Source organism: Nicotiana sylvestris, chromosome 5, assembly GCF_000393655.2.
Source record: "Nicotiana sylvestris chromosome 5, ASM39365v2, whole genome shotgun sequence".
NCBI lineage: Eukaryota > Viridiplantae > Streptophyta > Magnoliopsida > Solanales > Solanaceae > Nicotiana > Nicotiana sylvestris.
In genome coordinates this window covers 13,951,076-14,023,164 of record NC_091061.1, presented here as the reverse complement: position 1 = coordinate 14,023,164, position 72,089 = coordinate 13,951,076, and the positions used below count along the sequence as shown (strand labels likewise).

The following is a 72,089-nucleotide window of genomic DNA, read 5'->3' as shown; positions in this document are numbered from 1 at the left end:
GCTCTCCAGGCGGGCTCCTGACTTCAACATAGACAAGACAAAGAGTTTGAAAGCTAAAACTTAAATTGTACTCTCTTGTTCTCCAGGCGGGCTCCTGATTGTTGCGCTTGAAAGTATTCCTTGCTCTCCAGGCGGGCTCCTGACTGCTGCGCTTGAAAGTATTCCCTGCTCTCCAGGCGGGCTCCTTACTTCAACTTGAAATGTATTCCCTGCTCTCCAGGCGGGCTCCTGACTTCAACATAGACAAAACAAAGAATTTGAAAGCTAAAATTTAAAATTGTACTCCCTTGTTCTCCAGGCGGGCTCCTGACTGCTGCGCTTGAAAGTATTCCCTACTCTCCAGGCGGGCTCCTGACTTCAACATAGACAAAACAAAAAGTTTGAAAGCTAAAATTTAAATTGTACTCCCTTGTTCTCCAGGCGGGCTCCTGACTGATGCACTTGAAAGTATTCTCTGCTCTCCAGGCGGGCTCCTGACTTCAACTTGAAATGTATTCCGTGCTCTCCAGGAGGGCTCCTGACTTCAACATAGACAAAACAAAGAGTTTGAAAGCTAAAACTTAAATTGTACTCCCTTGTTCTCCAGGCGAGCTCCTGACTGCTGCACTTCAAAGTATTCCTTGCTCTCCAGGTGGGCTCCTGACTTCAACTTGAAATGTATTCCCTGCTTTCTAGGCGGGCTCCTGACTTCAACATAGACAAGACAAAGAGTTTGAAAGCTAAAACTTAAATTGTACTCTCTTGTTCTCCAGGCGGGCTCCTGATTGCTGTGCTTGAAAGTATTCCTTGCTCTCCAGGGGGGCTCCTAACTGCTGCGCTTGAAAGTATTCCCTGCTCTCCAGGCGGGCTCCTGACTTCAACTTGAAATGTATTCCCTGCTCTCCAGGCGGGCTCCTGACTTCAGCATAGACAAAACAAAGAATTTGAAAGCTAAAATTTAAAATTGTACTCCCTTGTTCTCCAGGCGGGCTCTTGACTGCTGCGCTTGAAAGTATTCCCTACTCTCCAGGCGGGCTCCTGACTTCAACATATACAAAACAAAGAGTTTGAAAGCTAAAATTTAAATTGTACTCCCTTGTTCTCCAGGCGGGCTCCTGACTGATGCACTTGAAAGTATTCTCTGCTCTCCAGGCGGGCTCCTGACTTCAACTTGAAATGTATTCCCTGCTCTCCAGGAGAGCTTCTAACTTCATAATAGACAAAACAAGGAATTTGAAAGCTAAAATTTAAATTGTACTCCTTTGTTCTCTAGGCAGGCTCCTGACTGCTGCGCTTGAATGTATTCCCTGCTCTCTAGGCGGGCTCCTAAATTCAACTTGAAAGTGCTCCCTGCTCTCCAGGCGGGCTCCTGACTTCAAGATAGACAAAACAAAGAATTTGAAAGCTAAAATTTAAATTGTACTCCCTTGTTCTCCAGGTGGGCTCCTGACTACTACACTTGAATGTATTCCCTGCTCTCCAGGCGGGCTCCTGACTTCAACAAAACAGACAAAAATAAAGAAAATTTTCTGCCCTAGTTTGGTAGCTGAGGACAGATGTGATTGTAAAACTAAATCATATTACCAAGTAATACTAAGGATTTGAAAGCTAGGTCCCATTATTCATGGGGGTCCTGACAACTCTTAACTAAATGACAATTTAAAAATCTAAGTTATATCTTCTACAGGTGTGACTTCTGCTAAATCTTGCTATCTAAGAGGATCTTTAAACCACTCCCCATTATTCAAGAGGGTCCTGAAAATCAAAAGTCCAATTTTATCTTAAGAGTGACAACTTTTATGGCTGAATTATACTACCCTACAACAGACTTTACGCTAAATGTTGTTATCTAATCGAAATCTTAAAGCTAAGTCCCATTATTCAGGAGGATCCTGAAAACTCTTAATTGATTATTATCTCAAGCATGCAAACTTCTAGACCAACTTATATTCCTTTGGGATACATTTATGCTAGATTATGCTATTTCTGAACTTTAAACTAGGTCCCATTTTCCAGGAGGGTCCTGAAAATCAAGAATCAAACATGTTTGGTGACTGCCTTTCTTTACGGAGGGTTTCTCCGAAACAACCAAAATTTCCTGCCCCTGTTTCAAATCAAAGAAAATCTTATCAGTTTAAAAATGTGGTGGTTGGTTTGTGGCCTTGACTTTGAGGGCGATTGCTCATTCACTTCCCTTGATAACTGATTTCCACTCGAGGACCTTGCTTGCTTATAGACTAACCACTTTCTCTGTCATCCTTATCACAGAAAATACCTCTTCTCCGTTCAGACCCAATTCACTTTATCTATTGCATTGCTCATGAACTGACATTTACCAACTTTTGTGTTTCACCGAAAATACCTTTGATCCGTCCACCTAACACCCTCCATCTGTTGCATCGTGCTCTTGTGTTGGCGTGTATTTCACCTTTGTGTTTCTCATGAATTCCAAAGCACGTTAATTGCCATCCACTTAGTGTGCATGCTGTTCTTTCCTGACTTAAATTACTGGCCTTGGCCTTGAAATCTATTGCTCCCTCACTTGTCACGATAACTTTGATTTCTGCTTGGAAGACCTCGCTTGTCACTGGTTAAACACTTTATTTGTTGATCTCATCACAGAGAATACCTTTGACCCGTTCACCCAACATCCTCTATCTGTTGCATTGTTCACGAATTGAAATATACCAAACCTTTGTATTTCTGATGGACCCCAAAGCATGTTGATTGTTACCAACTTAGTGTGCTTGTTGTTCTTTCCTGACTTATGACACTGATGTACTGGCCAGATCCCGTTTTGTGCAATTGAAAAGCTGGTGGAAAATTTTGAAGTCATTTTTCACTTATTTTGACCAAACAGACTCAAGAAGAGGAGGTAAACAAGACAAAAGGAATAGAATAAAGGGCAAAAGAAAGGGATGGTTCCTAACAAGAAAGCTACGAAGTAGAAACCTATCAAATGTGGATACCAACTCTAATGACCATAACATGCACATGTGGCCTATTATGTTAAGCAAGGTTGATGTTCAACTCCTTATACCTCTAAGCCATGAAACTGGGTTTCAATGCTCCGATCACCCAATCTGATTCACAATCCTTATTCGACTTGTAGTGCCCGAAGGGTTTTCACCATCAAGCCTCTCTCATTTTGCTCTTTCTCTCAACTTACCGTCGCCTTACGGTGCCCGCGAGGGTTTTCACCAATAAGACTCCCTCATTTTTGACTTCTCTCATCTCTCGTCGTCTTACGGTACCCGTGAAGGTTTTCACCAATAAGACTCTCTCATTTTATTTCCTGCTTGAACCAGAGTGTTGCCCCTGACATAAATTACCTTTACCTGCTCGACTTGGCATTTCTCAAAGACTGATCAAAAGGTCTTTCTTTGGACCGTAATGTGGGCTTTTAGATAGGGTTAGAAAGAAAGGGCATAAAAGGCTCAAAACAATTCAAATGGGTTAAAATTACAACTTTCAGAATCAGATTTCTCACAACAACCACGACTTCTGCCCCAGTTTCTTGCTTGGGGGCTTTTGGATATTTATTTTGATGAGACCAAATCGTGAGGCTGCCTACGTATTCTTAAAAGGAATCAGGTCGAACGTAGTTCATGACATAGGAATTACTTTGTTGTTGATTTTTCTTTTCTTTTTCTTCTTTTCTTTTCTTTTCTTTCTTCCTTTTTTCTCTTTTTGTTATTTTGTTGTTTTTTCTTTCTTCTTTTTCCTCTTCTTTTTTTCTTTTTCTTCTTTTCTCTTCTTTTTTGTTCAATTTTCATTTTTCTTCTCTCCCTTTTCATTCTATTCTTTTCTCCTTTTCCTTTACTTATCTTTCATGCTTGTGTTTCTGATCTTTGCTACTGATCCCGAAAGAGGGGTATGAAAGAAAATAAACAAATCTCAAAGGGGTAACGAAGGATAATGTGTTTAGATAGTAGAACAAAATGTCTTCATCATTCCAATCTTCAAAACATGCCAAGTACAAACAACACAATTAAACAAAACAAGAAAAACATTCATAACATCTTTTGATTACGCCAGACTTGATGACCATATCCACACATTCGCCTTCTACATCTGTTACATACAAAGCCCCGTTGGACAACACTCTCACTCTCATTACCACGAACGGCCCCCTACAAATTTGGGGAAATCTTGACATTATCTTCACCCGATGCAGCATGATGCATTTCAATAGTGCATTTTTATGTTCTATCTGCCCCAGTTTCACACAATTCGGGCTTGGAGTGATCTCAGAATGCCTTCACTTATTTCCCTCCAATGTTCCTACACCTTCAACATTGTTTCGTTGCTTCATGATTAAACTGACTTTTAAAACCAAGCTGAGAATTACGCGTGCATGTCATGTCACTAGAGTCAACAGGAAAAGAACTATAAAAAGAAAAGAGAACTAAACGAAAATGACTAGAAATTACAAAAAACGGAAAATTGCATTAGACAGATGGTGAAAGGGTTTGGACAACAAAACAAATAAACTAAACTGGGGTTACAACCTAGAACAAACCTAGACAACACTAGACGGGCTACTATGACTAAACAAACTAGGCAAAATAAAAGGATATGAGGGTTTGAGTCACAAGACAACATCTGGATTACAACCCTAAAATAACCCGGATAACAGAAATGACAACAAAATAAACCACCAAAACTCTTCCCTAGCTAACCAAGACAGGAGCGTCTTTCCAATTGCCAAGCTCGGCATCTTAGCCACTAAATTCCGCATCAATATTACTAAGACCTTCACAAATTTCCATCACATTGTTCTTGACAAATTGCTTTTGGGTTCCCTTTGCTGGCTCGTTCTTAAGATCAACCTCTGATAGCACTGAAAACTTTGCAGCGCGTGGACCTTCGAGGATTTCAGAAGAATTCTCATATTCCTTTTCAAAACAAATCATATTCACCATATGCGTCTCATTACGAACAAGCGATGGACTTTGGCTAGTGTCTGCTGCATCAATAAGCTTCTGAATTGCTTTCTTCAGATTCCAACACTTCTCTATGTCATGCCCGGGGGCATCTGATCAATATGCGCACCTTTGAGAAAAATCAAACTTCTTTATATGAATCGGCTTCAACATGTCCAATTGCTTCAACTTTTGGAACAAACTGTCATATGATTCTCCAATAGGGGTGAAAGCCTTTTCTTTTTTCAGCAACCTCTCATTCTTAAATGCTTGATTGGGTCGGAAACCTGATCCAGGGGGTTTTCGGCAGGCTCGTGGGGGCGGGTAAGACATTTGGGGAAGTGGTATGGGCCATCGCGAGCCTTGTGGGTGTGGAGCATATGGTGGTGCATTGTGGACAAAGTACTGGGAAAGTGATGTAGGACATTGGGAGTTCTGTAGGGAGAAGTAGCATTGGGGAGGATTACAAGTATATCCAGGAGGTCGACATTGAGGCTGAAAGCGTTTAGCAAGAACGACTGCTGGATCCTGTCATCGGCGGGGCTCACCAACATCTTTTCTATCAATGGGAGGACTATCCCGAGCAATTTTTTCGTTCTATCTGAGCCAAAAATCCCTAAAACTTTCCTTGGGTTTCTTTTCCATTTGAGATAGGGAGGAGCGGTCTGGGACAACACCTGATCTGCATTGAAAGTATCGAACAAAATCTTGAGCCATGTCACCCAATGTAGGCCACTTACCAACATCTTGACGATTATGCCATTCCAAAGCTGCCCTGATCAGGCTCTTACTGAAGTATGCCATCAACAAATCATCTTTCTCGCCAACACTTCTCATTTCACTGCAATAATCCCTCAAATGGGCTACCGGATCTCCACACCCATCATACAAGTTAAATCTTGGCACTTTGAATCTCGCGGGCAGACGAACGTCAGAGGGCACAGATAGTTCCTTGTAAGCCATGCTATCCTGGTCTCCCATTCCTTGCTTGTTCTTTAAGGACTGTTCTATGCCTTTCGGCCTCCTGGGTATCCCATCTTGCCCTTTTCTTCCTATGAACTTTTCATTTTCAACATGAGGCCCATTCCACGGACCCTGCTTGTATGAGTTGGGAACTTTGTGGGCAACCTCTGAGGGGTAATATTGGGCATCATGAGCTTTGAATGAGTATTCATTGTCGGGGATAGTAGATGTGACAGGAGGGCGATTTTGGGGAGAGGTAATTGGAGAATGAGTGATGGAGCTACTAGGATGGTTGGGAAAGCCATGATAAGCGGGTGAATCTGGAGAGTATGGGGGATCATCTGGCACTGTGACCGGTGTTCGGGTAAGGGTAACATTTAGGAAGCTAGGTGGTGGCGGGGCTGGTGCCTTCCCAATCATCCAGGCCTGATACATGTCCGCCATGTGTTGTCTTAACATCTTTACCTCTTCAACCAACTCATTATCCTGTTCAACCGACTGCTTCCGGGCACCGGTATCAACCAACTCAGTTCTGTTATTGTCTGCCATTGTCTTTTGACTTTGTGTTGTAGAGAAGAGTTACCACTTTAAAAACCATAAACCAACTACCCTTCTGCTATGAATATAACAAAATGAAGCCATCACGTTAGCGTTAAGACATTTAACATAAGATAATCTCACTTTATATGCAATGCACCTAGCCGTAGTTATCGGTTCTAAAATGACTTCGAGGGTACAACGGTCAGTTGGCATCATCCCAATTTGTTCATTTCAATCCTTTCTTTTCTTTGCTTTTCTAGCACCTCTTGGCTTGCCCATTTTCCTTCATTTCTCTTTTTTTATCATCACTCTTTTCTTTCTCTCATATCTCACATCCCACAATTTCACCTCTTTTTTTCTTTTTCCTTTTTTTTCTTTTCTTTTAACAATAAAAAAAATGATTCGATCGAACCCTATGTAGGTTGCCTACGTATCATGACGCTGCATGAATCAGATCTTTACGTAGTTCTGGAAAATCAGGAATAAAGGAAACAAACTGACGTTCTCTGTTTCTACCTTAATGACTCTAACGAGAAAAGGGAAATAAAAGAAACAAATCTCTTTTTTTGTTTTTGACTTTTCTAGACTTAATGTTCTATAACCTATTCTAAACTCAAGCTTAACGAGCATATATTTTGCTTTTTTTTTTGAAACAAACACTCAATGGGAAATTATTAAGGAAAACCCTAAAAGAGAAAACAATTTTTTTTTTGATTCTCTTTTTTTTTAGGAAGAAGATCGAAAGAATAAACCACGGAAAAATATTTTGAATTTTCATTTGATATCCTAACACAAGATTTCGAAGCAAGCAATGAAAAAGGTAAAACAGAATGTTTTTGGATTTCAATTTTGATTGCCTAAAGGAAAAATCCTAATGATAAACAAAAGATAAAGTATGGTTTTTTTCTATGTACAATATCCTAAAGTTCTAATGATGATAAAAAGAATTTTTTTTCATCCTTCATTAATATCCCCAAAGAAACACCTCAAAACAAAATCTTTTTGGATTTTGAAATTAACACCTTAAAGAAAGCTTTAAAAGAAGTACTAAAATAAAATTCTCTCTTTTTTGTTTTGAATTTTGGTCCTAATATACTAAAGGAAACATAAAATAATTCATTTTAAGTCCTAGATATTAATTGCCTAAAGGAGAAACAACCTCAATTTTTTTTTCATTTCTAGAATTAGTATTCTAAAGAAAAAACTTATAACGGAAATATAAAAATGCAACATCTCTTTTTTTTGGATTTTTGAGTTACAACATATTTTTTCAAATATAAAACAGAAAATAACAATAATAAAAAAGACTTGACATTACTGTACAAAAGTAGAAAGTAAAAGACGACATAAAATAAGGAACAGACTCAAAACATAAAAATAAAACAAATCTCCTTAAGCAACTCAAGATTGAGCGATCCTGACCGGATGGTCACGGGGTGTCTGCCATGCTCAAATTTCGGTAATAAATCCACACCTGTATGAGAAAACTTTAAACCAACACTATGTGAGACAATAACATTCCCTAAGACACATGCAAGACACGATTAAGGCTATTTTTGCAAAATGGCTTATTTGGCCAAAAGGTGGCTAGAAGTGCAAAATTTATCTAAGACCCCGCAAAGCCAAGAACCTAAGATTTACTAGGAAGACCGGACCCTATGTGGGTTGCCTACGTATCTCGCCCCGAGAGACAAGAATCAGGTTCGCGTAGTTCGGGCAGATTGGATACGGGCGAGAATAATTAAAAAAACAACTGCCATATAGAAAACACATCTTTTCTCCTTTTTTTCTTTGAAAAATGATGAAACATATAAAATCTTTTGGATTTTCTTTTTTTCGATTTTTATTTTATTTTTGAAAAATGATAAAGAGTGCAAAATCTTTTTGAAGTTTTCATGCTCTTTGTTTCTTAATAAAATGTAACAAAAATATAATTGGGCCCTACTCGCTTCATCCTTACACTTCAGCCTCTCTTTTTTTCTCTCTTTTTTCATTCGCCCTCGATTACATTGGTCCGCCAAATGACCCCTTTACCCTTGAAGAAATGCAACATGTAGCACATAGGATGCATCAAGATGGTCGATTATTTTGGGTACACCTGTCCTAGACGGACCCAACCCCTGTGTTGAGTCCCCTAAGTCAAATGCACGTGATGCAGACAAACGTTCCTACTAGGGATCCGGCATGAGGATGAGTTATTCTAGGTTCAAAACTTGGGTTTATTGTTCTAGACCTGGCTTACCCGAGCGGAAAGCTCGAGCCGAGGGGGGGCAGCGTACCGGGAATACAGAAGCTTCACCGGCTTTGCAACTTGTCCGAACCTCGTTTTAAATTTAGGATATGACTTTAACAGAAAGAAGTCACATGAAGTGCACATTTCTTCATGATTTAGAAGACTCAGAGAGAAGAGGTATTTCGCAACAGTTTATATACAGTTCACGGAATATCAAAGCGGTAAAAGCAATCAATTAGCGCATTAGGCCCAAATCATATAACAAAATTAGATAATGAATAAAGCCAACTATAACAATTATTCTAAGCTCGAATTCTTGAACCCTGAACCAGAGATTCTAGGTTCGATCCCCAGCAGAGTCGCCAGAGCTGTCACACCTCCTTTTACCTACACCCCGGGAAAAGGACATAAATATAAGGGAGTTTTTCCAATTAAAGGACAATCGAAACGGGATTTATTGTTAAAAGATTCAGAGTCGCCACTTGGAAGATTTATGGTATCCCAAGTCACCGGTTGAATCCCGAATCGAGGAAAAGCTTGACTCTGATTAATAGTCCGCGAACCAAAAATCCGGGTAAGGAATTCTATTAATCCGGGAGAAGGTGTTAGGCATTCTCGAGTTCCGTGGTTTTAGCACGGTCGCTCAACTATTATAATCGGCTTAATTATCTGATTTTAGCAATTTTGAACCTATGTTCAGATTTAAACCCTTAACAGCTTTTAATTATTTTTAAAGAAGATTGAACGTCGTTTAAAACATGTCTTTGGATCGCGCCACATGAAATGCACCCGCAATCCGAAACACATTTTATTCAACATTTTAGGATTTGGATTTAGGTCAAATTAAATGCACACCCGAGCCCTTTTAGTCTAATTTGACGTAGTTCAGTCAACGAATAACAACCCAATCTCTGCACCGTGACAAAGTCATGTTCAGCTATAACCAATTCGAGTGACATGGAAGTAGACAACTATGTGAACAAACTCAAAACTGGAAATAATAACCGAATAGATCACAACATTAAATCGTCACATAGCCAATTAACATTCAGCTAGAATAAAAAGAGCAGAATCGAATGCAATGGCCATTAAGTACAATGCATAAAAAAACAAAGAACGAATCTGATTTTAAAGAAACTATCCCTATGTCATCAAGCTTTTACACTCAATTTGCTGTCAATTACAAAGAGGAATTATCAAACAAACAGAGTCAATTACATGTCTTTATTGGCTTTTCCCTCCTCCACAGAAAATACATGTTAGAAAGATCCCCATATAGCACTTTAAACACACATAAAATAACAACTCAAGAAGCTCAATTACACAAAGTTAGAATCAATATTTTGTCACTAGGAATTTCTAATTATCTGGACGTTCTTTCAATTGTAAAGGAATTTCACAAAGTCAAAACCAAATAATGTCCAATCTACTAAAATATCATATTCATGACATCAAGCTACTTTGGGCAACCAACAGAGATAACACATTTAATTTCAATATTCAAGCTATTTATAAGATCAAGCAGCACGATAAAAGAGATTAGAGGAACAGAGCAAGAGCTGGACCTCAAATGTACAGCACCCAATCGTTTGGATCTCGCGGACCACGTACGAAGACCTCGACGAACAACCTCACCTCCGACAGTACCTTAATCGCGATTTCGAAACAGATTGAATGGATGATATCTGTAATAAACCAAGCGAAGCTTGAAACCATATTCACGTGCCTCTCATGCTAACAAAAACTCGACGAGTTCGCTACCGTCCCTTTCCCATTCTGTGCGTGGATGTGGCTATGTGTAAGTGTTTTCCGGCGAGAGGGAGATGAGTGTCGTGTTTTTCGTGATAGCATGGAAGGGAAGAGATCGGCTATTGTCGTGCATGGCTGTTCATGGTGTAGGATGGTCATTTGTGACGTGAATCTTCGCCGGAGATGGCAGCTTTATAGTGAACGGAGGTCCGGCGACAGCGACTGTTTGTTTGGTGTCTCTAATGGTTGCTTCAGGTCTTCAAGATTGGGGTCCTCTAGGGTTTTCTTTGATGAAGATGATGAAGCTTGGCTGCGAGGAGGGTGTCGTTCCTGACGTGAAGATACGCCGGTGGAGCTGGTCAAGAATGACGTTGGTTGCTGCTGCTTTCCGGCGAGTTTCAGAGAAGGTTCAGTAGGGGTCGTTTAAGGTTGCTTCCTTGCTCATGGCTGCTCAAGGAAATTAAAACGAAGGAGGGGGTGCTTGAAGAAGACGACGTAGGGGGGGTCGGGGGGTCATTTTCTGGTGTTGATTTTTGAAGAAGATGACGGGGATCGTCCCTTTTCTAAGGCTGCGCAGCTTTCTTCTTTTGTTCCCAGCCTCTTTTATTCTTTTCGTTCCTTTTTTTATTTTATAGTCTAGGTTTTTGGTAGGGTTTTAGGTTAAAGGGTATGGGCCTAGGAATTATGGACTTGGTAATTATGGGCTAGGTCCAAAATTAGGCCTAAAGATGGGTTGCTCGAGCCCAAGCTCTATTCTTTCGCTACGAACAAGATTAAAATACGAGCCCATTTATTAATTAATCCTGCTATTCAAATAACTACTAAAATAAAACTAACCACTAAAACAAATCTATTTTTGCATTTTCAAATATCATATTAAAATAAAAATACGATACTATTTTTATATATTTTTTAGGATTTTTTTTAAGATTAAAATGACTACAAAACATTAATGAACCTATTTTGTGATTTTTTTGTTTCCTTGTAATAAAATAAAGTAAAAGAGTCAAAATTACTTAAAATATCTATATTATGCCTAAATTAAATATTTACGCGCTAAAATATGAAAAATCTTGGGGAGGGTCAAAAATCACATGTCTACAGATGCAGGATGGCAAAGTCATTGCTTATGCTTCGCGACAGTTGAAGATTCATGAGAAGAGCTATCTGGCTCATGATTTGGATTTTTCAGCCATTGTTCATGCATTGAAGATTTGGAGGCATTATCTATATGGCGTGGCATGTGATGTGTTCACGGATCACAAGAGTCTTCAGTATTTGTTCAAGCAAAAGGAGTTGAATTTGAGGCAGAGGAGGTGATTGGAGTTGTTGAAAGACTATGATATCACTATCTTATATCATCCGGGAAAGGCCAATGTGTTGGCCGATGCTTTGAGTAGGAAGTCAGCCAGTGTGGGCAGTATTGCTTATATTCCGGTCAGTGAGAGACCGCTTGCTTTAGATGTTCAGGCTTTGGCCAATCAGTTTGTAAGGTTGGATGTTTCTGAGCTCAGCCGTGTGTTAGCTTGCACAGTCGCTCGTTCTTCATTATTGGAACGTATCCAAGATCGGCAGTATGATGATCCTCATTTATGTGTCCTTAGAGACACGGTGCAACAAGGAAGTGCCAAGCAAGTTACCTTAGGTGATGATGGAGTTTTGAGATTGCAGGGTCGAGTTTGTGTGCCTAATGTGGATGGGCTCCGAGAGTTGATTTTAGAGGAGGCCCATAATTCCCGGTACTCTATTTATCCAGGCGCCGCGAAGATGTATTAGAATTTGCGGCAGCATTATTGGTGGCGGAGAATGAAGAAGGATATTGTTGCATATGTGGCTCAGTGTTTGAATTGTCAGCAAGAGTTAGGCACGCGGGTTGAGTTGAGCACAGCGTTTCATCCTTAGACGGACAGACAGTCCGAGCTGACTATCTAGATTTTGGAGGATATGCTTCGAGCTTGTGTCATTGACTTTGGAGGCTCGTGGGATCAGTTTTTGCCTTTAGTAGAGTTTGCCTACAACAACAGCTACCAGTCGAGTATCCAGATGGATCCTTATGAGGCTTTATATGGTAGGCGGTGCCGGTCTCCGGTTGGATGGTTTGAACCAGGAGAGGCTCGGTTGTTGGGTACGAATCTGGTTCAAGAGGCCTTGGACAAGGTCAGGATTATTCAGGATAGGCTTCGTACAGCTCAGTCCAGGCAAAAGAGTTATGCCAACCGCAAGGTTCGTGATTTGGCATTCATGGTCGGTGAGCGGGTATTGCTTCGAGTGTCGCCTATGAAGGTCGTGATGAGGTTTAGGAAGAAGGGCAAGCTTAGCCCTAGGTTCATTGGCCCGTTTGAGATTCTTGATCAAGTGGGAGAGGTGGCTTATAGACTTGCATTGCCGCCAAGCTTATCAGCCGTGCATCCAGTATTTCATGTGTCCATGTTTCAGAAGTATCACGGCGATCCATCCCACGTGTTAGATTTCAGTACTGTCCAGTTGGACAAGGACTTGTCCTATGAGGAAGAGCCAGTAGCTATTCTAGACCGCCTGGTTCGTCAGTTGAGATCGAAGAGTTTTCCTTCTGTTCGTGTTCAGTGGAGGGGTCAGCCTCCTAAGGTATCAACTTGGGAGTCCAAGTCCGATATGCGGAGCCGTTATCCCCATCTTTTCCCCGACTCAGGTACTTCCTTCTTCTGTCCGTTCGAGGACGAACAGTTGTTTAAGAGGTGGAGAATGTGATGCCCAAAAGGTCATCACTTGTTTTTGAAATGAAATTCTACTTTCTGAGGCTTTAAAAACCTCTTTTAGCATTACCTCGATTTGCATGCGCAGTCCGGGCGTGTAGCCAGAAAGCTTATATGTGAAAATTTGTGAAAAATGATAAATTTTGACTATAAAATGAATTAATTTGACTTTGGTCAATGTTTTGGGTAAACAGACCCGGATCCATGATTTGACTGTCCCGGAGGGTCCGTAGGAAAATATGGGACTTGGGCGTATACCCGGAATCAAATTCCGAAGTCCCAAGCTCGAGAAATGAATTTTTAAAGAAAATTATTTTCTGAAATTGTTTAAAGGATTTGGAAATGAATTTTGATTAGAACATGTTGATATCGGGCCTGTATTTTGGTTCCGGCGCCCGTTACAGGTCTTATATGTGATTTAAGATAATTCTGTGAAGTTTGGTGAGAAACAAAATCCGTTTGACGTGATTCGGACCTTAAATACAAAATTTGATGTTCAAAGAAGTTTTGAGAAATTTCATTGATATTGAGGTTTAATTCGATGTTCTGATGTTATTTTGGTGATATGAGTACACGAATAAGTCCGTGGGATATTTTTGAGGTTGTGTATACATTTGGTTTGGAGCCCCGAGGGCTCGGGTGAGTTTTGGATAGGCCACGGGGTGCATTTTGAACTTAGAAAGTTGCAGATTTTAGTTGGTGTGTCCCGGCCTGCAGGCTTCACATTTGCGAAGCCTAGCTCGCAAATGCGAAACCAGCCCAGGCCTACCTTGTCTCGCAAATGCGAGTGTCCTTTCCGCAAATGCGATGCCTTCGCCGCAAATGCGACATATGTGTCGCAAATACAACATTATTTTCGCAAATGCGAAAGTCCAGCATTTCTGAAGGGTTCGCAAATGCGAGCCCTATTTCGCATTTCCCAGCTTAGCAGAGGTCGCGAACCCCTGTTTACAATTCCCATACCTGAGACCTGCAACTTTTACACTTAGACGATTTTAAACCCATTTTTCTATCCTCTCAAAACATAAACACACTATGGCGATTTTTCAAAGGCTTCTTCTTCTTCAAATCAATTGTAAGTCATTTTTAACTAGTTTTCTTCAATCATTAACATCTTTTAACATGATTTCAACTTAAAATCAATGATTTTCATGGGGAAAATTGGGTGTTTTGGGTAGAACCTAGGTTTTTAAAAAATTGGGGATTTGGACCTCAATTTGAGGTCCGATTTCAAAAAGAAATTATATATTTGGGTTCATGGGGGGAATGGATAATCGGATTTTGGTTCGAACCTCGGGTTTTGACCATGTGGGCCCGGGGCAATTTTTGACTTTTTGGGCAAAACTTTGGAAAACTCATTTTCATGCATTCAAATTGATTCATTTAGCGTTTATTGATGTAATTAAGTAACTTGTGACTAGATACGAGCGAATTGGTAGTGGAATCACGAGGTAAAGCTATAGTTGAGGCTTGAATTGTAGTCGTGGTATCGAGGTAAGTGTTTGGTCTAACCTTAGCTTGAGGGATTAGGAGTTGTGTCCTATTTGCTATTTGTTTCTTGTTGAGTACGACGTTTAGGCATGGTGACGAGTATCTATATGTTGGTGTCGTGCATGACCGTGAGTCTTGATTTTCATGACTTCGTTGTGTTATTCATCCTTGGTGAAGGTTTCTATTGTTGTGAAAAGTTTGTGAAAAGAATTGTGACCTATGAACATTAAGGAGCATTGGCTCAAGTTGTATAACGAATTGTGAAATTATAATTGATAATTGAACCTCTAGAGCATTGGCTCGAGTTGTGAAGTGAATTGTGAAGTAAAAGTAAGAAAGAGAAGAGATCATTATGTTGCCCCCTTGCCGGGCTATTGTTGAGTTGTGGTTCCCTTGCATTGTGTTCTTAATTGATATTACGGATGCCTAGGTTGATGATTCTTTGCGTTGGGTAAAGATTATGGTTATTCTCGGGTAACAAGTTTGATTATTGCTGAGGTAGTTAGATGTTGTAACAAGTTTGGTTATAGCTGAGGTAGTTAGATGTTGTAACAAGTTTGGTTATAGTTGAGGTAGTTAGATGTTGTAACAAGTTTGGTTATAGTTGTTTCTCCCTTGCGGGGATGTAATTACTTATGTTGTCGGAATCCTTGCCGGGATAGTGTAGACCTTATTGATCCCTTGTCGGGACTCTCGTTACAATTGTAAATATTATATGTGGATCGGGTTGCACGTCGCACAATATTATATGTGGATCGGGTTGCACACCGCAACAATACTATATGTAGATCGGGTTGCACGCCACCACAATATTATGTGGATTGGGTTGCACGCCGCAACAATGATATATGTGGATCGGGTTGCACGCCGCAATAATAATAAATGATATGGATCGGGTTGGTGTGAGCACGTGATTTTTGTTTACGCGACAATCACTCCAAAAGAAATAAAAAATAATAGCAAATGGTCTTGCTGTACAATTTTTGGATTTTACGTGGCATTTTTGTTAGTTATTTGTGATCTTGTCCATTTTTATTTTTATCAAACAAAATACAAAAAATGTGTCGTGTGTAGTTGGACCATAATCCGGTTATTAAAAGGAAAATCACAAAATATGCATCTTTTGTCCTATTTGTTGCCTTGGTATGATTTTACCTATTTTAAATATTTTAATATGTGTGTAATAATTGTATTAAGTGTTAATTAATGGGGTTTAATTTTGTTTAATTAGGTTTTGTGTTTTAAAATGAGAAATAAAAGAAAAAGAGTGCAAATTGGTCTGAAATCAGGATTGGGCTTGTTTCCTATTTTAAAATCTGAGGCCCAAAAAGCAGCCCAAGGCAACCGGTCCAACAGACCCATCTCCCAGGCCTCCAAACGATGTAGTTTGACACCGAAACTACGTCGTTTCAGGGGGCGACCCATCTCAGCCGTTCAAACCACACTGATCTAACGGCCCTCATCACACCTCCATACCCACATACGAACCCGACCCGTTCAACCTCGGACCAACCCGACCCCAATACTAAACCAAACGACACCGTTTGGATTAACCTTTGGATCCAGACCGTTGATCTCGAGTGATCTAACGGCCAAGACCCAACCATTCACCCCGTATAAAAGCCTCCAAATCGTACCCTGCCCCCATCCAAGCACCCCTCCCTTGAATCATCTCCTTCACCAGACCCCAAACCCCACGAAACCCTAACGCCGCCCCCTTTCCCCTCACCATTAAACCCGACGGCAAGCACGCCGGTGACCACCACCTTAACACCATAGATGCACCTCACCACCTTGAATCCAAATCCACCAACCGCTTAGTTCGAATCAGTCCCTAGGTTCTCGAATCTTCATTTGAAGATTCGAGCAGAACTTCGATCTACACCGATCTACCCCAGATTCACACTAGACAATCCCCTGACCTCCCTCGTGACCAAACCAAGCTTGGTTTGGTCCGAATCTACCCACAAATCCCAAAACCCCAAATCTGAAAATCGAACCCTAGAACACAAGAACTTATGGAGTCTGTTTGGATTTAAATAAAAGTTTGGGGTCTAGTAGATCCTAAGCGAAGTGTTTTCGTTCGATAACCCCTCGGTTAGGATTTGTCCGACCTCAAATAGGCAAATCAAGCTCGGGTCAGGGTCATCAGTGTTAGAACTTTTCAGGTTTGTTCATTTTTTTTCCTTTTGTTGTCTATTTTAGTTTAGATTAGTTTATCAGCTTGTTTATTTAGTTTGTTCATTTATGTTGGGATTTTTGTGGTCAGTTTGTGCTCCATCTTCGTAAGATCTTTTATTTGGCCGATTGTTTATTCTATTGTGTTGAATCCGTGTAGTAGTATACATATTTCAATTCAATTGATATCGTCGAACCAATAATGCCTGCTGTTTCCCCTTGTATCGTGCAAAATGGTCAAGAACAGTCTATGCCATATTTGTGTTTGTTTGATCGATTGTTTGTCCCGTGTTACAATTAGTATAGTCGAGTCGATATACGTCGTCAATTGGTTTCAGCTGTTGAATGGTAATAATTTGGTTCATGTTTTCTGCTGAAGCTTTGTTTGAATCCAATTAAAAGATTTGAGTATAGCTGTTTTGTTAGTGTGTCTATTGAAATCCGAAATAACCTAAGGATTGATTAACTGTTGGTGTTAGCAAGAATTACAGATTGTAGTCCAATTTAATAGCATGAGTGCTCACTTTTGACTCTGGGCAGCATGTGTTTTGGTGAGAAATTAGAATAATTGGACAGCATGTGCTGTCAGATTATATTCTTGCTGCCCATATTTGGTCTAATTCAATAAAATGATAAAGGTTTGTCAGGGGAATATCATGGGAGAGGGTTTTTATTTTATTTGGTGAGTGGAAAGATAGCAGACCACATGGGAGGAGTTTTGATGGGTTTTATAGACTGTAAATGGCCTGATGCTAGGCTATAAAGGAAGAGAGCTTCCATTAGTTAGATATAGACATATATACAGATTGAAATTAGAGAGGAGGGGAGAAAACAACTTCTGATTTTAAGATTCAATCAGGCAATAGAAAGGGCAGGGTTTTAGTTCTGAAACTGGGCAAAAAGTAGTTCTGAAACTTAGCAAAAGAAGTTCTGGAAAGTAGAAAGAGATAGTTCTGAAAATCAAAGAGAGTTCAGAAATCAGTGGAAGATAGAAAAGAAATTTTGTTTGTTTTGATTGAAACTGAAAACACTATTTTCTCTCTCTTTTTCTGTTTGGACACCAGCTCTAACTTGTTACTGGTTCAGTCATACTAAGGGTTTTGTTTTGAAGTATTTGAAAATCAACAACTGTTTCTTTCATTGTATTGGACCTATCTGTTACCTGTCTTGGAGTGACATTAGAGTTTCCTGGGTCTCAACCGGGCTGTATTCTTTTACTTGGGCATTGGGTATTGTGTCATTGAGTTACTGTTTGGTCTATCCTGCCTGGGTTTGCCATTGCTGCTGTATTGGTTGTTTACTTGCTGCCATTTCTTGTTGCTGCTGCTGCTGACTCGCCTGCATTCTGTTTTCCTCTGTTAGTATTCAACATTCAGGTACACATTTGAACCTCACATTGATGTAGAAGTCGAAAGCATGAAATGAAGATGCAAAGGAATTTAATCAGTCGTTGCTTTTACTTACAGCTTTGTAAATATTGTTCAAATTGTGTAATTCTTTAATTGGTAGCCCAATAGAGAACACCTTAGTAAGTTTGTACTTAATTAAAACTACTTTGGTCTAAAAACTGCGATATGGTTTGCTTAGTAGTATACATGATATAGTTATATAATTTATGGAATGTGCAATCGCTTAGTATAATTGTTAATTCAAACTCTTTCTCCAATTATGCTTTGAATATGTAGGGTGAATGGCTTTTAAAATCTTGCCAAATACGATACAATTTTTTTTAAATTCTTGAATTTCAGCTTCATTAGGCAGTTTGTAAGACGAGTTTCCGAATACCATTGGTAGCATCATCTAATAAGTAATTCTATTAATCTTGTTTAAATGGGCTAATTTAAATTTAACTTAAGGTTGTTCGGAGTAAGTGTAGCGTTCCATCAACCTTGTATGTAATTTTTTCCTTTTATCAAATTAAAAGCATGTTCCATGAGGTACAATATTCTTCACCTTGTAAATAATTAATCAGATGACTAACAAGAATCCAAGTTAGGCTAAACATGTAACTTAATTAGAATGTATTTTCCTTCTTCCATCTATTCTAGAAAACCAAAAAAAGGGAAATGTAGTCAGGCCAAGATTATCCTTTTAAAAAAATAACGAGATGAGCCTCGCCAAATGAAAGACACAAACTGTGGGGCCCTCATAAGTGTATATATATCGAATATTTAGAATTTGGGATGGACTGTTTAGTGAATTTCACTGCCTTCCCTAAATATAATAACGCATTAGACTCTTTAGGCGCGACTTAATTAAATTACATTCTTAAATTCGGGTGCACATTGATGTGACCCAAATCCAAATCTCAACGGAGTCGAAATGTGTTAACAACTACGGGTGCATTGATTGTGACGTGGTTCGAGATGCATTTTCACGACGTTGCAATTCTATAAAAAATAAATGATAATAATAAAAGCGGTTTAAACTTAATAAAAGCACATAAGTCACAACATGTATTTAAATCAGATACTTAGCCATTATAACAATTTAAGCGACCGTGCTAGAACCACGAGATTCGAGGGTGCCTAACACCTTCCCTCGGGTCAACAAAATTCCTTACTTAGAATTTCTGGTTCGCAGACTTCATTTGGAAAGTCGAATATTTTCCTCGATTTGGGATTCAAGATAAACCGGTGACTTGGGACACCAAAAGCCAAACCTTTCCCAAGTGGCGACTCTGAATTAAATAAATAATCCCATTTCGAATATTGTCACTTAAATTGGAAAAACTCCCTCGCGCATTCACCCTTCGGGGCGAGCGCGCAAAAAGGAGGTGTGACAGTTGGACATCGCAACAAAGATATATATAGATCGGGTTGCACGCCGCAACAATGATAAATGATATGGGTCGGGTTGCACGCCGCAACAATGTTGTTATATATTGGGATCGTGTTGCGCGCTCCAACAATTATTGATACAAGTGTGTTTAGCTTGGATATTAGTTTCTTTTGTTTTGTTGTGAATTCTAAGCTGCCCTTAGACTGTTACTCTTGATTTACTGTTAATACTGGTATACCCCCGTAGCATGTATCCCCTCCCATCCTTACTTGTTCATTTTTGTTTTATTTTCCGATGTACATTATATACTGCACGGGTTTATTTGGTAGTCTGGTCCTAGCCTCGTCACTACTTCATCGAGGTTAGGCTAGACACTTACCAGCACATAGGGTCAGTTGTACTGATACTACACTCTGCACTCTTTTGTGCAGACCCCAGTGTTGTAGACTTTGGACGGCGGTGGGATTGCTGATTCTTGTTCATCAAGCGACCCGAGGTAGTCCTGCAGGCGTCCGCAGGCCTTGGCGTCTCTTTCCATCTACTATTCCTGTTTCTTTCATGCATTTCGACAATGTTGTATTTATTTCTTTCAGACATTTATTTGTAGTGTTCTTAGACCATTTGTGAAACTATGACACCAGTTCTGGGTAGTAGAGATTCAAACAGTTGTATTGGATTCATGTTCTGATAGCTTATTGCTTTTTTTCTTCTGCTTATGTTAAATTTCGCTGTTTAAATGTTATTACTTCGAAATTGTTAATGAATATAAAATGGGTAAAAAGGTAAATTGTGCAAATAATTGGCTTGTCTAGCTCGTATTAGTATGCGCCATCACGACTCCCGACGATGGGAAATCCTGGTCGTGACAATTAAAAATGGTGGTCTGGATCAGTTTGAACACATCTTAATTATTCCACCGGATAACTTTCTACCGGCATATATATATCGAATAATTCTACAATCAAGACGTAGGGAATTAGAAAGAAATTACTTAATATTTTTGCTTAATATTTCTAACTTTCCTTTTAGAAACCAACTAAGGCAACTTCGATGGAATGTGGAATTCCGCTAATCGGTCGTAGGAACTCCTAGATCCATGAAGGATATCGCATCTGTAAATTGGTGTAGCTAAGCGAAGAGCGGAAAGAAGGAACCAGAAAAAATCAATTTATTCCTTCTTAAACTTACCGGTCTGATGATATTATCCAAACCTTCTCGATACCTCCAAAGGAAAATCTTGAATTTGGATCCCAAATTGATGGGTTAATGTGAGCTGCGCTAAAATTTGAACTTGAGACTTTATGATTTTTTAGCTTTATTGACCTCTAGGCCACACTCTTGGATTCTTGTATGTTATTTTTGTTTTTTTATTGAAACACATTTCATTTTATTTTGTTTTAAAACAACAACAACAACAACAACAACAACAACCCAGTGTAATCCCACAAGTGGGGTCTGGGGAGGGTAATATGTACGCAGACCTTACCTCTACCCCTAGGGGCAGAGAGGCTGTTTCCAGAAGACTCTCGGCTCAAGAAGGCAACAAGAGACACTATATTAGTACTATTAATAGACTCATAATAAAATAACATAAAATACCATAAAATCCATAACATAACATAAATACCATAAAATAACAAAATAATAGCAATATAAGAGATATAGGAAATACGAGAAAGATGTAAGGTATACTAATAAACAGCAGATAAAGCCCATCATCAGTAGCTGATCAATAGCATCCTAAGACTAATTCCTAACTGGCTAGTCTCACTCTAGTGCACTGTAGAAAAAAAAAGAAAAAAAAAGAAATCACAATTTCCCCTAACCTACAACCTTAATGCTCGATCTCCATAATTCCCTATTTAGGGTCATGTCCTCAGTAACCCTAAGTCACGCCATATCCTGCCTGATCACCTCTCCCCAATACTTCTTAGGTCTCCCTCTACCTCTCCTCGTACCCACCACAGCCAGTCGCTCACACCTCCTCACCGGTGCATCAGTGTTCCTCCTCTGAATGTGCCCGAACCATCTGAGTCTTACTTCCCGCATCTTGTCTTCCATGGGGGCCACACCCACAATCTCTCGAATATCTTCATTTCTAATCTTATCCTTCCTTGTATGCCCGCACATCTACCTCAACATCCTCATCTCTGCAACTTTCATCCTCTGGATGTGTGAGATCTTCACCGGCCAACACTCGGTCCCATACAACATAGCAGGCCTAACCACTGCCCTATAAAATTTACCTTTCAGTAACGGTGGCACTTTCTTGTCACACAGGACTCCCGTCGCTAACCTCCATTTCATCCACCCCACCCCTATACGGTGTGTGACATCCTCGTCGATCTCCCCGGACCCCTGAATAAACGACCCCAGGTACTTGAAACTACCCCTCTTAGGGATGACTTGAGAATCAAGCCTCACTTCCACTCCCGCTTCCGTCGGCTCTGCCCCAAATTTGCACTCAAGGTATTCCGTCTTCGTCCTGCTCAACCTGAAACCTTTGGACTCAAGGGTATGTCTCCAAACCTCTAACCTCTCGCTGACGCCGCGTCGTGTCTCGTCGATTAGGACTATGTCATCAGCAAATAGCATGCACCATGGCACCTCCCCTTGAATATGATGCGTTATAGCATCCATCACCAGGGCAAATAGGAAAGGGCTGAACGCAGACCCTTGGTGCAACCCCGTAATAACCGGAAAATAATCGGAATCGCCTCCTGCTGTCCTAACCCGAGTCTTAGCTCCATCATACATGTCCTTAATCGCCCTAATGTAGGCAACCGGGACCCCTTTAGCCTCTAAGCATCTCCATAAGACCTCCCTAGGAACCCTGTCGTACGCTTTCTCTAGATCGATAAACACCATGTGGAGATCCTTCTTCTTATCCCTGTATTGTTCCACCATCCTCCTAATAAGGTGGATAGCTTCTGTGGTAGATCGCCCCGGCATGAACCCGAACTGGTTGTCTGAAATAGACACCGTCCTTCGCACTCTCATTTCTACCACTCTCTCCCAGACTTTCATGGTATGACTTAGTAATTTAATACCCCTATAGTTGTTACAGATCTGGATATCGCCTTTGTTCTTATACAACGGGACCATTGTACTCCACCTCCACTCTTCGGGCATCCTACTAGTCTTGAATATAACATTAAGCAACTTAGTAAGTCATTCCAAGTCTGCTCTACCCACACACCTCCAAAGCTCAACCGGAATTTCATCTGGTCCGGTAGCTCTGCCCCTTCTCATCTTACGCATTGCCTCCATGACCTCATCGAACTCAATGTCCCTACAATCACTTAGTTCATGGGGGCTGTCGGCATTCCTCAATTCACCTAGTACAATATCCTGATCCCCTTCCTCATTTAGAAGTTTATGAAAGTAGGTCTGACATCTCCTCTTAATCTGGTCATCCCCCATCAAAACTTTGTCGTCATCATCTTTTATGCACCTCACTTGGTCCAGATCCCGAGCCGTCCTCTCTCTCACCTTAGCGAGTCGGAGTAACTTCTTATCCCCGCCTTTGTTCCCTAGTTCCTCATACAAACGAGCAAAAGCTGCCGTCTTAGCCTCCGTCACTGCCATCTTTGCCTCCTTCCTAGCTACCTTATATCTCGCAATGTTCGCTCTCTTCTCCTCCTCGCCAGTGCTCCCCACTAACTGCAGGTAAGCCACCTTCTTCGCTTCCACTTTACCTTGTACAACTGCATTTCACCACCAGTCTCCTTTGTGGCCACCGGTGCGGCCTGAAGATACCCCTAACACCTCTCTAGCCGCCTTCCTTATATAGTCCGCCGTCATCGACCACATAGTGTTTGCGTCCCCACTACTTCTCCAAGATCCCATTGCCGACAACCTTCCTTCCAACTCCTGGGCTTTAACCTTAGTCAAGGCGCCCCACCTAATCCTCGGGCGGCCTCGTACTGACCTCTGCTTCCTTCTTATCATAATACTAATGTCCATCACCAAAAGCCTATGTTGCGTTGCAAGGGTCTCACCTGGGATAACTTTGCAATCCTCGCACAACCTTCTGTCGCATCTCCTGAGGAGGAGATAGTCAATTTGAGTCTTCGCCACCGAACTTTGGTAAGTAACCAAATGCTCCTCCCGCTTCGGAAAACTCGAGTTTGCAATCACTAGATCGAATGTCTTGGCAAAATCCAGCAGTGAGGTGCCCCCTCCTTTCCGTTCCCCGAAATCAAAGCCGTCATGCACCTCAGTATAACTACCTGCAGACGACCCAATATGACCATTGAAATCCCCTCCTATGAATAACCTCTCGGAAGGCGGAATACTACGAACAATGTCATCCAACCCTTCCCAAAAGCGCCTTTTAATCTCCTCATCACAACCTGCTTGCGGTGCGTACGCGCTAACGACGTTTAAAGTACACTCACCCACCACCAATTTAATAGTCATTAGTCTATCATTCACACGCCTGACCTCTAGCACCGACTCCCTAAGATGGCTATCTACCAGGATACCCACTCCATTCTTATCCCTCACGACTCCAGAGTACCACAACTTATACCCATCCGCGTTTCTCGCCCTCGAACCGACCCACCTAGTCTCCTGGACACACGCTATATTAATATTCCTCTTCTGAAGGATCTTCACCAACTCTATAGACTTAGTCGTTAGCGAACCTATGTTCCATGACCCGATTCTCAACCTATAGGCTCCCTTGCCCCCTCTACCTCCCCTGCCTCCCGACCCACCTCCTGACCCCGGCCCCACTCTTTGCCCCCACTCTGCCCCACCTGAGGACATGCCTTTAATCTATCATCCCAGACTGCCGCCACTACACCTACGACAAATCTACAGACTCGCTAGTGCACAACGGACAACGAATCAAACTAGAAGGAAACAAGTGACTACCGATACACCTATTGAATGATTTAACTATTGTGAACAAAAGTAATATCAATTTAGCTAACACCAAAAGGAAAACAGTAGAACGGGAGGTACCAATTCCCGAGAACCAAACCTGTGTTGATTTGCAGCCCTCGATGTACTTGCAAGCTCACGCACCGCTTCCCACCGCCCTTTAATGACGCTCGTCCAGGTTGCTCTCCTTTACTAGTGCTCGTGCGCCCAACTTGTCTCCAACAACTTTGAGAATTTCCCTGAAAACACAGAAAATTCCACAACCCAAAAAACAAAAAGGGCTGTCACCGCTATCACTGGTGTAGCACCGAAAGTAACTAGCAACCGAAATTAACTGAAGAAAAACAACAAGCAAGCTACTGAAATAGGCGAGGAGATCCGGCAACATAACAGCAACAAACCGGTGACCAGAGTGCAACTCGATAGAATCAATATCTACACTTGCAAAAGCATAAAAAATAAATTTAAAAATCGACTAAGGCTAGGAAACTGTCAGATGAGAAGGTACTAGAAACAATAAGGCGACTCCTGTGGTCTTACATTCTTTGTGGGCTTCGACCCTTACACTTGGCAGATTTGTAATGGATCGTGCTTTTGGGCTTTTATAAATCATGTGACCTGTGGTGGGCCCAACATTACTACTTTAGCCATTCATACACAAGTACATAATTGATAAAAGAAGGAAAAATAGAAATCTTATTTTCCATTTTGTTTGACTTTGACGTTTTTGCCATGAAATTCCAAAAATTAGTAACCCCAAGGGAAAGACACAACCTTTCATGGGTCCGCCTTTATCCTTTATATATAATTCGTTTTCGAAAAAAATTAGATAAATTTTTATAAAGCACAGTAGTTTAGAGTATAGTAACTGTAGTTTACCTGACTACCATTCTTAGCTATTGTTCAATTTTTACTAGCTTATATCTTTTGTATTCAAACGCGTAATGAATACATGTTGTGTCAATTATATTCGTTCGTGCAACGAATACAACCTGTATCAAGGATATTCATTCGCGCAATTACATTCATTCGCGTATAGAATACAACATATATCAATTGCAACCAAGGTGAAATACAAGGATGCATATAAATGATAAAATTTGTATCAATTGTATACATGGGAGTATAAAAATGATATAATATGTATCGACTGTATTCGACAACATGTATCAACGGTAACCAAGGCGAAATACAAGGATGTATACAAAGTATACAACTTGTATCGACTGTATACAAGGGTATATACAAAGAATACAATCTGTATCAACTATATTTGTTCGTGCAACGAATATATACAACTTAGGCGAAATACAGAAATACAAAAAAAAAAAATGCTCTTGTAAAGAGTCGAACTCAATAATGCCGCTAACTAAGAGGGCCCTCTAATCAACTGAGTTATAAGTAGGGCTACTTATCGGGCGGGATTGGACGGTTATTTACTCTTAACGATTTGGCTTATCGGTTATCGGCTTTTAAATGTATTAATCCGCTAGCCACCCAATAAGATATCGGGAGGATTGGTATCAGTTTAGCTCTTATCGGGCGGTTCATCGGCTTAATTCAATCTATATTCAATCAGAATTACTAGAAAATATGTACCTACAAACAGAGCACTAATTCAGAACCCATATGGGAGTGTTAATCCATGTCTGGCTGTAGCTCCCTTACAAATTGAAAACTCACTTAGTTCATGTTTACGACTAAGATTTCAGGCGTATCACCTTTCATCAGGTGTCCGTAATATTCATTGTTCATGCCTTAAAAATATATCTCTACGCCCTCACCTATATCGTATAACTGATGCATTGGCTAACTTATCTTGTCTAGTTCAGTGATGTTGCATCCTTTATGCATTATGCCTGAGAAAGATTTGTTTATAATGTAATACTACTTCATCTATATGAGTATTCCAAAACATTTATATGCTTGAATTTGATTCTGAACTTTCTACCTTTTGTAAAGTAATTAACAAGGATTATGTTACATATTTTTCATAATTCTGATTATTTAGGAATTAGGCGTTAGAACTTAGAGATTGACTATTGGAAGAATGGATGACTGAAGTGGAAGGGTTTTTGATATTTAATATATATATATATATATATATATATATATATATATATATATATATATATATATATATCTTAATGGGTTAACGGATTATTCGTTAAGAAAATTGAATAATTCGCCCCAAACCGATAAGCTGTTAATGAAAAAATTTTAATCCGTTCCCCGTCCGTTAAACCGTTAACCTGATACCAATAAGCCATAAAGCTTCGTTTTCGGTTCGATTTTCGTTTTCGGTTCGGTTTTGAACACCTCTAGTTATAAGAGCTTGTTTGCTCTCTTATTTCAGTTCAAACAACTAATCTCTTATTCATGGATTTGCTATAAAATTTAAATATATAAATTTGCTAAAAGTATAGCTACGAATAATAAGTATAATTTACGTAAATATTTAATGTGCCGCGTAATTTTTCCAAAAATATACTAACATTTGATATTTACACAAAATCAATTGTTACATAACATGTGTCTTGACTATTTGTTTTTTGTCACTCAAGTATTAGTTGTAATGTGAATTTTTATCTTAATTTATCATAGAAGCATGGTGAAGCTATGTCTTGATGTAAAATATAGAGTATGGAGTCGTAGGAACTCCTAGATCCATGAAGGATATCGCATCTGTAAATTGGTGTAGCTAAGCGAAGAGCGGAAAGAAGGAACCAGAAAAAATCAATTCATTCCTTTTTAAACTTACCGGTCTGATGATATTATCCAAACCTTCACGATACCTCCAAAGGAAAATCTTGAATTTGGATCCCAAATTGATGGGTTAATGTGAGCTGTGCTAAAATTTGAACTTGAGACTTTATGATTTTTTAGCTTCATTGACCTCTAGGCCACACTCTTGGATTCTTGTATGTTATTTTTGTTTTTTTATTGAAACACATTTCATTTTATTTTGTTTTAAAACCAGAAGAATCAATATATTCTTTCCAATAATATTCTGAAAATTGAATATCTACACTTGCAAAAGCATAAAAAATAAATTTAAAAATCGACCAAGGCTAGGAAACTGTCAGATGAGAAGGTACTGGAAACAAGAAGGCGACTCCTGTGGTCTTACATTCTTTGTGGGCTTCGACCCATACACTTGGCAGATTTGTAATGGATCGTGCTTTTGGGCTTTTATAAATCATGTGACCTGTGGTGGGCCCAACATTACTACTTTAGCCATTTATACACAAGTACATAATTGATAAAAGAAGGAAAAATAGAAATCTTCTTTTCCTTGAATAAAGTTTGTGCGGGATTAATTTTCTGTTTTTTTCTCTTTCATGGTTTGAGACTTTTTGGAAAAAAATATGAGATATTGTCCAATATTAAAAGTGTAATTTGGATATACCGAGCCCCGTAAATTTGTATTGGGTCGATAATTTGACACGACGAGTATGAAGATGGTAGAGAGTAGTTCTCATATTGTGGCCCATGAAAACTTAAAGAACAAGCACAACAGAGTATAATGACGTCGAACGGGTCGATTTACTACCTTTGTACGTGTATGGTCGATTTACGGTCTTTGCCCGAAGTTTTGGGCCACACTCAAAAGGAGAAGCGTATGGGCTTTGGTCGCCATAAATACTCGGTGAATATGTATGATACTCAGTGAATCTTAATATAAGCTTTTGAATCTTGGTGATGGCCCTTGAGGTAATTAATTTGAGATGAGATTGTTAGGTGTATGAATAAAATTATACATTAGAAGTTGATAAGAAAAAGATTGACATATAAGATATATGGATCTAGATGAGGTTGTTTGAGAAAAATAATGCAAACTTAGCTCAAAATAAACAATATCAAACTATATTAAGAGCGTCTTTTAAAATAACTTAGCTGAATTATTGTTTAATCATAGTAAATAACGAGTTGAAGTAGGAAAATAAGGTGTATATACCAACACTACGAGTAACAACCACCACGAGACCACTATTGCTGGCCTTTCTTGAGTAATTATAAATATGAATCTTGGAACCATACCTTTGTGAAAATTGACATATGTCCCAAATTTCGTTCTATTCACAGTAAATTGACAAGCATATTCCCTCCATTTATTTTTACTTGTCCACTATTTTAAGAATAGATTTTTAATTTTACTTGTCCATTTTCGTATACCAAGAAAAAAATTTATTTTTTCTGTTTTGTCCTTAGTATTAATTACTCATTCCAAATCATTTTTCAAATCCATTAAAACTATATACCAATTACTATAGTATCATGTTAAATTAAACACTTTATTTATTATTTCTAAAGAAACATGAAAAGTCAAAAAATGAACAAATAAAAGTGAACGAAGGAAGTACATAATAATGGACTTATCTCTCAAACAAGAGATAACCCTACTCATATGAAAGGTTCTGCTCTCTCTTTGGACGACGTCCTTATTTTAGGTCTTTGTTATTTTCCATTTTGTTTGACTTTGACGTTTTTGCCATGAAATTCCAAAAATTAGTAACCCCAAGGGAAAGACACAACCTTTCATGGGTCCGCCTTTATCCTTTATATATAATTCATTCACGTATTGAATACAACATATATCAATTGCAACCAAGGTGAAATACAAGGATGTATATAAACGATAAAATTTGTATCAATTGTATACATGGGTGTATAAAAATGATATAATCTGTATCAACTGTATTCGACAACATGTATCAACGGTAACCAAGGCGAAATACAAGGATGTATACAAAGTATACAACTTGTATCGACTGTATACAAGGGTATATACAAAGGATACAATCTGTATCAACTATATTTGTTCGTGCAACGAATATATACAACTTAGGCGAAATACAGAAATACAAAAAAATAAAATACTCTTGTAAAGAGTCGAACTCAATAACGCCACTAACTAAGCGGGCCCTCTAATCAGTTGAGTTATAAGTAGGGCTGCTTATCGGGCGGGATTGAGCGGTTATTTACTCTTAACGATTTGGTTTATCAGTTATCGGCTTTTAAATGTATTAATCCGCTAGCCACCCGATAAGATATCGGGCGGATTGGTATCAGTTTAGCTCTTATCGGGCGGTTCATCGGCTTAATTTAATCTATATTCAATCAGAATTACTAGAAAATATGTACCTACAAACGGAGCACTAATTCAGAACCCATATGGGAGTGTTAATCCATATCTGGCTGTAGCTTCCTTACAAATTGAAAACTCACTTAGTTCATGTTTACGACTAAGATTTCAGGCGTATCACCTTTCATCAGGTGTCCGTAATATTCATTGTTCATGCCTGAAAAAGACATCTCTACGCCCTCACCTATATCGTATAACTGATGCATTGGCTAACTTATCTTGTCTAGTTCAGTGATGTTGCATCCTTTATGCATTATGCCTGAGAAAGACTTGTTTATAATGTAATACTACTTCATCTATATGAGTATTCCAAAACATTTATATGCTTGAATTTGATTCTGAACTTTCTACCTTTTGTAAAGTAATTAACAAGAATTATGTTACATATTTTTCATAATTCTGATTATTTAGGAATTAGGCGTTAGAACTTAGAGATAGAGTATTGGAAGAGTGGAAGACTGAAGTGGAAGGGTTTTTGATATTTAATATATATATATATATTCTTAACGGGTTAACGGATTATTCGTTAAGAAAATTGAATAATTCGCCCTAAACTGATAAGCTGTTAATGAAAAAATTTACCCCGTCCGTTAAACCGTTAACCTGATACCAATAAGCCATTAAGCTTCGTTTTCGGTTCGATTTTCGATTTCGGTTCGGTTTTGAACACCTCTAGTTATAAGAGCTTGTTTGCTCTCTTATTTCAGTTCAAACAACTAATCTCTTATTCATGGATTTGCTATAAAATTTAAATATATAAATTTGCTAAAAGTATAGTTACGAATAATAAGTATAATTTACGTAAATATTTAATGTGCCGCGTAATTTTCCCAAAAATATACTAACATTTGATATTTACACAAAATTAATTGTTACATAACATGTGTCTTGACTATTTGTTTTTTGTCACTCAAGTATTAGTTGTAATGTGAATTTTTATCTTAATTTATCATATAAGCATGGTGAAGCAATGTGGCTTGATGTAAAATATAGAGTATGGATAAATTATTCTAGAATATTTCTTCTAGCAGAGATAGGTGTATAGGGTAAAATATATTTATATTTAATGATCGTATGAGAAAGTGACATGTGGAGCCAAGGACAGAAGACAGTCAGACCCGAAGATAATGATCTCGCTTGTCATCGGAGAGAATGATGTTCATAAAGGCAAAATAAATGCTTGCTATCCGGTAGCATTCAATGAAGAATATTCTATAGTATTAAATGCATGATCAGTTACAAAGAATATAGCATTCACTGCCCACCGTTACACATTCTTCAGTGGCCCTTATAATTATCATTTAAGAGGGGTTTGATCCTAGGACCTTGTTTTATAGGTGTAACTATAAATAGTGAGCTCTACCATCTTTGTAAGGACACGAATTTTCTAACAAGCATACGCTATATTCTATCAAAAGCTCAATAATATTTTACCTTTCTGCTTATCTATATTGTCCTTACTGCCTCCGGAAGTTCTGCGCCCGAGACTAAGACATCTGCCGTTTTATTTTAATTTCAAGGCTAAGTCTTACTTTTTTTGTCTAACACATCTATTATCTTTGGATCAAATTGATTCACTTGTCTATAAAGCTCGTATAAATTCAAGTAAAAATAGCACGGTCTAGCCAGTTTTCGGACTGGTCATTCAAAAATAGTCGGGGTTTACCAAGTCAATGAAAAATAACCACTATTTTGCTGCAACAGAGACCAGTCCAGCATAATATACTGGAGTTCGGTGCACCTGTGTATGAACTTCCAGCATGTTATGCTGGATCGGTATACTTTGTTGGCTCCAGTATAATATACTGCAGAGTGGAGCACCGGTGCTCTTATGCTGGACCGGTATATTATACTGAAACTCCAGTATATTAGACTGGGGTTCCAACATAATATACTAGAACTCTAGTATATTATGCTAGAGTATTTTTCCGGATTTTGAACAGTGTTTTCGTTCAGATTTATCTTTAAATGAAAAGTGGCTAAATTTCGATTATTTTTGAAATTAGGCTATTTTTGAACGACCGCTTGTAAATTTGGTTATTTTTGAATTTTTTCCTAAATTCAACTGTACCGTTTTACGGGTAAACAATAAGGAAATTGGTGAAACTTATAGTGTTAATTCCTAGGTGACAAACAAATTCAGTGTTATCCAAGTTAATGAGGAATCGTCATTCTATTATAACGAGTATCACTGCAGGTTAATCTCATAAAGTTGCACCAACGTATTGTAATTTTAATTACATTTATTCTACTCTTTTAATTTGATGAAATTATGATTATCTCTCCTCGGGGGATTTATGTGAATTTTCCCATCCTCATCTCATTAAGATTTTTTTGTTTTTGTTTACTTTAGAAGTATGTCATGGATAATTCTTTTAAAGATCAAAATCTTGGTATAGAAAAGATCAATATTCTTAGAGGGGAAAATAAATATTAAAATGTTAAGTACATCATAGATTTTACCATTTTTGTCCATATTTCGAAATAAAAGTATCTACTAATGCTATGTTAATTAAGTTCATTTGCAGCGTAAAAAAATTATTATGAGATAAAAATCACCATCCTTATTCTCAAAGGTTAGTTGTTCTATTGCAACTGAATTATTTATTTTATTATTTATAAAATTCTATTTATAGTTAACGAGAACCACCTTCATTATGTGCTTCATGTGTTAAGTTGTCGCATGTTGGTTAAAAAAATATAGATAAAATAAAAATAAAAAGAGAAGAGGATTCTAGTCTAGTTTACATACATTAGTCTAGAATACTTTTGTAATTCCCAGCGGGGGAATTACGCTCCTTGTCACTTGGCCCAATAGTTTATCAAAAAAATGGCCTACGTTTGAAGTCCTTACCTGATATGTCTCAGGTTGTACATAATCTGAAAATTATTTTTCACCAGTTAGCCTACCCTATTTTTTTCTTTTCTTCGTTCTTCTTCTTCCTCTTTCACTACTTTGCACCCCAAAGTTTCTCTACCATTATATATATTCTTCAATTCTCCTTCCAAATTCAAAGTTGATAATCACTATTAAGATGAGAAGAAAAATTACCACTAAAGAGAATTATTATTTTTGGAGTCACCATTAAAGGTCATTCGAAGCTTCAATTTCAGAAATTGAATTTTTCGATTTTGTTAGTTGTTTGGATTGGGTGTTGGCCTAATTGATTGGGATCGTCAAGGGGAGTTCAAAACTCAAATTTGAAGTGATTTGGAGCAGATTTGAGGTAGATTTGAGTTGAGTTTCAGAAGATGCCCAAAGAAGAAGAAGAACTAGTGAAATTCCATTAATAGGATTCATTTGTATAATAGTGTATAATATTGTATAAATACCTCTTATACATTATTTTATACAAGGCTGATATATTATTTACAGGTGTTTGGTGGATTTCTCACGTTTCTTCTTCTTCTTCTCCTCCTCCTCCTCCTCCTCATTCAACTGCTACACCTATATACATGGTGTATCACTTACGATTTTCACTTGCAATGACTTCAAACTTTGTATACAGTCTACTTAGACTAATTTTAATAAGTTCAAACAATACACATTCCAAATTTCTCATAAAATCATATTCAAAAACTAACAAGATTAGTATTAAAGAAGATGAAATTTTAGATTTCTCGCGTCTGTTTGTGAATTTTCGTAGTTGTGATAGGTATGTACAAACTTGAGGAAAAAGGAGAATGAAAATATTTCACGTTTGAAGATATAGAGAATAAAAAAAATTGGAAAAAAAATCAGATCTAAGCTTATTGATATTTGGCTACACATTTACAAATTTATAAATGGACTAAAATAATGCAAGATCAACTTATGGAGTGCATTATTATGTAATTTTGTCTTCCCAGTATCATACGATAAATAGGAAGTACTAGCTTTTGTATGTTCCGAGAAGATGTTTTCTAAATATTACAAACGAGAAATGCTGGACTTCTTTACTAAAATGATTGGGTTGTATATGATGAAAAGTCTGCTTATTTAAAAGGTGACCTCGTGCAAAAAGTATCATTTGTTCACGCAAGATTCTGGAAAGGATCGTATCCCAAGGGATATGATGTAATAAATTATTCTAGAGGTGTTAAATGGGCGGGTTAGATCGATTTTGGGCTGATCAAAATAGGTTGAGTTAATAAATTTGACCCGCCCAAAAATTACTTGGGCTGAGATAGATTGGGTTCAGATAGGCTTAAATTTCAGTCATAGCTCAACCCACCCGACTCTTACCAAGCTTATGAATTGTATAACTACTAAATAAGACTTTTTTTCTTTTGTTATGGTCATTTTGAATAACATATCAAATAAAATAAAAAAATTAATAAACGGGCGGGTCAATAACCAACCCAACCTTGGGCGGGTTGGGAGGGTCATTTGAGCTTGGGCCAAATTTGACAGTCCTAGACTATCCTAAGGCAAGCATTAGTGGTTACTTCCACGGCTCGAATCAATGACCTATAAATCACACAGAGATAACTTTACAGTTGCTCTAAGGCCTCCTGAAAAATCTGAGTATTTTGACTATTTATTTTGTTAAAGTGAATGCGGTATAAATTGACATAGTTGATACATGTTTTTGCGTGATTTTGTTAGTTAAAATTAATAGGTTGAGTTAAGCCTAGGTCGACTTTATATTCTCCAAATCCATCATCTTTTCTAGAAAGGAGGGAGTACTTTTCTTCTTTTCTAGAAAGTCAATACTCAATATATTAAATCTGCCTCTTTACCATGGAAGTTTCCTAGTATTAATTTAGCAGATGATTATTCAATTGAGTGGAATATTGATAAACAAAGCCGGCACAAAAAGAAAAAGGGTAAAAGAAGAGAGAAGGAGAAGAAATGGAAATTAATCTTTTTTTCCTTGTTTTTAGAGAAAAGGAATAAGAAATGAAAATTGTATAATTAATCTCGATTTTCAATCCCCACACGTTTCTTAATTTTTCTCATGGATCCATTGAATAAAACTAGTAAAACGGACAGTTTGTTAATACATATTGAATCTTTAGCCGCCTAATCTTCGCCAGAAATTGTGGATATGCAATTTTATTTTCTAATGCCCACATGTTTCATAGTTGATCTTTATTTGGCAACATCTTTTGGATTTATCAAAACCTTTTTTGAATATTCTTAAGATCAAGATTCAGGTCACAGGCTGGCCAATTGCCTCCTTCTATTTGGTGTTTAATTATCACTTATCAAAAACACAAATTATTTTTTCCATTTTATTTTATTTGACACTATTTGAATGGATATCGAATTCAAGATGTTAATTATTTCGATTTTTGCATTATTTATATGTATAAATAACAGTTGAAGAGAATATTTAAATGAGTTATTGATAGAGAAAACATAACACTAAATTTTTTAGTAAGTTTAAATTCTTAGATAATTAAATAACATGATCCACTCTATTATTAGTAGAATTCGTATCAAGCATGTTGAAACAACGTACCTTAAAATAGAAAGAATGTGTAGGTTAGAGATAGAGGAAGAGGTTCAAAATCCATACGAATAAGAAAACGTTAGGTGATATCTTCCCATTTGTTTAAATTTTAGTGAACACACAAAATTAGTCAATATTAGATACTCAAATTGGAATTATAATCGAAGTATGCGTAAGTAATTGATCCGGACTCTATCACCATAAAATAAAAACAATTGAGATGGAGGGGTAAATATATATAGAGTGTGAGCACTTATGTCCAAACAAACAAATAAATAAATCTTACCCTTTTTTTATTATAGAAAACGTGAAATGAATACATAGATGAAAATTTGGATTACCTCTGATCTTTTCGTTCCTCGTCTTTAAGAAAACCAAACCAGAGAAAAGACAACCTTAAAGAACTATTCTTTTTCTTTCACCTCCTTCTTTGAAAAATTATAGTATAGACTATAGCATATATAGCTAAGTTCTTTGAACACACAAGACAGCAACAGTGCTGCCATGCAAATGAAGATATATATATATATATATATATATATAGACACACACAACTCATACAAGTCGGTCACCTTAATAAACATTAATTTAAAGATTATAAACATTAATTTAAAGGTTATAATGGTAGATCAAGAAAAACAAAAACATAAAAAAGACGTTAACTTCAAGCCAAATTATTATTCAACGTTGTCCATCAAAGTAGACCGCCCTTACCAAACATTAAAACCACTAATTATTATTCTTTAAAACCTATGTACGCGTCCGTTGAATCTGCTAATTGAACAAATCTTATCTATACCAATTAATCATATACTTAAAACATCTTCTATATATACTTCACACACCTACAAAAACTCACACACCACTCTTTCATATGATTACAAACCCTCCTTGATAAAATCTTGACTAGGTCTACTCAGTAGAATTAGTTTGTAGTCTTTATTGACCTGAAATACGAACTTTATCAATCATCTCGATCTGACCTCTGAAACTTTGTTCTCATACTCTTGTAGTCTTTGTTGATCTGAAACACAAATCAATCAACTCGATCTGAGCTCTGAAACTTTGTTAAAACCTGTAATACTCCTCGTTTGTCGTTCCAGGCGTACTACTTTCCAAACTACCAATGGAGATATCATTGAAGATGAATAACTATAAGGTGGGGATTTTTCCTATATTTATTCATGAGAAAGGTGGAAAGAACAAACACATGAAGGGTAGTAATCAACTGAAAATTAGGGCAAATATGCAGACGAAGAAATCCAATAGTAATTTCTATGAAGTGCTTTCTCTCCGTTCAACAAATGTAGGGTTTGAAGAGATAAAGAAAGCTTATAGATGCATGGCTCGTCAATACCATCCTGATAATTGCCATACTTCAAATAAAGAAGAATCCACGAGACGATTTATTGAGCTGAGAAAAGCATATGAAACTCTTTCTGATCCAATTTCACGTCAAATTTATGATTATGAGATGAGTTTAATGGATTCTTTTGAGAGTGAAGTGATTTGGAGACAATCTAAGGAAAATAGGGAGACAGTTTTCACTAAGGAGGTGTGGGAAAGACAGCTTGATGGGTTGAGAAGACGATCTTGTAATAGAATGGAGAAAAAGAAAAGTATGTTCAGCTCGAAATTAAACTAATTAATTAGTTGTTAATTTGTAATACTATCTTCGTTTAATTTATGCTTATGATCAAGATATGATTTTAGCTCATTAAATTTTTTTTTATTGCAAGGTCACTAGCTTGCACTACACGTTATATTGTAAGGCCGCAACTTATGCATTGACACGATGGACTCTAAAATACATAAACTTTTAATTATATGTACTAATCGTGAAAAGATATTTATCCCGTCACGTTACGTAGAAAGTAATTGCAGGTATTCTATTAAATCATAGTTAATTGGTAGCTTAGAATAAATGGTAAGTAACTTGCTATAACAAGTTGATTTACTATAAGTGTATTTAACTTAAATATAATCCTAAACAATTTATATTTACATAATCAAGTCATGTATAAGATAATTGCAGATAAATTTTTATGATAATCGTTAATTCCTGTAACATGTTGAAAATACATCGATAGCTGAAATTTTTTATACAATGTCTGTGTGCGTGTGTGTATATATATAATGTTCTTCTTTTCAAGCTACATACGGGTAGGAGGACTTGATTGGTTCCAAATTGTGAATTTCATGTTGAATTAACCCTGCTATCCTCTACTTTTTATTTACAATAAATATTATGTTTTGTAAGAAACATGGTAAGTTTTTTTTTTTCTTTCTCCCCACCCCAGAATCATGTTAGTACTAAGTCTTTATTGTCTAATAATTGGACAGCAGATTGCATGTGCTCTTCTTATTTCACATCTTGACGTTCAACTTAGTAAACCAATTTGATTAGTGTGATTAAAGCCTCTCTCTAGTTAAGTTTCTTGCCATTATAAATGAACCAAAATTAAGTTCACAAGTCAAACAAGGGGACACTAATTATTGATTTCGGATAAAATACAAAATCGACCAGTCAGCCGAATCTAATTCCATTCGCTAGCCAAAAATATGTATATAACATGTATATAATAGTATAATACACACACACACACATATATATATATATATATACACACACATTTGTCGGCTATTTTTTTTTTCTGGAGGGGCTAAAATTATACATTTCTCACTGATTTATGCATCAGCAAAAAAATTACCATATTTAAGTCCAGCCCATTGAATCATGATTGGAATTTTGCATAGTAATATGTCAAACCAGTTGATGGTTAAATTGTTTCCTAGTGAATAAAATAACGAAAAGAAAGAAAAATGGTTTTGATAATGATCCATAAGGTGATTGATATCATCTCCAATAATTACTTTATAAAGAAGGACCTTTTGTAAACAGGTAATTATCATATATTACTACTAAGCTAAGATGTGTTTTGATTTGAGGCACACTCTGTTCAAAGCAAAGATCATAACAAAGAAAGGAAATCATGAAAAAGAAGAAGATTCCAAAGGTTTATTGGCTAAGGAGATTGAGATATGGGAGAAGCAACAAAAGGAGATGATAAATGAAGGAACTGATCATGATAATTTGCAGCCCTTGGATTCATCATCTGCCAAGAACCAATAATTCTTCTATTAAATTCCTTTTGGTAATTCTCTTTGTTGATAGTATTTGATGCAAAATTAAGAAGCCTATTTGTGGATCTTAATTGTACCCTAATTCCTCTCTATTGTTGCCTTATTACCATGAGAGTGCTACCTATTTAATTTAGAGCTGTAAGAAAAGTTAATTACATGCAGTATGCTTCTATATATGCTATTATCATACACGGATTCAAGATTTGAACTTAATATATTCAATCTTTGAGGCTGCCTGCATTACGCCACCTTGGGGTGCGGCCGCGGATGCTTTGTACACCAAGCTACCCTTTTTCTTTTTATAGTTTCATAGCCGAATTATTGATTGAGCGCGTAGCGACAAGTAAGACTATTAATCTTGTTCTCTCTCTATTCTAGGTCCACTGGTCACCAAAAATACTTTTAAAGTCACAATGTTGTAAAGAAGAATGGCCTCTTTACAATTAGTAGTACTACTTGCTTGGCAAAGATGTGTTTTGGTTTGAAATATGATCTCAAGAAGGCAAAGATCATAACAATGAAGGAGGAGGAGATTTCAAAGTTTCGTTGACTAAGGAGATTGAGAGATAGAATATTGTTTGATGCAAAACTAAAGAAGCCTATATATGAATATAAATTGTGTTTTATTTTCCTCTCTTTTGCTGGCTTACAACTATGAGATTGCTCTGTACTTTTCCTATCGCGCGAGAGCTTTAACAAAAGTTACATGCAATATGCTAATAGTGCTAAGTGCTAACAATCTAGAGGAGGGATATTGCTTTTCTGAATAAATTCATTCCAGAAAAATGTGAGTAAGCTACATAACAAGATCGAAACCAATTAGTTAGTACATAGGATAAACTATTGTCAGCTGATAAAATGAAAGGATCACCAGCCAAAGAAGACACATTATTTAAGAGGACTGGAGTTCATAACGTTGTATCAAGCAGGATTCAGCTAGATCGGTGCATAACACCAGGTACAAATCCAACCAAACAGCAATATATCTTTTCCTACAAATTAGCCAAACTGCAAGAAGTCGTTTCCAGATGATCCTAGAAGACTATGGTCTGAACCCCCCCCCCCTTATAGAATTACTCTAAACAACATGTAGAGAGTCTTTGCTTCAATGCAACTTGCAGATCACAACAACATTCCATCCTCAATCTAATTTGCCAAATCATAGCATAACATGTTCATTTAGTTTCAATTCTGGAATAGAATATGAATGTCCCCATTGTGTCAAAAGGTCTAAATAGTAAAAAGCTAATGACTACTGACTAGCATCCAATGCATGCCAATACATAGCCTTTCTGCAAACAGAGTTTTGGCAATAGAAATATCAGATTGGACATAAAGAACAGTGCTTGATCTATCAAAGGAGTTGATTGAAAGAAGGAAACAGGGTGTCTGAAGTCTTGAAGCAGGTTCAGCAGAAAAACTGTGAACTTCTATAAGCCAAGCATGTCTGTATAGTCGTAGCTCAGCTGAATAGATTAATTAAACTTAATCTCATAGAGCATCTTGGTGTTAATTCCTCATGAACCACTTTAAATCAGTACAACCTCTTCTTTGAGTGTCCAACTTTTATCACTTGACAAGTTCCCAAGGACACTCATGACTTTAAAAGTAAAACACAAAAATTTTGGTACGAGGATATCACCGACCTTTGGCTCACCGACTATACCAAATAAAAGCAAGGGCAAACTAGTACTTTAGGCACTTTCTAAGAGCAGAAATGTTTACTTCGCTAAAAACTGACATTAAATGGGTCCATAGCTTTTGGAGGTGACAGATGCACTATGCCGGTATTAGCAGAGAACAACCTAACATTCAGTTTTAGATATTACAGAAGCATAACACTCTGGTTCAGATGGTCCTCCATCTACAAGGAATATCAAGAGTGTGATGTCTAAATTATAATATACTGCTTCTGCACATTACGAATTCTAGTGATGAATCTTGATAACATTCTAGATTAATCGGGATGATCTAGCTATTGCTAGAAACCATGAGCAGAAACCAGCTTTGCGAACATATCAAATCTTGTAGCTTAGTAAAAAAATATGACTGAGAATGACTTCATCATTTCTTCATTTTTGGACAGAATACAGGTAGTTAACTCTTTCTAACACCAGGACAAATGTTTATTAATTCTAAGACAACAAAGAATGCATCATAACATACAATCACAAAATTAGAAAGAGGAAATGAGATCACTTAAAACGTAATCCGAATTCTCATTTTCAATTACATCTACAAAGAACAATCAATACCTCATGTTCGAGTACAAGTTGAGTCAAAATCATCAGGAGCAACTCTAGCAATCCAATTGTTAAGCGTCCTCTTAATATCCGAATGATTAACATAAGCCAATTCATACATACTACACAAATTCACCACAAGAGTCTCGTTTAACGCCACAGTCGGAACCCTCTCCAAAGCATTCTCCAAAACCTTAATAGCATCGGATAAATCCCTCGAATACATCAAACACAAAGCCTTATTATTCATTGCCACCATGTCCATTCCATCCCTCTCGATACACACTTCATATTCCCTAACTGCAGACACATAATCTTTCTCCACTATATACGTTAATGCCTTATTCCTACTCACCAAATTCCTCAACCCCACTTCACTTTCACTCCCTAACATCCCCTCCACCGAATTAAACGCCTTTTTCGCTCCCTCCACATCACCATACTGCATTTTTACATACCCTAATTTTGACAACACATTCAGATCATCATTCCCACATAACTCAATCAACATATTCAACAATTCCAAGCACAATTTAAAATCTTTTTGACTCAAATGGTGACTAATTATCGTGTTCAACACCAAAACTTCCCTCCTTTTCCAAGATTCCTTACTGGGATTGGTTAAAGTTTCAACCTTTTTTGATCTAATGTAATCAAGGAGGGTGTAAAGCCGGTCGAGTGACTTCACGCGCTGGCCAAGCGCCTGGGGAAGATAAGCGTGGAGCCAACGGAGAGCAAAAGGGACGAAATTGCCCTTCATGTTGGGGTAATGAGAAGGGTAATTTTGGTAATGGAATTGAGGGGAGTTGAAATCTTCTTGGCCATTTTCGAGGAGGGTTTCAAGCTCTTGATTAGCGTCAACGGGGCGGCGGAGCTTGGTGAGAGCTAAGGCGTTGAAGGTGAGGTAGGTGAGGTGTTCGTGGGGTTTAGTGAGGAGGTTGAGGGAACGCGCGTGGCCGACTTTATCGAGGATTGATTTCCAAGCGCCGCGAGCTGCTAGGTCTTGGAGATCGGAGAGGTCGTGGCAGAGGGTGTTTAGGGAGGTGTATGGGTTGTTTAGTGGATCGTCGATGACGGTGGTGGTGACGGTGGGTTGTGGTGGATTTGGGTCGGGTGAACCGGCGGTGTCCATGGCGGAGAGCAGTTGTATATGGCGGAGGAGACTGCGGAGTATTGGATCGAGGAGCTACCTTGATCTGGATGTTTGAGGTGGTAATGGTGTAGTTTTGAAAGTTCGGGTCGGGCTCTCGAGTGGGTTCGATTTGAGAGGGATCTAGTCAATTTTTTTTCACGAGGGATCTGGTCAATTGAATTTAGGAAATTTCAACTCAATTACTTTTGTAATTTTTACATTTTTATACACTATATGAAACTATATTACTTTCTCTATTCAAGTTAGACTATAATTATATTTTATATACCCAATTATCATTTATGTACATTTTAAAGGGAATTAATGATAATAATTAGTGTCCTAAAATCACTCTAACGTATCTTCCACTCCTCCACGTTTCTCTCTCTACATCCCACCCCCTCCCCCACGTATCTTGCACAAGAGAGCAACAACTCCATCATTAACGACCATTAAAAAGCTTTGAAGCTTTGAAATCGAATTTGGGTTTTCAAAAAATATTATTTGTTTGAATTGGGTGTTGTTGCAAAGAATTGAGAATTCTCTCTACGTCTCTCTATCTCTCAATTCCTAATTTCAGTAATGTAAAGCAAAGGAAAAGAGAGCAGCAATTCCACCATTAACAGCCATTAAAAAGCTTTGAATTCGAATTTGGATTTTCAAAAATTATTATTTGTTTGGATTGGGTGTTGTTGCAAAGAATTGAGAATATAGTTTGGAGTTTATATCTCAATTTTGAGGGTGTTTTGGTGAATATTAGACTCGATTTTGGCTGAATTTCAGATTGAAACTCGAAAAAGAAGAAGAAGAAGACATGATATACATTATATTTACGAAATTGTAGTAAAATTATAGAAAAATTGTAGAAATGTTGTATTATGTATGCGTGTGTGTATATATATAACTATTGTATGAAAGTTGAACAATATTGTATAAAAATTATATTTAAGTTGTATATAATTGAATAGAAATAATGTAAGAAAATTGTAGATAAGTTGTATAATCTATAATCAGTTGTATAAAATTTGTTTTTACTATGTATAAACCAGTTACAAAATATACAAAAGACAAATTGCACAAATTTTGTATAAAATTTGTATTTAAGTTGTATGTTATTGTAGTTGTATTTAATTGGGTAGAAATAATATGTGAAAGTTGTAGATAAGTTGTACATAAGTTGTATAATATTGTGACGACCCGGCCAGTCGTCTCATGAGTTACCGCTCTGTTTCCCCCATTTCTGCATCTTATTGCTTTGTTTATCGGTACTATGTGTGATCGGGTTGGTTGGCTCGGGTTCGGAAAGGTTTTGGTAAGGTTTGAGACACTTAGCCTCTTTTGAGGAAGTTTAAGTTGGAAAAGTCAACCGGATGTTGACTTATGTGTTAGAGGGTTTGGATGTGAGTTTCGATGGTTTGGATAGCTTCAGGAGGTGATTTGAGACTTAGGAGTGTGATCGGAATGCGTTTTGGAGGTTCGCAGTGGATTTAGGCTTGAATTGGCGAAAATGGTATTTTGGCGTTTTCCGGTTGATAGGTGAGATTTTGATATATGGGGTCGGAATGGAATTTCGGAAGTTGCAGTGGGTTCGTTGTGTCATTTAGGATGTGTGTGCAAAATTTCAGGTCATTGGTGCGTGGTTTGGTAGACTTTTTGATCAAAAGCGGAATTCGAATTTTTTTGAAAACTTAGGCTTGAATCCGATGTGTTTTGATTGATTCGATATTGTTTGAGGTGTTTTGAAGATTGATACAAGTTTGGATAATGGTATATGACTTATTGGTGCTTTTGGTTGAGGTCTCGGGGGCTTCAGGGTGATTTCGGATGGTTGGCGGAAAGTTTGGAAGTTGGTTTTGGCAGCTGAAGATGTTCCATTGTTGTCATAACCGCACCTGCGGCTAGGGGACCACAGGTGCGGTCTCGCAGAAGCGAGTTTGGAGTCACAGAAGCGGAAAGAGCCTAGGAAGGAAGGAACCGCAGAAGCGATTGAAGAACCACACGTGCTGTGGCGCAGGTGCGAATTGTGCATTGCAAATGCGGAAATGAGGATTTAAGTGAGGACCGCAAATGCAGCGTCTTGGACCGCAGAAGCAGTAGCTGGACTGCAAATGCGAAATGCCTGGGCCAGAAGGTATAAAAGTATTCTTTCGCGATTTTTGAGTTGTTCTTCACCATTTCAAGTCGGTTTTGGAGCTTTTTCAGATAATTTATCCGTTTTGTATTACCATCTTTGATCCGCTCATATCCGACCTGACTCGCCCGTTTGTCACCCCCTACTCTTGCCATATGTGGTAGATGGTTCCACGCAAAGTCATTTTATACACCTGGACTCCTTCCTTTAGCATGTGAGATTGACCATTTTATTTCCTTCGCTCAGTTGTAAGAATTCCTCCTAATGCCTTGCAATCATAACATCATGTGCCATATGCTTGTTAAAAATATACACTTAAAGAAAAGACGTTGATGATCTTCCGTGATGCGCATAATGGACAACTTGGACTAAGCTCAGAGTCCTATTTTATCAGTTTGTCCTTAGTATATAGTCAGCATTGGATTGCTAGGTATAATGTGAATCCCCAGTTTGGATTCCCCTAATTATTGCAAGTCGATCTCCTCCAAGCCACTTTAAAAAATATTCCTCTAGTTGATTATACACTATTCTAATAGACTATTTTTCTACTCATCAAAACTTCAGCTATCCTTAGCTCAACTTGAATGAGATATTTGTGTGCTTTAGTAATTTTCTGGACTATCCAAAAAGCTTATGTGGGGTTCACATTCCATGCTTCTTTTCCTCTCATATAATATATGGGAACCCATCTAATTTAGAGCCTGTCTGTTTATGTAAATCATAAATTCTAGAATTTTTTGAGAATTGCTATTTTGTTCCAAATTTGGATATGAGTATGTTCAAACTTCCTGTTAATTTAGGCAAGTCATGTTGGACTTATTCCTAGAAGCCCATATTGATTTTGTTATTGGTACATTTCAGTAGTCATTTATTTGTGATTGGGCCAAGCCTAGTTTTCCTTTAGTGATCAACTATTTGTACCTGGGTCGGATTTTTTAATAAAAGAATCAACTTTTAAATATTTTTAGAGACAAATTTATTTTGTATTTTTCACCAACAGTTCAATAAAAAATTCTTTCTTTTTTCTCATTCTCTCTCGAACCGTAGCTCAAGTTTTTTCTAAATTTGTGTTGATTTTCGCTGCAAACATGATATTAGAGGTAGGGTTCCCCGAAGCCCTGATTAAATTTGTAATTGGACTATTTCAATAGTCATTAATTTGTAAATGGGCCAAACCCGATTTTCTTTTATTGATTAATATTTTGTACCTGGTTCGAGTCTTTTATATAAAAGAACCAACTTCCAGATATTTCCAAAAATGAATTCATTTTGTATTTTTCATTAACAGTTCAATAAAAATTTCTCTCTCTTTCATCTCATTCTCTCTTGAACCCCGGCTCAATTTTTTTCTTAATTTGTGTTGATTTCCGCTACTAATATGGTATCAGAATTAGGGTTCCTCGAAGCCCAAATTGATTTTTATTGGTTCATTCAATAGTCATTTATTTATAACTGGGCCAAGCCTAATATTTCTTTACTGATTAATTATTTATACCTGGGTAGGGTCTTTTAGTAAAACAACCGGCTTTCAGATATTTTTAGACACAAATTTATTTTGTATTTTTCATCAACAGTTCAATAAAAGCTTCTCTCTTTCTTCTCATTTTCTCTCGAACGTTAGCTCAAGTTTTTCCCAATTGTATTGATTTCCGCTGCTAACATGATATCAGAGCTAGGGTTCCCCGAAGCCCAGATCGATTTTGTTATTGGACCATTTCATTAGTCATTTATTTGTAAATGGACCAAGCTTAATTTTTCTTTATTAATTAATTATTTGTACCTCGGTCAAGTCTTTTAATAAAAGAACCGACTTTCAGATATTTTCAGAGACGAAATTATTTTGTATTTTTCATCAACAATTTAATAAAAATTTCTCTTTCTTCTCATTTTTTCTCGAACTCTAGCTCAAACTTTTTCTAAATTTGTGTTGATTTCCTCTACTAACATTGCATCCGAGATAGGGTTCCCCGAAGTCCAAATTGATTTTATTTTTTGTCCATTCAATAGTTATTTATTTATAATAGGGCCAAGCTCAATTTTTTCTTACTGATTAATTATTTGTACATGAGTATCTTTTAATAAAAGAACTTGTTGAGATTCAATTTTATTCCACTTTTTTTTCAATTAATCAATTTGAGCTTCTAAGTTATTCATAAATCGAATACCTTATTTTTGCTATTATTTTTTTATCACAATGATTACTACTACTATATCATTATTATTAGCATTAGTACTAGTATTAATATTAGTATGAGTGTTATTATTACTATTATTAATATAAATCACTCTTATCATCTTTTGTAAAAAGTATATTACTTTCATTTAGTTAATCAAATAATAATGTTCTTTTTAAATTCTATACTTTATACATATTTATTCTTACAATGGAATGTTACTTAATAATTAGTGTAGGTTAATTTAAAAATTTAAAGGCTATCTACTATAATTATATTAAGGCATATTAAACAATTTAATTCACATTAACATGTTAACAATATGTCGTATTATGTAATATGGTTAATAAAATTATTTTAATCTAAATTAGAAGCCCAAAGAAATAGGAGGAAGAAAAGAAATCCAAACAAAGTCTATATGGCCAAAATTTTAGCTAAATTAATTGACCAAAGACCCCTTTATAAGACTTAAACGTGGCCCAAAGAAAATCTCAATAACAATCCATTTGACTACACTCAAAAAAAATAAAATATTTCCGGATAGCCAATCACTCTAAGCCTAATCAGGTGAAAAGCCAAAACACACATTAATCAAAATAGGTTTTTCTTTCTCTTTCCCTCTCAATGCCAACTTCTTCCTCGTCCTTTTCTTTGATGGACAAATTCTCCTCTTGCCTTCTTCCCACTTTTGATGAAAGTTTCTATTCTCATTAGTTTTGGTCGGTTAGCCTTATGCCCATTTTGGTGCAAGCTCCTACTCCAGCGCTCCTCGTGACTCTGCTCTCTCCAAATCATGTGTCCTTGAAAGATTTGGTCAAACAAAAAGGCGAAGCACACTTCTGAATCCTTGATACTCTAGACACAAAAAGATTTGACTTTTTCAGAGATTTGATTCCTTCTCCAACGTTTGAATTTCAAACGGATCTTTTAACTTGGTTTTGAAAGCTTGAGTCTTTTGAAAGCTCAAGTTATTCGTATCCATTCCATCAAGTTGGAGTGTTCAAACGGGAAAAGTATAAGTTTATGTACCGGGTTGACAAATTGGTACAAGTTACGAGGCCATTTTGCCTTTATTAAATTACTTTAAGTGTCTTAATTTACCTTAGAAATAATTAGGTGGTGACTCTTTTACTTTAATCAGACTCAAAAATTACCTATATGTTGTACCTTACTATAACTAGTTTAAAATGGGGTATAACATAACCGACTTCCAGATATTTTTAGAGACGAATTTATTTTGTATTTTTCATCAACAATTCAATAAAAGTTTCTCTGTTTCTTCTCATCTCTCTCGAACTCTAGCTCAAATTTTTTCGAAATTTGTGTTGATTTTTGCTACTCACATGGTATTAGAGCTAGGGTTCCTGGAAGCCTAGATTGATTTTGTTATTAGTCCATTTCAGTAGTCATTTATTTGTAAATGAGTCAAATCTAATTTTCCTTTACTTATTAATTATTTGTACTTGGGTCGGGTCTCTTAAAAAAGAACCGATTTCCAGATATTTGCAAAGACGAATTTATTTTATATTTTTTATCAATAGTTCAATAAAGTTTCCCTCTCTTTCTTCTCATTTTCTCTCGAACCCTAGCTCAAGTTTTTCCTAAATTTGTGTTGATTTTTGCTGCTAATATCGTATCAGAGCTAGGTTCCTCGAAGCACATATTGATTTCTTATTGGTCCATTTCAGTAGTTATTTATTTTTAACTGGGCCAAGCCCAACTTTTCTTTACTGATTAATTATTTGCACCTGGGTCGGGTCTTTTAATAAAAAAAAACCCATTTTTAGATATTTTTTATTTTGTATTTTTTATCAACGGTTTAATAAAAAAATTCTTTTCTTCTCATTCTCTCTCAAATCTTAGCTCAAGTGTTTCCTAAATTTGTGTTGATTTTCACTGCTAATAAGTCACAATTTGCTCGAAGCCACCACATCTTTATTCTTTTATTCAGTCATCCTTGTCTAGAGGAATCTTTTACATATAGCTTCAATATTTTGGATCACTTTCTTTGGTAGAGGAAATATCTGTAACCAGTATGATTGAATGCCACCAATACACTCTTAATCAATTGCAGTCTACCTGCATATGATAAATATTTCACTGTCCAAGACCTAATTCTTCCCAACATCCTATCTAGGGGTAAAAAATTGTCACGACCCGAATTTTCCACCATCGGAACCGTGATGGCGCCTAACATTATACTCGCTAGGCAAGCCAATATTTCAAAATATCTTACCTTTTTCTTTTATCTTTCAAATATTTAAGACTTAATAAAATAAACCAGCGGAGATAAGTGCGGAAGAAGACAGTTTAAAAGCTCAACTTTATGCAATAACAAAAACCGAAATAAAATCCATCTAGAACTGGTGTCACAACTCACAAACTGTCTACGAATACTACAGATAATGGTCCGAACGAAATGTTTACATCTGTCTCGAAAATAGATAAAACAAAAAAAAATATGATAGAAGAGGACGCCATGGCATGCGGACGCCTGTAGGACTACCTTGGGTCTCCAAAATACAGAAACAACAACCAACTTCTCGATCAGTCACTAGCTCCGAAATTTGTACAAGAAGTGCAGAATGCAGTATCAGTACAACCGACCCCATGTACTGGTAAGTGCCGAACCTAACTTCGACGAAGTAGTGACGAGGCTATGGCGGGGCATACAACATGTACAACCTGCAACAGTTTATACTAAACAGCAAGGAAATACAGAATGTAATAAAACAATAACTGACATTAAATAAATCCGAAACCCAACTGTTCTACTAGTATTCAACTTTAACCAATCCTTAAGGGTATTTCAACATCATAATAATGGACCTCAACATATATGAACACATAACAACAATTGATGCGGTGCGCATCCCGATCCAATCATACAAACAACAACGGTATCGATATTCACCATTATTCCTCCTTGTTGCGGCGGGCAACCCGATCCTACCTGTCTACCCTTATTACTCCTCAACACATATCAACCTTATTCCTCCATTTGCGGCGCGCAACCCGATCCCGCCTATCCACCCTTATTACTCCTTGTTGTGGTGCGCAACCCGATCCCACCAGACTATCACATTTTACCCTTATTCCTCCTATTGCAGCGTGCAACCCGATCCCAATATATAGCACCAATCACAAATGAATAAAGACAAGTGTCTCACAGGTTAATTCAAATCCTCCAATATACTTATACCGCAATCCATACAATGGAATATCACTACGATTAGGTAACTTCACCCGTGTAAACTACTCAACGAGATCAACCAAGATGTACCATAAGGCACCAACAAGCCAACAATATAATAAAACGAAACCATGAAACAATTAAATACTTCAATAAAGAGAACAACAATTAATATGAAGCGATTAGACATGGAAATATATATGAGCAAGTAGTAATTAAGACATGGAAGCAATTATGAGCAAGTATCAATGAAGGCAAGAAATAGTATACTAGGAAACGGGGAAAGGAACAAGCTAAAAATGGAAATTTGGTGGCACATAGGTATTCGTCACCACACCTATACGCCACACACATGTAATTTCACATAGCAAATAAGTCGAGGATTCCTATTCCCTCAAGTCAAAGTTAGACCAAACACTTACCTCAAGCCAACGGGTAATTCAACACTCAATCACCGGTTTACCTCTCGATTCCACTACCAATTTGTCAAGAACAGAGAAAGCATGAGAGAAACTGAAGAATGACTATCTCAATTACTTGATTCAAATACATCAGATACATTGATATTTATACACAAGAGAAAATATCCTATACTAAATGTAAATCATACAAAATATTCTTCATATATTCTACAACTAATGCTACACAATATTCTACACTAAATGTAAAATATCCCTAATAATATCCCATATATTCACCATATCGAGAATGTGTTAATGTAGATATTCTACAATCTGTCCATTATGCTAACATCCCCCCTCAAATTGATGCCGGTGGATCGAAAAGCATCGATTTGCCTACTAGAAATTGATGACGTTGTCATGCCATTGATTTTGTAAATACATCAGCTATTTGAAGATCACTATATACATGTGGAAGAGTAATAACTCTTCTATCTATAGCTTCTCTTATAGAATGACAGTCCACTTCAATTTGCTTGGTTCTTTCATGATAAACTGGATTGGTTGCAATCTGAATGGAACTTGTGTTATCAACATGGAGAGGAGTAAGATTAGATTGAGGAAATCCAATTTCTGCAAGCAAATCACGAAGCCAAATAATTTCGGAGCAAGCAGTCGACATTGCTCGATATTCAGACTCCATTGAAGATTTTGAAACACGATCTTGCTTCTTGCTTTTCCAAGATATCAAAGAATTTCCGAGAAACGTGCACCATTCCGTGACGGAGCGGCGAGTATTAAGACATCCAACCCAATCAGAATCACTAAATGCATTAAGCTGAATAGGTAAACCACTAGTAAAGAATAATCCACAAGTTGATGTTCCTGAGAGATATCGAATGATGCGACGAACTGCCACCAAATGTAGATGACGGGGAGTCTGCATAAATTAACTGACTTGTTGAACTGCAAAAGAGATATCATTCCGAGTAATATTAAGATAATTTAGGCTCCCAACTTGTCACGACCCAAAATCTCACCTGTTGTGATGGCGCCTATCATGGTACAAGGCAAGCCTCAACTCAACATCTCAACATAGTAGAACTTTTAAATAAAAGCGGAAGCAGTTAATATTAAATAAAACCTTTAAGAATAGAATATAACTCCAAAAGTACTAAACAGTCCATCCCCAAAACACGGTGTCACTGAGTGTATGAGCATCTAAATGATAACAATATTCGACTGATAAAACACTATCTGAAAATATAGAGCAGTAGAATATGAAAGGAAAGGAGAGTCAAGGTCAGTGAATACCATGCAGCTACCTCAATAGTCTCCTGAGTCTGACTCCTCAATCAGAAACTGACGTGACTAGAACTACCTGGATCTGTAACACGAGGTACAGGGGGTAACGTGAGTACACCAACTCAGTAAGTAACATAAATAAATAAGGAACTGAGAAGTAGTGACGAGCTATGCAAATACAATTATCTTAATAACTTTCAAATAAGAGAAGTTAGATGTTCGATTTAACAGTTTAAGTCTCATCAGTGCGTACTCAAATAAATCAGATATCAAATATTCTAGAAATATGTATGACACGGACAAATAACAACTAAGTGTAGCAATTAACTGAAAATAAATATGGCCTCTCAAGGCAACAGTCACTCAGCTCATCTCAACAGCTCAATCACTCGGCTCTCAGCCCTCAATAATCATACTCAATAGGTACATGCGCTCACTGGGGGCGTGCAGACTCCGGAGGGGCTCCTTCAGCCCAAGCGCTAAAAACTGCATGGACAACTCACGTGCTGTAGTATCAATATCTCACAACTAGGCCCTCGGCCTTACTCAGTCATCAATATCTCCAGTCTCTCGGACTCTCAGAAATCATATAAACAACCCAAACAGAAGTAATATCATGTATCAATAATAAATAGTAAGAGACAAAGGCATAATAAGCAAGAAAAGCTATGACTGAGTACAAATAGTAATTTAACAGCCAATTCAGCAAGTACACGACCTCTCAGGTCTCAACAGTGATCACATAAGGCCTAAACATGATTTCTAACATGAAGTACAGTTAATTTCTATGAAAACATAGGGAACATGTATTAAACAGTAGGCCAATTGATTCCACATTCTCGCGGGACGGACCAAGTCACAATCCCTATGGTGCACGCCCACACGCCCGTCACCTAGCATGTGCGTCACCTCCAAAATAGTCATACGTCAAAATTTCCGGGGTTTCATACTCTCAGGACCAGATTTATAACCGACTTACCTTAATCCGAGCAAAAATCCTACTCCGAAATGCCTTTACCCCTCGAATCGGCCTCTAATCGATTCGAATCTAGCCACAGTTAATTCAATTCAGTCAATGCTAATTATAGGAATTAATTCCTTATGAAAATACTAATTTTCCAACAAAATCCGAAATTTAACTCAAAATCACCCGTGGGGCCCACGTCTCGGAATCCGGCGAAACTCACAAAATCCGACAACCCATTCAGCCACGAGTCCAAACTCACCAAAATTACTAAATTCCGATAACAATTTGGCCTCCAAATCTTCAAATTTTATTTTCAAATCCCTAGGTCTAAATCCCAATTTACACCTCAAAAACATGTAATCTAGTCGGATTATTCGATGATAATTCAATATTATGGAGTAGAAATGATCACAAGTGACTTACCTCAAGATTTCCCATGATTTCTTGCTCAAAAATCGCCTCAAGCCGTGTTCTTTCACCAAAAAATGTCAAAATGAGCTAAAAAAATAGAAACATCATTGAAAACCCGATTCTGGTCGCTAAAAGTCAATTCCCGTCGCTAAAAGTGGTCAAATCCGATCGCTAAAGGTGCACACCAGATCTGTTGCACCAACAATCTTTAATTTTACTAAAAAGTCTCTAACTCTATCATACGAACTCGGAATTCGATGATTCTTATTCCTATGAGTCACAAATAATAATACGAACATAGTCCTTCAATCGAAACTCGATTCAGAGCTCATTTGCTTTGTGAGATTCCCATTTCGCTCGTTAAACAATTAACTCATGTTTCGTGTTAAAAACCCAATTGGGACTTGATGAAATTAGACCAAATTTTCCAGATCACTCCTATAATTCATTATCAAAATCCCAGAAGTCTCGAAATCATATTTCGATCTCTATAACTAAAAATGGACCTTTGGATCATTACATGCTTATGCTCAAAAAGCTAAAATCTTCCAAAAACTCTTCCAAAATTTATCCGAACCTCATGGGAACCCAACCAAGTATACTAACAAGTCCCATAATATGACACAAACTTAGTCGATGCCTCAAATTATATCAAACAATGTTAAAACCGTGAATCACACCCCAATTCAAGCTTAATGAAACTAAGAACTTCCAACTTCTATATTCGATGCCGAAACCTATCAAATCAAGTCCGGTTGACTTCAAATTTTGCACACAAGTCATAAATGACATAACGAAGCTATGAAAATTTTCAGAACTAGATTCTGACCCCGATATAAAAAATTCAACCCTCAATCAAACTTTCCAAAAATCTTCCATTTTCCAACTTTTGCCAAAATGCACCAAATTATCGTACAGACTTCCAAATCCAAATCTGAAAATGCGCTTAAGTCCAAAAATCACCATACAAAGCTATTGGAATCATTAAAAATCTAATCCGGGGTCATTTGCTCAAAAGTCAAATCTCCGGTCAAACTTAAGAAATCTTTAGCCTTAGATTTCTAGATTCCGTATTGCCGATAATTTGATCTAGGGACCTCCGAATTCGATTTCGGACATATGACCAAGTCCCAAATCACGATACGGAACTATCGGAATGGTCAAAACTTGTAACCGAAGTCAACTCAGTTTAGTTTTAAAGCTCTAGTTCATAATTTAATCCTTTTTTTTACATAAAAACCTTTTGGAAAATTATACGGACTGCGCATGCAAGTCGAGGAATTATTGATAGCGCTTTTCAAGGTCTTGAAATACCGAGATAATTATTAAATTTAAAGATAACATTTTGAGGCATCACATTCTGCACCTCTAAAACAAACGTTCGTCCTCGAACGTACTAAGAATTATTCTCAGGTTACCAAATTGATGATTTTACTTCTACACAAATATTCGTGATTGATCCCATATTACCGCATTCGACATAAGTCCGACAACACCATTTCAATTGAGATTATTTCCTTTATACATATTTGTAAACTTGAAGACCTAAATTTCTTACACTCCAATCATTTCCAGAAAGGTCCGATTTTCACGTCAACACATGATATTAGTCTCGACTGGCTATAGCAACTCGTGCCTACGCACCCATCAAAAATGGGGTATTACATTCTCCCCCATTTAGGGTCATTCATCCTCAAATGAGAAGTAGAGCATGTCCTTAAACACATAATGTAACTTATCTCTTTCTTTGCACATTTCAATATCCCACATTTTTTTAACTCCCAAAATTTTCAGAAATTTCGACAGAGTCTCCCCTGTAATTGGGCCTATCCACCTGCCAAAGTAATACCAAAACAACTCCTAAAAATATGTCCACAACCCAACAAAGCACCACAAAGTATATATTAATAACACTAATCTCGCATTACAAGCACGACATTATCACAATGATATCTTGACATGAAACACATCATATGTATGATCATAAACACATCTCTGGTCTTAATAGTTGTTCATAAAAGATTACAACATCACCAATTAACCTTATGTTAACAAAATCTCGTTTCAAACCTCCAGTTTACTAATAACGAGGCATGAAGATCTCATAATCACTTACCCGAATTAACGAGTAACAATTTACATCCCCTGGGTACTCACCTCGTAGTCTAAAACTCAATAATTACAATACAAATCTAGCAAATTATGCACAAAGATATTCATACAAGAATTTATTTTCCAAATAAGTCTAATAGGCATGACTCCCTATAAGTACTATAGTACAAATTTTTAATTTCACAAAGGGGGCATTTAAGCACATAATTTTTTTTCTTTCACCACAAGGACCTCGTCCTTATATAACATCTACCACAGCTTGTAGCCCGATTTAAATATTTTATATTATATAAAACACAAGGATCTCATCCTCAACTCTGTACCACAAGTAATATGCACATCGTGCCAAATTGGATCATTCCATTTTCTTCTTTTGAATAATTTTCCGTTAAACAAAATCACAACACATAATGATATACATAGCTATCTCTATCGAATCTCCCAACAGGAGTATTCACATAAGTAGATTTTAGAATTACGAAATTCACTCATAAGTGGAGCATAATAGGAGGACTTGCCTCGATACTCAGGACCGAATCAAGTTAAGAAAATTGTTGCTTTATAATAATTTGAGACCGTACTTGTAACGACACCATCTGGTGTTGCGACCTCAACCATACCATAGAAAATATATCAACGGGTTGGGTCTCCACCTCTAGGAGTCTCACCTCCACCTCTAACATTATGACCCCTACCTCTGGCTGGTCATGTAAGTGGAGTAATAACTGGAATGGGCACGTAGCCTGAGTGCTTTTATAAAATATGTTTCTCCCAAGTCTAGGACAATTTTCCCATGATGTGCCTAGTACTACCACATTTATAACAATCCTTTTGAGGGTCCAACTGCTCATACTGAGTCTATGCTAGATAACTGGAATAACCATTATATGAAGCTCGTGTCGGTAGTACATTAAAAGAACTTACTGGAGCACCCTATGTAATCAGATATATTGACTGGACTGGCCGACTACCTAAGCCATGTCATAATGATTTGTAGTTGTAGAGTAAAATCCGCTGAATTCTTTAAAACCTCGAGACCTCTTGGTCTTCTTAGCTTCCTCTTTTCCTCATCCAGAACACATTAACATTTTGGCAATTTCTACCACTAGACGAAATGAAGCATCAACTTGTAGCTTCCCGAGTTGTACAAAATTTAAAAATCATAATTGAGTCCTTTAATGAGTCTGTGGATTCACTCTCTAGCTGTAGGAACTAAGGTAGGAGTATGGCGACTAACTTATTGAACCTGATGACCTATTTTGACACTGTCATGGTGACCTGACACAACCGTTCAGACCCCATATACCATATATTACAGAGAATACGGGAGATAAACTCCTTTAAAAAACATTTCTGAGAACTAAGCCATGTAGGTGGTGTTGCATTGGCTAGTCTGCCCTCTTCATAGGCTTGCTACAAACACCGGCGGCTAATTTCTTTTTTTTTTTGCTATGTTGACTCAACACTGCTGAGCTAACCTACTTATTCATATACTCTTCGATTCTTCTTTGGGGTAACTCTTTCCCCTAATTATGCACAATAATCACAAAAGTATAGCTCCATCAAGATAAATCTTGGCACAGACTACATAGTCTAGAAGATCGTCAACCATTGTACTTTCTCTAAAGCACCCCAAAATCTACAAGCTTGACTTCCACACTGAGCAAACCTTCTATAAATGTAAAGTTGTTTTTTTCAACTCCTTTGAAATTGAAATATTGGATTATTAAGGAGGCTGACATACCGCAAGTCCTAACCTTATCCCCTGCATGTCTCATGCCTTAAATATGTGTAACTTATTGGGGAGCCTTTCAGTACCCCATATATATATATATATATATATATATATATATATATATATATATATATATATATATACATACATACATACATACATACATATATTTTAGGTCAAAACTGATATAACACATGACCATTTGATCCATTCATTAATAGCAGTCATCCCAATTTGGCGCGAAGTCATGGGTCACAACGTCCGATAATCCACAATGTTGACATTCGTAACTCATATAAATCAACCAGACGTCAAGGTCTATTGCACCCCTACATGATTTACTGGGTGATTTTCTCAATACGCCCACATATTCAGAATAACGGGTCTAGTAAATACCTAATCTTTCCACCACCTCTTGGCGGAACCCGTCATCTGAAACACAATAAAATCAACCTCTATTGCTTTCAACTATTCCCATATTCTACAATACTTCATGGCAGCGGTTCAGAAAATCCCGTGGGCCCTCAGAAGGTGTACCATTGAAATGGAATGGAAATAGCTAAGTAAGCTTATCCAATCTCAGCAAAGCCTCAAAAGACAAGGTAGGTCTGTCATCGGCCCGTGCCACAATAACTGGATGAGATTAAGCTAAATCCTTCATAAGCTAATGCAACACAACCCATCTAATTCCTCAAACCATATGCAAAACTCGCATTCACCCTCGTAATAGTCAAGCCCACTCTCATAAGCGATCCAAACTCAAATTGCAACACGTATATTTCACTGGTAAAAGAGGACTGCCAACCAACAACATAAGGATCACACAAACTTCAGAACATCCCGCAGGAGATAATCCACTTGCTTAGCCTCAAACTAGTATCTCTCTATACTCTTACATAATTATAACTATTACACAATCACTTAACCCCCTTCTAAGTCTGAACTCATAACACCACATGAATATTTACTCCGCTCCACTACTAAACTACACAAGAGGTCCTTCAACACACCCATAGCTCGAGGCCATATGCCAACTCAAGACAGAAGTCAAACACCTAATAATCCTTGCTACATCCTCAGCAAACTCTTCCCGTCACATTTGGACAATTTGAACACATCTCGCAATCAAATCATACTCACCCCTAGTCATCCAATCACAAATCCCACCAATAAGGACACAAACGGACATATAAATCCCAAATGCACGTTCTCACACAATCGAAATCTTAGCCCAACATCACACACAGAAATCCCATCTCGTACGTTATCTAGGGAATCACAAGCTGTCGATGCATAGCAAATACCGAGCGCTCATGTGCACACACAAATGCGTGGAAGGATTTCAAGGAATTACAGTTCAAGTTTAATCAATGTCGCACGATAAGAATTCAAGAATGTGGAATTTCCTAAAGGGTTCTGCAGCCTCTCAAAGATAAGTACAGACGTCTCCGTATCGATCCACAAGACTCTACTAAACCTGCTCATGACTCATGAGACCTATGTAACCTAGTGCTCTGATACCAACTTTTCACGACCTAAAATCTCACCTGTCGTGATAGCGCCTATCGTGGTACAAGGCATGCCTCAACTCAATATCTCAACATAGTAGAACTTTTAAATAAAGGCGGAAGCAGTTAATATTAAATCAAACATTTAAGAATAGAATATAACTCCAAAAGTACTAAACAATCCATCCCCAAACCCGTGTCACGGAGTGCATAAGCATCTAAATGATAACAACATCCGACTGATAAAACACTATCTGAAAATATAGAATAGTAGGAAAGGAAAGGAGAGTCAAGGTCAGCGAATGCCATGCAACTACCTCAATAGCCTACTGAGTCTGACTCTTCAAACAGCAACCGCCATGACCAGAACTACCTGGATCTGTACACGAAGTACATGGGGTAACATGAGTACACCAATTCAGTAAGTAACAGAAATAAATAAGGAACTGAGAAGTAGTGACAAGCTATGCAAATACAGTTATCTTAATAACTTTCAAATAAGAGAAGTCAGACTTTCGATTTAACAGTTTAAGTCTCATCACTGTATACTCAAATAAACCAAATATCAAATATTCCAGAAATATGTACGATAGGGACAAATAGCAACTAAGTGTAGCAATTAACTGAAAATAAATATGGCCTCTCAAGGCAACATTCACTCAAATCATCTCAACAGCTCAATAACTCGGCTCTCAGCCCTCAATAATCTTACTCAATAGGTACCTGCACTCACTGGGGGTGTGTAGACTCCGGAGGATATACTTCAGCCCAAGCGCTATAAACTGTACGGACAACTCACATGTTGTAGTATCAATATCTCACAACTAGGCCCTCGACCTTACTCAGTCATCAATATCTCTAATCTCTCGAACTCTCAGAAATCATATAAACAACCCAAACAGAAGTAATATCATGTATCAACAATAAACAGTAAGAGACAAAGGCATAATAAGCAAGAAAAGCTATGATTGAGTACAAACAATAATTTAGCAGCTAATTCAGCAAGTACACGACCTCTCAGGTCTCAACAGTTATCACATAAGGCCTAAACATGATTTCTAACATGAAGTACAGTCAATTTCTATGAAAACATAGGGAACATGTATTAAACAGTAGGCCAATTGATTCCACACTCTCGCGGGACGGACCAAGTCACAATCCCTATGGTGCACGCCCACACGCCCGTCACCTAGTATGTGCGTCACCTCCAAAATAGTCATACGACAAAATTTCTGGGGTTTCATACTCTTAGGACCAGATTTATAACCGACTTACCTTAATCCGAGCAAAAATCCTACTCCGAAATGCCTTTACCCCTCGAATCGGCCTCTAATCGATTCGAATCTAGCCACAGTTAATTAAATTTAGTCAATGCTAATTATAGGAATTAATTCCGTATGAAAATACTAATTTTCCAACAAAATTCGAAATTTAACTCAAAATTGCCCGTAGGGCCCACGTCTCGGAATCCGACGAAACTCACAAAATCCGACAACCCATTCAGCCACGAGTCCAACTATACAAAAATTACTAAATTCCGATAACAATTCGGCCTCCAAATCTTCAAATCTTCAAATCTTATTTTCAAATCCCTAGGTCTAAATCCCCATTTTACACCTCAAAAACATGTAATCTAGTTGGATTATTCGAGGATAATTCAATATTATGGAGTAGAAATGATCACAAGTGACTTACCTCAAGATTTCCCATGATTTCTTGCTCAAAATTCGCCCCAAGCCGTGTTCTTTCACCAAAAAACGTCAAAATGAGCTAAAAAAATAAAAAGAAACAGCATTAAAAACCCGATTCTGGTTGTTAAAAGTCAATTCCCATTGCTAAAAGTTGTCAAATTTGGTCGCTAAAGGTGCACACCAGATCTGTTGCACCAACAATCTTTAATTTTACTAAAAAGACTCTAACTCCATCATACGAACTCGGAATTCGATGATTCTTGTTCCTATGAGTCACAAATAATAATACAAACATAGTCCTTCAATCGAAACTCAATTCGGAGCTCATTTACTTTGTGAGATTCCCATTTAGCTCATTAAATAATTAACTCATGTTTCGCGTTAAAAACCCAATCGCGACTTGATGAAATTAGACCAAACTTTCCAAATCACTCCTATAATTCATTATCAAAATCCCGAAAGTCTCAAAATCAAATTTCAATCTCTATAATTGAAAATGGACTTTTGGATCATTACATGCTTATGCTCAAAATGCCAAAATCGTCCAAAAACTCTTCCAAAATTATCTAAACCTCATGGGACCCCAACCAAGTATACTAACAAGTCCCATAATATGACACAAACTTAGTCGATGCCTCAAATTACATCAAACAATGCTAAAACCGTAAATCACACGCCAAATCAAGCTTAATGAAACTAAGAACTTCCAACTTCTATATTCGATGCCGAAACCTATCAAATCAAGTCTGGTTGACTTCAAATTTTGCACACAAGTCATAAATGACATAACGAAGCTATGAAAATTTTCAGAACTAGATTCTGACCCCGATATAAAAAAGTCAACCCTCAATCAAACTTTCCAAAAATCTTCCATTTTCCAACTTTTGCCAAAATGCGCCGAATTATCCTACAGACCTCCAAATCCAAATCTGAACATGCGCCTAAGTCCAAAAATCACCATATGAATTGAAATCATCAAAAATCTAATCCGGGGTCGTTTGCTCAAAAGTCAAATCTCCGATCAAACTTAAGAAATCTTTAGCCTTAGATTTCTAGATTCCGTTAATTGCCGATAATTTGATCTAGGGACCTCCGAATTTGATTTCGGACATATGACCAAGACCCAAATCACGATACGAAACTATCAGAATGGTCAAAACTTGTATCCGGGTTCGTTTTCTCAAAATGTTGACCAAAGTCAACTTAGTTGAGTTTTAAAGCTCTAATTCACAATTTAATCTATTTTTTACGTAACCTTTCGAAAAATTATACGGACTGCGCACACAAGTCAAAGAATTATTGATAGCACTTTTCAAGGTCTTAAAATACCGAGATAATTATTAAATTTAAAGATGACATTTTGAGTCATCACATTTGTCGAAACAAAGTTGGATCAGGAAGAAGATCCCCTTCATCGCGACGATACTTTACATTCAATTCCAATGGAGTATCAACAGAGGAGGATTCTTGAAGACCAACCAAAGCAATCAAAGCCCGAGTATATTTGTGCTGGTTTAAGAACACATCTAAAGAATTATAATGAACTTCAAACCCCAAGTAATATGTTAGAGTACCAAGATCTTTCATGTGAAAAGAATCCTTAAGCTGCCGTTGGAGGCTAGTGATTAATAAAGAATCAGTTCCTGTTATAATGATGTCATCCACATATACCAGAAGAAGAACACAACCTGTAGATGTTTTACGAAGAAACAAAGACGAGTCATATTTACTTTGTTCAAAAGATAAGTGAAGCAAAGTAGATCGAAACTTGTCAAACCAAGTTCTGGGAGCTTGTTTTAATCCATACAAAGACCGCTTCAACTTGCAAACATCTGATGTAGGTGATGAAAACAAACTAGGTGGAGGTTTCGTATAAATATCGTCTTTCAGATCACCATGGAGAAAAGTATTTTTTACATCCATTTGATGAAGAGGCCAATTCTGTGAGGCAGCAATGCAATAATAGTTCGCACCGTAGTCATTTTTGTTACTGGTACAAAAGTCTCCTCATAATCCACACCATACTCCTGTTTGTTACCAAGAACAACCAAACGAGCTTTGTACCGATCTAGAGTTCCATCAGAATGAAGTTTAATTGAATAAACCCATTTATATAAAATTGGGCATACATTTGAAGGACATGAAACAATGTCCCATGTGTTATTTTCTTTAAGAGCCAAAAATTCTTCCTCCATTGCTTTCTGCCAATATTCATGCTTGTAAGCTTGTGAGTAATAAGTTGGAACTGAAATAATGGATAAAGTAGAGGAAAAACCATACCAATTTGGAGTATTTCGTTCTCTGGTAGATCGCCGAGTAGGCTCAAGAGGAGCAGGCATTGAAGATATCTCATATTCTGGTTGTGGAGCAGTCTCAGGTGGCGGATCAGTTTCACAATGGAGTAAGTTGGGCGACATCATTCATACGCATATCCGGGTTTGAATCGCTTAAAAGAAGATGACAAATCCTCAAACATAGGAATAAGAGGAGAAACAGAAGATGACTCAACATGAGTGGGAAAGAAATATTGATTCTCAAAGAAAACAATATTTCTAGAAATACAAAATTTGTCGGAACTTGGATCATAGCAAATAAACCCTTTCTGCGAAGTACTATTACTCATAAAAGCACATTTAGTAGATCGAGCAGAAAGTTTATTGCGTTGAAAAGAAGGCAAATGCACAAAACAAACACAACCAAATGTATAAAAATTATGATAGCTAGGATTATGGTGATAAAGACGATAATATGGAGACTCAAGATTTAACACTTTAGATGGCAATCTATTAATTAAATAGACAACGGTAGACAAAGCCTCCACCCAGTATTTAGATGGGACAGAGGACTCAAACAATAAAGTACGAGTTACATCTAAAAGATGACGATTTTTATGCCCAACAACCCCATTTTGTTGTGGTGTATATGGGCAAGAGCGTTGTGAGATGATTCCTTTCTCAAGCAAGAAATTATTGAATTCATGAGACATATATTCTCCACCAGAATCAGATCTTAATATTTTGATGCATGTAAAAAATTGAGTCTCAATGTAAGCCAAAAATGTCTTGAATATGGAAAATACCTCAAATTTGGAACGAAGAAAATACACCCATGTAAACCGACTATAATCATCTATGAATGTCACAAAGTACTTGAAATAAGCATGAGAAATAATTGGTGAAATGCCCCAAACATCACTGTGAATGACATCAAAACACTTTTTAGCACGACTACCAAAATTAGGAAAAAGATGAGTTTTACTTTTGCCTAATTTACAAGTAGAACAATCAAATGAAGCAGCTAAAAACAGATTTTTATTTCCCAATAAACCAGAATTTGATAAATGAGACAACACTATAGAATTTGGATGTCCTAGACGCTTATGCCAAACCTCCATTTTACTAGCTATAGAAGTACAAGCAAAAGACATAACACAAGGAATTGAAAAACGTATAGGAAACAATCTTCCAACTTTAGGCCCCTCCTGATTATCGTCCCCGACACCTGATCCTATACAAGGCAACCATTACGAGAAAAATTCACATCACAATTGTTATCTACCAATTGACCAATTGAAATAAGACTAGTTGAGAGCTTTGGTGATACAAAAACATTCTTAAAAGTTTGAGTAATATTCCCAACCTTGGTAATGGGTAAATTACTACCATTCACAATCTGAATTTGTGATAGACCATGATAGTCACGTACATTTTTTAGCATGCTAGTTGAGTTTGTCATATGATTGGAAGCGCCAGAATCAACAAGCCAAAAGTTAGATGTAATATCGTTACCTTGTAGCCCCAAAGCTGAAAAGGCTGACACAATTATTTGTTGTACCATTTTAGGAGTAAGAACTTGTCCAACTGTTGGAGTAGCAAACTAGTTGCTAGTTCCAGTTGAAGATGAGTGATCATCAGTCGAACCATTTATCCCAACTTGAAAAGCATTGATCTTACGGTTTTGAGGATGTGTGGGACACTCTTTGATAATATGCCCGTGCTGTTTACAATAATTGCAGAACTTCTTATTACAATTTCTAGCAATATGACCATATTCTTTGCAACTGTAGCATTGAGTGGTGCTCATATCCCTGCCCTTTCTTTTTCCTTGAGCAGCAAATACAACAGTATGAACACTTTCTTGCTTGAAAGCATTTTGTGTGAAAAGACGCTGCTCTTCACGAAGTAATTCCCTAAAACAAATATCCAAGGAGGTAGGCAGGTCACTGTTCATTAAGTTAGAGCGAACACCCTCAAAATCAGATCGCAATTTCATCAAACATTGGTCTCGCTTGCTTTGATCATGAACTGCTTGAATTATAGATAGAGATTCAGCAGGTATTTTAGCATATACAATATCAGTAAATTCAGCCCATAAGTTCTGAAATCCAGAAAAATAATCCTGAATAGAGAGACCTCCTTGAGAGTAATTACGTGCTCTAGCTGAAATCGTCTTGCGCTATTATCTTGGTTGTAAACCTTTTGTAAATAATCCCACATGGCCTTTGCAGTCTTGTACGACCTGAGATTAAGAACAACGAGAGGGTCAATTGAACCTAAAATCCATGTCATCACCCAAGCATCTTTGACCTTCCACTGACCTAACTTTGTAAGATCAGTAGGAGCAGGATCACTTCCATCTATATGGCCCCATAATTCTTTTCCCGTGAAAAATAATTGAAACTGAAATTCCCAAGCAGAATAATTTTTCCTAGTGAAACGAACACTGAAGGACTCAAACTGATGTGAAGTCATGTTTTTGAATAGAGAAAATCAAAAACATAATGATACGAAAAAAAATAGCTAGAATATCCAAGATCAAGACCAAGACCAAAAGCCCTAGATGCTTAGGACTGCTTGTTGACGAAAAATCAAGAGAACCAAGAGAACTAAACTTTCATATTTTTTTTAAAGGAACCACAGATAAAAGACACTAAGAATCAAAACTATGAAAAGAAGGCTCTAATACCATGTCAAGAACAGAGAAAGCATGAGATAAACTGAAGAATGACTATCTCAATTACTTGATTCAAATGCATCAGATACATTGGTATTTATACATAAGAGAAAATATCCTACACTAAATGTAAATCCTACAAAATATTCTTCATATATTCTACAACTAATGCTACACAATATTCTACACTAAATGTAGAATATCCCTAATAATATCCCATATATTCACCATATCGAGAATATATTAATGTAGATATTCTACAATCTGTCCATTATGCTAACATAATTCACTCGTATCTAGTCATAATTAATTTAATAACATCAATAAACGTTAAAGGAAATAATTCCAATGCATAATCATAGATTTTCTAACATTTTCCCCAAAAAGTTAAAAACCGACCCCGGGCCTGCTTGGTCAAAACTCGAAGTTCGGACCAAAACTCGATTACTCATTCACCCCCGAGCCCGGATATGCAATTGGTTTTGGTATCCGACCTCAATTTGAGGTCTAATTCCCCAAATTTTGAAATTCTCAAATTTCACCCAACTTAATTGCTGTAGATGTTGCAATTGCTTGCGACTGGAGCATGCGAGAAAGGCATCGTAATTGCGAACCTTCCGAATTTCTGGTGCAATCGCAAATGCGACCTTTTGGTCGCAATTGCGAAGATCCCCCTGCCTTTCTCCCTTCGCAAATGCAAATAAAAGTTCGCAATTGCGAACATGCCCATGCCCAGCTTCCTTCGCATTTGCGATGGAAGCCTCGAAATTGCCAAGCTTGTGAAGCTCGCAAATGCGAAGCCTGATCTCGCAATTGCGAGATCAGAGGCCTACAACTCTGCTGAAGCATACTAGCAAACTCCCTAAGTTCAAAATCACTCTGTGGCCTATCCAAAACTCATCCGAGCCCTCGGGGCTCCAATCCAAACATGCACACAAGTCTAAAAACATCTTATGGACTTACTCGTGCGATCAAATTGCCAAAATAACATCTTAACAATGAATTTAGCACCAAAACTCATGAGACTCTCAAGATAGATCAAAATTTGTATTTCTCAACAAAGGGTTCGAATTACATCAAATCATTTCCGATTCTCACCAAATTTCACAGATATGACTTAAATACCATATCAAACCTGTACAGGGCTCTAGAACCAAAATACGGGCCCGATACCAATGAGTTCAAACATTATTCAATTTCTAAAAATCCTTATATTTTCCAGCAAACAATATTCTTCAAAAATTCATTTCTCGGGCTAGGGACCTCGATATTCGATTCCAGGCATACGCCCAAGTCCCATATTTTACTACGGACCCTCCGAGACCGTCAAATCATGGGTCTGAGTCTGTTTACCAAAAACATTGACTAAAGTCAACTTTAATCAATTTAAAGGCAAATAATTCTAATATTTTTTCTTAAATTTCACATAAAGGCTTTCCGAAAATGCGCCCGGACTATTCACGTAATTTGAGGAGAAGGAAAATGTCGGTTTCAAGGCCTCGGAACCTGGATTCAGATTCTAAAACACAAGATGACCCTTTGGTTCATCACATTCTCCACCTCTAAAGCAACCGTTCGTCATCGAACGAACATAGAAACGTACTCGAGTCAGTGAAAAGATGGGGATATCGGTTTCGCATATCGTACTCGGATTCCCAGGTAGCTGCCTCAACAGGCTAACCTCTCCACTGCACACGAACCGAAGGATAACTCTTCGATCTCAACTGTCGAACCTGCAGGTCTAGAATAGCTACCAACTCCTCATTGTAGGTCAAATCCTTGTCCAACTAGACAGTGGTAAAGTCTAACACGTGGGATGGATCGCCACGATACTTCCGAAGCATGGACGCATGAAACACTGGATGCACTGCTGATAAACCTTGTGGTAACGCAAGCTCATAAGCCACCTCTCCCACTCTCCGAAGAATCTCAAAAGGCCCAATGAACCTAGGGATTAACTTGCCCTTCTTCCCAAATCTTATCACGCCTTCATGGGTGACACCCGAAGTAACACCCGCTCTCCGACCATGAATGCCACATCACGAACCTTACGGTTGGCATAACTCTTTTGCTTGGACTGAGCTGTACGAAGTCTTTCCTGAATAATCTTAACCTTATCCAAAGCGTCCTGCACTAAATCTATACCCAACAACCAAGCCTCTCCCGACTCAAACCATCCAACCGGAGACCGACACCGTCTACCATATAATGCCTCATAGGGAGCCATCTGGATGCTCGACTGATAACTGTTGTTGTAGGCAAACTCCACTAATGGCAAGAACTGATCCCTAGAACTCCAAAGTCAATAACACATGCACGGAACATATCCTCCAAAATCTGAATAGTACGTTCGGATTGTCCGTCCGTCTGAGGATTAAATGCTGTGCTTAACTAGACCCGTGTACCTAACTCGTGCTGTATCGCCCTCCTGAAATATAAGGTAAACTGTGCCCCGATCAGAAATGATAGACACGGGTACACCATGAAGACGAACAATCTCCCGGATGTAGATGTTAGCTAACCACTCTGAAGAATTGGAAACTGCCACATGAATGAAATGCGCTGACTTGGTCAGCCTATCTACAATAACCCATACTGCATCGAACTTCCTCTAAGTCCGTGGGAGTCCAACAACGAAATCCATAGTGATACGCTCCCACTTCCACTTAGGAATCTCAATCTTCTGAGGCAAACCACCAGCTCTCTGATGCTCGTACTTTACCTGCTGACAATTCAAACAACGAACTATATATACAACAATATCCTTCTTCATTCTCCTCCACCAATAATGCTGCCGCAAGTCCTGATATATCTTAGCGTCGCCCGGATGAATAGAGTACCGGAAACTATGGGCCTCCTTTAAAATCAACTCACGAAGTCCATCCACATTAGGCACACAAATATGACCCTGCATCCTCAAAATTCCATCATCTCCCATTGTAACATGCTTGGTACCTTCGTGCCGCACTGTGTCTCTAAGAATAAGTAATTGAGGATCATCATACTGTCGATCTCTGATACGATCAAATAATGAAGAACGAGTGATTGTACAAGCTAAAGCACGGCTGGGCTCAGAAACATCAAACCACACGAACTGATTAGCTAAAGCTTGAACATCCAAAGTAAGCAGTCTCTCACCAACTGGAATATACGCAAGGCTGCCCATACTAGCTGACTTCCTACTCAAAGCATCGGCCACCATATTAGCCTTCCCGGGATGATACAAGATGGTAATATCATAGTCTTTCAATAGCTCCAACCACCTCCTATGCCTCAAATTTAACTCCTTCTGCTTGAACAAATACTGCAAACTCTTATGATCCATGAATACCCCACACATGCCATATAAATAACGCCTCCAAATCTTCAGCGCGTGAATAATGGCTGCTAGCTCCAAATCATGAACTAGATAATTCCTCTCGTGGATCTTCAACTAACGCGAAATATATGCAATAACCTTTCCATTCTGCATCAACACCACACCAAGTCCAATACGAGATGCATCATAATATACTGTATATGGCTCTGAACCTGTGGGCAATACCAACATCGGCGCCATAGTCAAAGCTGTCTTGAGCTTCTAAAAGCTTGCCTCACACTCGTCCGACCACCTAAACTGGGCACCTTTCTAGTTCAACTTGGTCATCGGGGCTGCTATAGATGAAAACCCCTCCACAAATTGACGGTAATAACCCATCAATACCAAAAAACTCTGGATCTCTGTAGCTGATGCGGGTCTAGGCCAGTACTTGACTGCCTCAATCTTCTTAGAATCCACCTGAATACCTTCTGCTGATACACCGACCCAAGAATGCAATTGAACTCAACCAAAACTCGCATTTTGAAAACTTAGCATATAACTGGCTGTCTCTCAGAGTCTGGAGAACGACTCGAAGATGCTGCTCATGCTCATCTCGGCTGTAGGAGTAGATCAAGATATCATCAATAAAAACGATCACAAAGGAATCCAGGTAAGGCTTGAACACTCGGTTCATCAAATCTATAAATGTTGCTGGGGCATTTGTCAACCCAAATGACATTACTAGGAACTCATAATGCCCATATCTAGTCCGAAAAGCTTTCTTAGGGACATCAGATGCCCTAATCCTCAACTGATGGTAGCCAAATCTCAAATCAATCTTCGAAAATACTTTGGCACCCTGAAGCTGGTCAAATAAATCATCAATCCGCGGCAATGGGTGCTTGTTCTTGATGGTGACTTTGTTCAAACGTCGATAATCTATACACTTCCTCATCGATCCATCCTTCTTCATAAAAAATAACACCGGCGCACCCCAAGGCGAGACACTAGTTCTAATAAAGCCCTTATAAAGAAGATCCTGCAACTGCTCCTTCAACTCTGGCGGGACCATACGGTACGGAGGAATAGAAATAGGCTGAGCGCCCGAAGCCACATCAATGTAGAAGTCGATATCCCTATCGGGTGGCATCTCCAACAGGTCTGTAGGAAATACCTCAGGAAACTCCCGAACAACTGGCATAGAATCCATAGAAGGAACCTCGGCACTAGAATCACGAACATAAGCCAAATAAGCCAAACACCCCTTCTCGACCATATGCCGAGCCTTCATATAAGAGATAACCCTGCTGGTAAAATGACCAGGAGTCCCTCTCCACTCCAATCGAGGCAACCCTAGTAAGGCTAAGGTCACGGTCTTAGCGTGACAGTCCAATATGGCATGATAAGTTGACAACCAATCCATCCTCAAAATGACATCGAAATCCACCATATTGAGAAGTAAGAGATCTACACTAGTCTCAAGACCCCCAATAAATACCACGCACGAACAATAGACACGATCTACAATAATAGAATCACCCACCGACGTAGATACATATACGTGAGCACTCAAAGAATTACGAGGCACAACCAAATATGAAGCAAAATAAGAAGACATATAGGAGTATGTAGACCCTGGATCAAACAGAACTGAAACATCTCTACTACAAACCGAAATAGTACCTGTGATAACAACATCGGAGGACTCAACCTCAGACCTGGCTGGGAAAACATAAAATGGGGGATGGGCCCCACCACTCTGAACTATATTTCTGGGACAGCCTCCAGCTGGCTGGCCTCCACCTCTAGCATCCTGGCCTCTACCTCTAACGACCTGACCTACACCTCTAGCGGGCTGACCCCTACCTCTGGCTCCCTGACCCATACCTCTAGCTGGCTAGGCAGGTGGTGCCGGAATCATAGCACGAGAACTCTGCTTCTGCGACTAAACACCCACTAATCTCGGACAAGCCCTCCAGATATGACCATACTCACCACACTCAAAACATCCATCTGAATACTCTGGCTTAGAAAACTGAAACTGACCCTAACGGGCCGATTGACCGCGATAATAACTCTAAAGAGGAAGTGCCCTGATAGAAGCTGGCGGTGCACTATAAGCTGGCTGCCCTGAAGGAGGTAAATAAGGATCACGACCCCCTGAAGCTCCATAGGATGTCTGGAGTGCTGAATGAAATGGCCTGGGAGGATGGCCCCTACCAAAAGTACCTCGACCTCCAGATGAGGTCCCACTGAATCCACCAGAATGATGCGGCCTCTTCTTAGACCCTTGACTACTCCCCTGTGATAGAATCATCTCAAATCGCCTGGCCACATTGGCCGTATCCTGGAAAGAAATCTCACTCCCTGTCTCCTTAGCCATTTGCAATATGATAGGCTGAGCTAGTCCCTCAATAAACCTCCCCACCCCCCCTCTCTCTCTCTCGATGGGAAGTATAAGAAGAGCGTGATGGGCCAAGTTAATAAATCTAGTCTCGTACTAAGTGACGGTCATAAAACCCTCTTGGAGACACTCAAACTACCTCTGATAGTCCTCCTTCTGAGTGATAGGAAGGAACTTCTCCAGAAAAAGATGAGAAAATTGGTCCCAAGTCAAAGCAGGTGACCCAGCTGGTCTGGCCAAACAATAATCCTCCGCCAATTCTTGGCGGAACTTGACAGACGAAAAGTAGCAAAGTTGACCCCATTGGTCTCCACTATTCCCATGTTTTGTAGAACCTCATGACAGCTATACAAATAGTCTTGGGGTTCCTCTGAAGATGTACCACCATAGGTAGTAGTGAAAAGCTTGGTAAACCTGTCCAATCTCCACAAAGCATTAGAAGACATAGCTGCTCCATCACCGGTCTGAGCTACAACACTCTGCGGAACTACCCCAACTGGCTGAGCTGTTGGAGTCTGAAGCCGAGGAGCCATCTGCTCCGGAGTGCGAGTAGCGGGAGTCTGTGCTCCTTCCCCAGCTCGATAGGCGGCTGGTGCCGCAGGAAGTATGGCGGCCTGAGTAACACTTTCCATAAGGCCCACTAGTCGGACCAAAGCATCCTAAAGTACCGGGGTAGCTATGAACCCCTATGGAACCTGAGCTGCCCCTGCTAGAACGGTCTAGGCCGGAACCTCATCATCAAACTCTACCTGAGGCTCTGCCGCTGGTGTTGCTATTTGATCTCTACCTCGGCCTCTAGCACGCCCTCGACCTCATCCTCTGCCCCGCGTAGGAGCTGCCGCTGAGGGCTTGGGCTGCTGATCAGCTGATGAAGCGGTATGTGTTCTCGCCATCTGCGAAAGAACAGAGTAGAGAGTTCAATTAGTATTGAAGGATCAAACCGTACTACAGAGATGAATAGAAGTGAAATTGTTCCTAACTCTGTAGCCTTTGGGGGATAAGTACAGACGTCTCCGTATCGATCCCACAGACTCTACTAAGATTGTTCGTGAATTGTGAGACCTAAGCAACCTAGAGATCTGATACCAACTTGTTACGGCCCAAATTTTCCACCATCAGGACCGTGATGGTGCCTAACATTGTACTCGCTAGGCAAGCCAACGTTTCAGAATATCTTACCTTTTTCCTTTATCTTTCAAATATTTAAGACTTAAAAAAATAAACCAGCGGAAATAAGTGCAGAAGAAGACAGTTTAAAAGCTTAACTTTATGCAATAACAAAAATCGAAATAAAATTCACCCAAAACTGGTGTCACAACTCACGAACTATCTACGAATACTACAGATAATGGTCCAAATTAAATGTTTACATCTTCCTCGAAAGTAGATAAAACAGAAATGAAATAGGATAAAAGGGGATGCCAGGGCCTACGGGCGCCTGCATGACTACCTTGGGTCTCCAAAATGCAGCAACAACAACCAACCTCTCAATCAGCCACTAGCTCCGAAATCTGCACAAGAAGTGCATAGTGCAGTATTAGTACAACCGACCCCATGTACTCATAAGCCGAGCCTAACCTCGACGAAGTAGTGACGAGGCTACGACAGGGCATACAACATATACAACCTGCAACAGTTTATACTAAACAAAAAGGAAATACAGAATGCAATAAAGCAATAACTGGCATTAAATAAATCCGGAACCCAACTGTTCTACTAGTATTCAGCTTTACGAATCCTTAAGGGTTTTTCAACATCATAATAATGGACCTTAACAGATATGAACACATAACAACAACTGATGCGGCGCACAACCCGATCCAATCATATAAACAACAACAGTACCAATATTCACCCTTATTCCTCCTTGTTGCGGCGTGCAACCCGATCCCACTTGTCCACCCTTATTACTCCTCAACACATATCACTCTTATTCCTCTTGTTGTAGCGCGCAACTCGATCCCACTTGTCCACCTTCATTACTCCTTGTTGCGGCGTATAACCCGATCCCACCAGACAATCACATTTCACCCTTATTCCTCTTGTTATGGCGTGCAACCCGATCCCAATATATATATCAACACCAATCACAAATGAATAAAGACAAGTGTCTCACAGGTTAATTCAAATCCTCCAATAAACTTATACCACAATCCACACAATGGAATATCACTACGATTAGGAAACTTCACCAGTGTAAACTACTCAGCAAGACAACCAAGGTGTACCATAAGGCACA

General features: G+C 38.0%; 3 protein-coding genes across 3 annotated transcripts; 1 reads left to right on the top strand and 2 right to left on the bottom strand.

The window, feature by feature from the left end:
* Positions 1 to 5,501: 5,501 nt before the first annotated feature.
* On the bottom strand, positions 5,502 to 6,416 carry LOC138868286 (uncharacterized). Its single transcript, XM_070145830.1, has one exon. It carries the CDS (start codon positions 6,414 to 6,416, stop codon positions 5,502 to 5,504), a length of 915 nt encoding a protein of 304 aa, XP_070001931.1.
* A 29,755-nt stretch (positions 6,417 to 36,171) lies between these two features.
* LOC104233219 (chaperone protein dnaJ 20, chloroplastic-like) lies at positions 36,172 to 36,792 on the top strand. The gene is made up of 2 exons (XM_009786581.2): positions 36,172 to 36,664; positions 36,785 to 36,792. The coding sequence occupies exons 1-2, from the start codon at positions 36,172 to 36,174 to the stop codon at positions 36,790 to 36,792; spliced, it is 501 nt and encodes a 166-aa protein (XP_009784883.2).
* A 3,573-nt stretch (positions 36,793 to 40,365) lies between these two features.
* Positions 40,366 to 41,675, bottom strand: LOC104233218 (uncharacterized). The gene has a single exon (XM_009786580.2). It carries the CDS (start codon positions 41,562 to 41,564, stop codon positions 40,446 to 40,448), a length of 1,119 nt encoding a protein of 372 aa, XP_009784882.1. The 5' UTR covers positions 41,565 to 41,675; the 3' UTR covers positions 40,366 to 40,445.
* Between the last annotated feature and the right edge of the window lie 30,414 nt (positions 41,676 to 72,089).

Coding starts and splice junctions, on each gene's coding strand:
- LOC138868286 (XM_070145830.1), bottom strand. CDS start 6,416: ATGGCAGACAATAACAGAACTGAGTTGGTTGATACCGGTGCCCGGAAG.
- LOC104233219 (XM_009786581.2), top strand. CDS start 36,172: ATGGAGATATCATTGAAGATGAATAACTATAAGGTGGGGATTTTTCCT.
- LOC104233218 (XM_009786580.2), bottom strand. CDS start 41,564: ATGGACACCGCCGGTTCACCCGACCCAAATCCACCACAACCCACCGTC.